This window comes from Mya arenaria, chromosome 11, assembly GCF_026914265.1.
Source record: "Mya arenaria isolate MELC-2E11 chromosome 11, ASM2691426v1".
NCBI classification, from domain to species: domain Eukaryota; kingdom Metazoa; phylum Mollusca; class Bivalvia; order Myida; family Myidae; genus Mya; species Mya arenaria.
In genome coordinates this window covers 29369526-29441614 of record NC_069132.1, presented here as the reverse complement: position 1 = coordinate 29441614, position 72089 = coordinate 29369526, and the positions used below count along the sequence as shown (strand labels likewise).

At 36.1% G+C, this 72089-nt stretch overlaps 1 protein-coding gene across 1 annotated transcript; it reads left to right on the top strand.

Annotated features, from left to right (window-relative positions):
• The first annotated feature begins 18311 nt into the window (after positions 1 to 18311).
• Positions 18312 to 45940, top strand: LOC128207550 (vam6/Vps39-like protein). The gene is made up of 26 exons (XM_052910530.1): positions 18312 to 18461; positions 20386 to 20457; positions 24046 to 24110; positions 24718 to 24760; positions 25388 to 25485; positions 26445 to 26522; positions 26738 to 26776; positions 27380 to 27472; positions 28402 to 28585; positions 29633 to 29753; positions 30159 to 30276; positions 32654 to 32783; positions 33628 to 33770; positions 34393 to 34530; positions 35607 to 35748; positions 36009 to 36095; positions 36934 to 37007; positions 37503 to 37607; positions 38107 to 38230; positions 38941 to 39066; positions 40937 to 41039; positions 41323 to 41356; positions 43095 to 43241; positions 43743 to 43877; positions 44174 to 44268; positions 44897 to 45940. Exons 1-26 carry the CDS (start codon positions 18386 to 18388, stop codon positions 44967 to 44969), a joined length of 2643 nt encoding a protein of 880 aa, XP_052766490.1. The 5' UTR covers positions 18312 to 18385; the 3' UTR covers positions 44970 to 45940.
• Positions 45941 to 72089: the final 26149 nt, after the last annotated feature.

The window sequence follows — 72089 nt, the reverse complement described above, 5'->3', positions numbered from 1 at the left end:
TTGGCAGATATATCATTGTACCTATAACACTAACTGGGCTAATAGGCTTACTGTAGTTAAGAAGGGAACATTTAACAATGATCTTACCATTCAAAGTGGGCAACTAGACAGGATTCTTATAATCTTATATTCAATACTGGTAAGCAAATTGCTTATATTAATTAATATAGCTGTTTGCAAAGACAATACTTGGGCACAATGCTAATCCACCTCATAATGGTCATTGTACAACTTATGCTCCAGAAATTCAAAAGCACTCATTGAGTGTTTTAACAATGTTCTTCACTATAGCTGTTAGATTGGCATTTCATTCATTTATAGACAATGATGTTGCCATTTACTTTTCAACTGTAGGTGACATTTGAACTAAAATTAACAACGTTAAGCCAGGAGCAAGCAATTGGTTATATAAGCAAAAATGAGCAAAACCCTAACACCGCAGACAAAAAAATGGCCAAATGAAATCAATTAAAGGGAAATAATAAAAAAACAAAGGGCAATACCTCTAATATGGAAGCAAGAGTTACATTTCTTGTGCACTGCACTTGCCCTCAATGAGATCTATTTATCTATTAAGTTTCAGGTTGATACCACTTATACGTTACGATATATGCCTACAAAATTTAAGCTTGAAAATTAACAAAGGGCAATTACTCTAAACATATAGATGCAAGAGTTACAGTTCTTGTGCACTGCACTTGCCCTCAATGAGATCTATTTGGCTATGAAGTTTCAAGTTGATAACTCTTATATTCTACAGGATATGCCCCGGGCAAAACGTTTAAGCATAAAAATTAACAAAGGGCAATTACTCTAAAACTATGAAAGCAAGAGTTATTGTTATTGTGCACTGCACTTGCCCCAGACAAAACTTTAAGCATGAAAATAAACAAAGTGCAATTATTTTGTAACTATGAAAGCAAGGGTAACAGTTCTTGTGCTTTGCACTTGACCTCAATGAGATTTATCTACATATGAAATTTCAATTGATACCACTTATAGTTCACAAGATATGCTCTGGACAAAAGAAAACAGGACACAGACGCCAACAAAGGGCAATTACTCTAAAAGTATGGAAGCAAGAGTTATGGTTCTTGTGCACTGCACTGTCAATGAGATCTATCTTGCTATGAAGTTTCAAGTTGATAACTCTTATTATCTACAAGATATGCTCCAGGCAAAACTTTAAACATGAAAATAACAAAGGGCAAGCAATTACTCTAATTAAACTTAGCTCTCAATGAGTGTTGGTTGTCTGTAGAGGTGGACAAGGAGACAATGATGACATCATACAGTTGTGTCTGCGACGATTTGTCAGGGGTAGCGCTGATGATGTAGGACATTATATTACGCGGCCATGTTGACGCAACAAACGTTCATCAGTTCAAACTTGCATAGCAGGCATAATCTGAAGACAACAATATAAGGTTACTGACATAGGCATTTAAACAATTAACCAAGCAACTTCATTGAATTGATATTCCTTACCAGACGGCAAAGTAGATGGCATAGATGCAAGACTTAGTGTTGGTGAAATACCAGACAGGAAAGTAGATGGCATAGATGCAAGACTTATTGTTGGTGAAATACCAGATGGCAAAGTAGATGGCATAGATGCAAGATTTAGTGTTGGTGAAATACCAGAAAGCAAAGTAGATGCCATAGATGCAAGACTTAGTGTTGGTGAAATACCAGACAGCAAAGTAGATGGCATAGATGCAAGATTTAGTGTTGGTGAAATACCAGACAGCAAAGTAGATGGCATAGATGCAAGACTTAGTGTTGGTGAAATACCAGACAGCAAAGTAGATGGCATAGATGCAAGACTTGGTGTTGGTGAAATACCAGACAGCAAAGTAGATGGCATAGATGCAAGACTTAGTGTTGGTGAAATATCCCAACCAAAACATGCAATGTGGTTGCAAAATGATGGACTCAAATGAACATGATGGGGGAAAAAGTAGGAAAAATAAGTAATGATTAACATCCTGAGTTAAACATTTGAAACAATCATAATGTCATACATACATGTCCTTTTAAAAATCATTAAGTGCAGGAGGCGAATCTTATTTTTGTACGATCAGGATAGGGTACAAATGTTAACATTGATTGCCCAGATGCACACATAAACATGCCTACCATTACTATATCCCCTTTGCCTTTTTGCAAGAGATATCAATAATACATGATTATATCAGTAATTAACAATGTATTCATAATTGTACAATAACAATGTATATGTATTAAGCAAAACATTTCATACAATAATTCATAAAAACAATTTATAACATAAGCAATTCATAATTCAAAAGTTATCATAGTAACATATTAATACAAGTGCATACCAGGAATATCCTTATCCAAGAATCACATTAACTTGATATGTAAAATTCTTCATAACTGTTTTTAAATTTTAAATAATGTGTATAATGTGTATTGAACTATATCAAGCTTTTGGAATTTAGCATAGGAATGAATAAGAAGGGGTAGTGCAAGAAATAAAATATGGCAAAGGATAAGAAAGTAATTGGTGTCAACCATTGTTAACTTATGGATTAAAATGTCACTCAAACTGACCATTTGTCACTCTTCCATAAATGATAATTTGTAATAGCCTGGTCACTGGCTTCATATAAAATTGACATGAAACCCATACAAAAGTCCTGAGTTATATATTTGAGTTACTTTTTATGGCAATAATTTATTAGTATCAATTTCAATCAGGAGAAAATTTGAATCACTGAAACACATCTCTATCACAGTTAGTTGATCAGAATGAATTCCTGCTTTGGTGTACAAGGTTTAGTGACATTTAACCTAAAACATTTCTTCTCTTCAAATTAATCGAAGGGGTCTCTCCTTTGAACAATCTAGCATGAAAAAACTGAATAACTGCAGTTAAACAATGTCTGAAAATCTCGAAATGCCCAAATATCTGAAATTAAAACAACTTAAATTTGATCGAATGTTTGGAGTAAGAATAACATGCCAAGAAAAGTATCCAAAGTCACATAAAAAAACATGCAGCCTACATGCACATTACCCTACAATCTTTCAACCAGAATTATCACCTGAACCTGTGTCTAGTTAAAGAAATTTGTTTCCAAATGTATCCAAAAACAAAGAGGCCCATGAGGGCCTAATATGCTCTACTGGCATTGCCCTTGTGGTCATTTTCAATCCAGAGCATGTATGTATGTATGGGAAATAGGCAAGAGAAGATTGTAGAAGTTTTTCTTATATAAGTTTCTAGGAAACATGCTTTTCAAACATTTCCAAATTGAAGTATACCAAACATGTGAGCCCACAGGCATGGCAAGTTAAATGACCCCAGGGGCATAATTTGAACGAACATTCACAAGCAGTTGTGTTTAGATGGATGCATGAATGACAGACACTTCTGGTCATTGGCCAATAGAGCTAAAAATGGCCATTGGATAATAGAGCTAAAAATCAACCAAACCCTTTAAATTGTAATTTTGATCTCTTTCAAAAAGGGCAAGGGAGAGTACAACATAAAATCAAATGCACAACCAAGAGACAAGTTGTCTCTCTTTAATCCTCGACTTGGCTATACATGATGACTTGGCTAAAAATAGCTTTTTTTAATACCTTCAAGGGCCATCATCCAGTCATGCATGAGAGATCTGGCTGGTTTTCGAAAGGAACCAAGTTCTGATGGATATCTATCTATTCTGTACAAGTTTCATGTTAACAGACACACTGATGCACGCATGGACACATATACAACTTAAACATTACCATCACATAAGCTTTTCTGGCCTTTAGTGATAATCGTATCTAGACACAGTCTGTATAATGATGACAAAGAAAAAAAAAGATAAAAAAAGATAAGTTTTTTTTTATGCGTGTTGATTTAAAATCGCTAATGGTGATGAACAATCAGTTCCCCAAAAGAAGCCAAAATGAAATCATCTGTCTGTTAAAACTGTTTCAAAGTGGAAGAGGGAGTTGAACATTAAATTGACCATCAACACAGATGACAAAAGGAACATTTTCAAAATATTTTGCACAGACCAATACTGGCCTGATCAGACTTCATCAGTACTGTCAGTGTTACATATACATGTGTATGATGATATTGTTTAAATGTACAATTACATGATAATTCATTAAAACAAACTATACCTTAAATCATTGTTTTCCAAGCAATATATATTTTTTCCTAGCAAACACAAAGATTTGCCTTAAAAAGTGCAAGTGAGTGTCTGGTTTTGCGAGTTGAAAATTTAAGCACTTGCAAAAATTTGCGAATATCAGACAACGCGAAAACTTTTTTTTCTTCACAGGACATTGCGACAGGTAAACACTGAAAGTTTACCTGTCACACCAAATGTTACAAACAGTATTCATGCAGTTACATCAGCCTAAACCTTGATTTTAATACTGCACTTTCACAGATATACCATCTTTACAACTTTTTAACACCGCCGCTCAAAAAAACTCATTTTTGAAATAAAAATAAAATTGTGATTTCGTTTTTTTTTTTTATTTCCACCGATGAAACTTTATCGTGGCAAATCATTAAAAGCAGAGGACATCGCAATAGTTGTAAAAACATTGGTGTAAACATTTCTGAAAAAGTTTAAGCCAATGAAAAACATTCATCGGATTTGCAGGCTGGTGCTAAAAACCTGGTATCCGGTACCTGGTATCCCCCGGTATCCAGTATCACTTTCTGATACCGAATTATGTTAATATCAGGGTTAATATCAGATGATAAATTCAAGTATCCACGGTCCGTTAATAATTGCTTTTTGACAACCAATGCATACTTTAAATAACACAGTATCAACATAATCCGGTATCATAAACTGTGACAACGGCTTTTCTCGATAATATCGATACCTGGTACCGGGTTTTAGCTCACCCGGATAATCCTTTGCGGCAGAGTGACTTCCGGGTTATAACAGCGATAAATATGGACTAAATATCGTTCCAGGTTTGTTATTATTTATTTATTTTTATTAGATTTGTCATTTAAATGAGTTTATATTACATTATTGTGATATAATTTGAATGTCATGAGCTATAAATCGCTTGACTGTTTACCTGGACAGTTTAGTTCTGGTGGGTGGGGTAGATAGTTCAGAAAAGACTGCGGTTACTATTCTTATTGGAGTATTATTAATAACAAAAAATATCTATTCTAAAACCTTTGTTCTGAAAATTAACACAAATAATACATTAAGCTGTTTTACTATCTGACATGTAATTATGATAATCTAATGAGGAATCTGTATGTATATTACCAGGAACAGTATAACTATTTAATAGTCTTATGAATGAACATATATAAATCATCATCAATATAAATTATGTTTTTATACTGCTCTGTGTGTTATAATACTATGTAATAACAATTTTAGATAAATAAGTCTGAAAGTAACTTATTTTTTTTATAAAAAATATACTTTTAATGTTCCATTCTTTTCTTTACAGATATGATTCAAATATGCTGATGTTATCTACTGAGACCATCACTTTCAATGTAGAACATCACTACAATCGGTTGGGCTGCTAGATTGGTAGCAACATGATGTAAGCTAGTGCCTGTTGAAACTCTATTGTTGGTTGGGCATCTATTGCTTACTAGACCGCTATATTGGATGGACCATACGTGTTGGTTGAACAACAGTTACTATAAATGGATGGACCACCAGTGTTGTTTGGACCACCAGTGTTATTTGGACTGCTTGTTGGACAGAATGTGTGATGGACAACTAGTATTATTTGAATCACTGTTGGATAGACAGCTTTTGTTTTATCAGACAGCTATAATCAGTTGATTTACAAGTTCCTGGATTGCTAGTTCCTGGCGGATAAATATTCCCTGTATAGAAGGAAACAAAAAAGCTCTTTTGCAAACTGTAACAATGACATGGTTGGTGAATTGGTATCAGACAATTTGCAGCCAAGACAACACAGTGAAGTGATAGCCGATTCCTTAAACTCAAAATGGCAAATAGATTTACCGAAAATAATTGATTATTATTATGTCACTTGTCTATTATAACCTGCATTTACAAAGTATAAAGAGTGATTAATGAAAATATGAAGTGAATATGAAGTGAACTTGTCAGATAGAGCAAAAACAAATGTGCACACTTACATATTGACTTGACATTAAAATAGAAAGTCGTAGAGAATACATCATAGCTTTTGCTTTTCTGTGTTTTTTTATTTTTATTTCCTCCTCCTCCGACACTTCACAACTCTGGCCGTTCGTAAAACATAATTAAAAAAAAAGAGGCCAAAACAGTGATATAAGATTGCTGACAAAAAATCAGATTGTAGATTTCCATATTTCCGTTCGAAAATTAATGTTTTATGGCTTAAACCGTTACTAACGGTTTAAGGAAAATATATTAAACATCAATTTTTGAACTTAAATATAAAAAACTGCGATCGAAGTATTTGTCAGCAGCCTTATTTAACTGGTTTTCATGGAGTTTCGCAAAAATTGGGTCATTCCAAGACAAAAAATAAAAAAAGTTGTCAAAACGTTCAATCTGTGAGAGTGCAGCTTTAAGCCTCTTATTTAAATAAGTTTTGTAATTCCCCATTTTAACAGGTCTAGATTTCCTTGGTTATATGTGTCCTACTATTATAAATTACAAAAAAGAAGCTAAACACCAGGTCAAAGAAGTCAATATTTCGGATCTTAAGTTCTATTTTTTTCTGTCTTGCCTCCCAAAAAAAATTATAGCTGGTTCGTCTGCCAATCGAGCAGCTAGACTTTACTATTTTAATTCATCTTTAAATTAAAGATACAGTACAGTTATACAATTTCAGTTCCTTGACCAAAAAATATTACTCGTTCATACTAATGTGACTGTATGGTCGAATGTTTAACAATAACGAGTTGTACTACATGTCAAACTCAAACACAACATTGATGCGAAAACGAAAGTAGAGTTCTTGTTATTGGCAATGTTAAACAGAGCGGAAAGAGTGTCAGCTCGGTATATTCATCATCATTTTTAAATCAACATGATTGCCGGGAACCACTTCGCCGAAAAAAATTACATAGGAAATTTTGTAATTTCCGAACATTTCCGCCTATTCAAAAGTATTAGAGTACGAGCTGAAATCGGAACCTTACGTGTTTTTTCGGCCTCTACGGAAACATGTGCAAAACTGGGTTTACAAATAGTGATACACGGATTAACATGCTGAATAATCATGATATAATAGTTAAAAATAACTCTGAACATTTATTTAGAAACTGAAAGTAAATTTTCCGAAAATTTAACGGTGCTGACTGTAATTTTTCACTGGACATTGTGACCGACCAAAACAAAAGTTTTGTCAGTCAAAATCGAAATATAATGGACATGTCCGGCTGTCTGACGGACATTCGCATTGTCTGGAGTATCAAAAAAAGTTAAATTCAAGCCCTGTTAATTATATGGTGTTATGTTACCTAATTGTGTGGTGGCCGTAAACAACTGTGTGAAGTATTAAGTCATTTGAATGAAGGGTATAGAAGTAATTAGTGAAAATCCTAACTTGCCATTAATCTTTACCCAGACAAAATGTGCCCAAAAACTGAAACCTAAGTTTCTAAGTCAATCAGGGGCCATAATTTGTATTTAGAATGAAATGGTGTTATGTAACCTAACTGTCAGGTGGTCGTCAATAATTGTGCGAAGTATTAAGTCATGGAATGAAGGGTATAGAAGTTATAAGTAAAAATCCCAACTGCCCTTAAACTTAAACCTGACACAATGTGCCCTTAAACTTTAACCGAAGTTCCTTTAAGTCAATCAGGGCCCAACACCAATGCTGGAGCGAGTAGTGAAGCCTCCTATTCTTCAACTAGTCGAGCTAGAAATAAACACTGTTTAGAGGCACATGTTAAGGGTCACAACAACAATGAACTAGAGACACAAAACCATAAACACCTGACTAACAGACCACACACTCAACAAAATACATTTACTGATAAATTATGGAATTATCACCTTGGAACTTTCAGTGAAACCCAAGTTCACTGGAACCCAAGTCTACTTAAGGCTTATAAGTATCTTTCCTTTTGTGAACCAATTATTAAATTGTAATTGAGAAGCATGGATTAAGATTATAAGTATCTATCATGTGTTTCCGTTCCGGATAGAAATATCTGACCCGAGGGCACGTGCTTAAGCCGGTAACGAGGCTTGCCAAGTTACCGGTCACGCAGCGTGCCCGAGGGTCGGATTTTTCGATCCGGACCGGAAAAACATGATTGATATTTTTTCTTGCATATCTGAAATTATCAATTTGTGGGAAAAAATGACGTAGAAAACGCACGTTTGTTCATGTCACCAAAAGGCATGTGTGACGTTGTTTATTGACATCACAAAGCATAGAAATTTTAAATAACTAAAAATCGCGTATATTACAATTATTTTATTTTCAATTTTTATTTAAAGTCTTGCATGTATACATATATTTGATTAGGCTTTATTGAAATGGCATAATATTTTTTTCATAAACCATGCAATAAAAGAAATAAGAAGTTGCGCGTTGTTGTGCATGACTCATCTCTCATGGTCACATGACCGGAAACACACGTCCGGTATGCAAGAACAAACTAGTTTGCATGGCACCATAACCTTAACCTTGTCTCAACATTTATCAATTATTACTAATTTAAAAAAATAAGCCTCATCAGAGCACGCATCAACTAGAAAACAATGAAGGATAAGGTCAAGTTTTACTTCAATCCATTAAGTACTTTCTAAGATATAAATTAGATATTGCCCGGACAATCACCTATTTTCAAAATAATTTCAGATAAGGGAAGTTCCAAGGGAGATAACAGAATCAGGGCAGGATTATGGCTCTTAGGTACAGCTTTTCCTCTTATTGACATCTGTATACATTTCAAGTTTCATTTCAATCCCTTTAGTATTTTTCCAAGATATGGCTAATAAAATGACCAATAAGAGTGTCACCCTCAGTGACAAATGCCCCCAAAGCAGTACTCAAGTGTGATTCAAAGGCCATTTAAAAAGGATATGTCAGTTTTATATGTCGAACACACGTAGCAAGTTATTTTGAAATCGGTCCATACTTGAGAAAGCTACAGCCCGGACACGACCATCTATTCTTTATGTCCTTATATGCAGCATTCCATAGTAAACAAACACTAAGTGTGACCTTGACCTTAGAGGTCAGGTCACGGGTCTTGCACATGACATGTCATCTTGGTATGTCCAACACATGTGGCAAGTTACTTGAGATATATGAATGGCAGGATTAGAGTTCTTGTACACTTCACCTCCTCTTTAATTGCCATCTATACATATTTAAAGTTTTATCCCTTTTTAATACCTTTTTCTAAGATATGACCCAGACAAGCACCGATTATCTTGTGCACTGCATTTTCTCTTATTGGCATCTATATATAGTATACACACAAAGTTTTATTTCAATCCAATCAGTAGTTTTGAAGTTATTCTCTGGTTAAGTGTGTTCTAAGCACAAATTGCGAAAAATGATTATAAGTGGAGATTACTGAATTACTATGCATGATAGGATTTTGTTTCGTGTGCACTGCACTTCCTCTCATTGCCATTGATCTGTAGACCTAATCACTTTAGAATTTAGAAGATATGGCCCACACTCTCTGTTGTTTTTGTTTTTATATTTATCAAACAAGAGCTGTCACAGAGACAGCTTGCACAACTATTCCGCTGCTTTCAGTCGAATAATAAAGGGCATTTATTTTGCATTAATGCAAACTAGAGTTATCTTACTTGGTTAATTAAGTAGGTTGGATGGTTGAGTACCATTGGGTACTCTCAACGCAATTCATCAAGTAGTTGCGGAGATATTAACCTATGTCACAATGTGTGCTCACATGCAAAACCTTACAAGAATTTCTAAGTCAAATAAAGCACCAGTCAATTGAAACCAAGCCCCCCCCCCCACCCCGGCCCCCCAGGTCCAGGGGTATACCAGAGATAGCCAGGGAAATGGGCCATGTTTTTACCTTTTAGGAGGTGCAGTGCCAGGTGAATGCGGTGGTTTTGTCTTTGCGGCAAAACTGGCCGGGCCTCTCTTAGAGTCCCTGGCAAGTAGGGGCATTTGGCGGGGATTTTACCAGCAGTTTGATGCCGCAGGACAGGGATTTTATCCAGTCTTTGCTGGACAGAAAGTCCCCGCTTTTCCTCGGACCTAAAGGGGCGTGATACAATTGACTGGTGCATAATGAAGGCCCATTATTTGCATTGTATTCAAATAAGTGTTATCTTACTTCATTAATTTAGGAGGTTAGAAAGTTGGGAATACATATCCAAAGTTTCAATGCAATACATGATGTATTTACTAATTCAGTAATGCCTTAAAGGTGCCTACATGCAACACATTTTACCAAGTTGTGGCGCTGACGCCAACACTGACGCTAGGGTGAGTAGTATAGCTCTCCTTATTCTTCGAATAGTCGAGCTAAAAATCGTCAAAATCTCTGAAGCCCCTGTTTGTATAGATAACATTCAAGTCAAAGCAATACACGTGTATTTCGCACGTATATCGCGAAAACATATTACATGAAACCAATTAACACGAATATTATATTTAGATTAAAAAGTATCTTAAACAATAATGTGGGGATTAAAGATAGTTATAAAGACTATTGAGATACACCAATAACTTTGCTTAAACTTACCAAGAAAAGATGAAACAACACTTCGGTATATTTGATGCGTTTAACCAGTAATTGGACAAATCGGCATAAAATAGACTGGTCAATTAGGCACACATATATTCGGCACTAAGTGGACTCGGCGCCATGTGCCAGGCATACTCTCCATATATTCCAAGAGTACTTCGATTGTGAAAAATGAACACTTTAAATGGCCTAAAAATTGTTAACACCTACGGGGGTACATGCCAAGTGTGAAAAATATCCAAATCTAAGATAGATAGATAGATTCTTTTATTCCTCCAATAAATTATCTGATCCACTGGTGAACGTCACATAAATTGTAGCTTGGACACTAAAGTATGGCCCTTCTGTCCTTTGATATTGTTTAAAAAGTATTAATATGACATGACAATAATATTCTAAGAGAAAAAGTATATTTACCGCAATAAAAAGCCTTCGGATCAGATTAATACGCGTCTGAAAAAAAGTGTAAAAAGTGTAAGATTTTGTCAATTATTTTAAGAACTATTTGATGTAATTATTATGGAAATGTGGTTTTGGTGATTTCTGGACATGTTTACCATATACTGTATAGTATAATATATATATATATATATATATATATATATATATATATATATATATATATATATATATATATATATATATATATATATATATATATATATATATATATATATGTGTGTGTGTTATTTTTTCAAGTAAAACTCTTAGAATTTTATTCAAATCATGGTGGGATTTCAAAATAATTCGAAGTAGTGACCACTCATGATATTATAATAATATATTAAAGTAAACTCACATGTGACTAACAAGAACTCTAATAAATAAGGAATAAGAAAAGTCTGGCAAACTTATGTTAACAATGAAGGTAAACATACCCGCTTGGCTCGTTTCTGAGTCTCGAGGTATTTTCTCCGGTCCCTTGAAGTTCGCGCAAACGGGGTTCGACTGTTGTTGATAATTATGAGGTATGCTGAAAAGTAAGGGGAATCACGACCTCAGCCCATTTAAACCGGACATGTCACTGCCAGAAACAATTTGCTGCCGCGATAAACTGAGAACTTTTCAAAATGACAACTTTATTTGTTTCATGGGTTAAGTGGTATTCGCCATATAGGAAGTTATTATGGGTCAGGGGGCATTGACGGTAATAAGATAAGACTTGCCGCAATTGCTCATATGTTCTACAGTACAATCTGGAACGGGCGACGGTTTCTGATTGGCCACACGAGCATAAGGGTCAGTCAATGAGAGCACGACGACAGGGGGTCCAACGTGATTTGTGTTTGCCGAATTTTAAGTGAGGGAAATTGTGTGAAGCCGAATGAAATGGCGGCGTTTGAAGGAATTTCGGTGTTTCAGGTAGGTATTTTCACCTTGTAAGTAAGTTACATCACCATTCTCGCAATATAAATACGCCTACCCGGAGACCACACGTGTAATCGTCTCTCGTTTTTTTTAAACTATTGTTTCTAGAGGCCTTAACAAAAAAGTTATTGAATGTACAAGCTGAGCGATTGATTGCTAACGAAGTGAAAATAGAAAATTGCATGACTTCAAACTGTGTTTCCAGTCAAAGTTTACCATTCTTGTGCCTATTTTAGCTATTTGTTATTGATTTTTTGCATTAATTATCTTTTCGACGGCTAATGCACTTACATGGGCACTATACGGCCGATTATTTTATGTTTAAACACCTACCCCTGGACGAGGAGGTCATGTTTTTAGTGAGCTACAAGAAAGACGAAGCTGGGCGTGAAGGTTTTGATAGCAGTTAGGGGCGGTTACGGTTGAAGGAAGGCGATTCCATTCTCGAATTGCAGAAGGAAGGAATGAAGTTTGATAGAGTTGAGATTTGCAAGCGATAGGTGTGGGTGTGATGAAGTTGTTGTTTCTGTGAGTGTATCTATGATTCGGCTGGTCAGGAAGCAATAGCAATAAATATGTTTGTGTCAGATTATGTTTCGTTTAATAAAAAAACCCAGCAAGTTCGCCTTCTGTTTTTCAAAGTTGACTTCTTTGAAGACTTCAGATATATTACGTTATTTTGTAGTGCTCAAAAGTTATGATTGTTGCAGCTTCAAGTTGTACCGCCTCAATGTCAGCTTTGAGCTGCTCTGACGCATTGTCCCAGATAACGTCGCCGTTTTCGAGCAAGGGGCGAACGTTTGTGAGGTTTTCGAAAGGAATTTAAGTTTTCGGAGACAAACTTTCCGTTGACAGCGTAAAATTGAAACCATTTAACACTGATAAATAAGAATAAATATGTCATTGATTTAAACAGATGGCCAGACGTCTTGAGATAAGCCATTATACTACAATTTTTTGTTTGAGCATTTGACGTTGAAATATCAGAATTTGACGCTAGTGGACGATTTTAAAATAAAGGGATTTGTTATTAAAATCGGTCAAAGTTTTCTTTCTTGACGACCAATATGGTTGTTATTATTGGAAATAAACAGCAATGACGTCCATTACAATCTTGGATTCTAAAATGTATTGTAAGTCAATGGCAACAACTCTTTTTATTTTAAAACTAGATATCATTTAAAGGTGTTTAAACCGAATAATGTCATTTGACTGTACTGAGTTGTTCCGCTTTGCTTTATGCGAGGTCACATAGTGCTCCTGTTTGAGATCAGACGCGTAAGTTACGGTCATGACGACACGAAAAGTGATAAAGTTAGATAACCAGCCACAAATAGACTTTTTTTTTAGACTTTTGACAAATCTTAATCGGTAATGGTCATTTCAAGGACGGCAGTATATAAATAGATGTGCCACTGTGACTGAGGCGTAAATTATGTTGGCGATCACACATTGTCGACCATGGCTCCCGTTTGTGATCATACAGCACTACGTCACGAAAAGTAAAAAAAAAATCGGATTACTATCCCCAATGATCTGGAATATCCTATCAGTGACTGGAGGCAGTCGTATGCGTTCGTTTCAGAATCCTGCTGATCGGGACTAGGCCGCCAGGATGGAGTTTTCAGCCATGGACCTCATGCGGAGTGATAGAGTGCTGAACCACTGAGCTAAATTAACATTTGGTATCAGTGTGTGTATACCACGTGATAAATTACGTCATGTATGCTACGTCGGAAGGCAATATTTAGCTTAAAATAAAGACTTAATCGAAGATAACTTTTCGCTCACTACACCATTTTAAATGAAACAAAGGCCAGTCTATACCGCTTAAAGAGACCACTCTTTGTTTTATAACCGGAGTTTGATAAGGTGATTAGTTTCGTCAAACACTTCGACAAACCTGTTCCCAAACATGTTTTGACAGTGCTCCGTCAGACGGCCGTATCGTGAAAAGGTTTATCGAAGTGTTATGAGAAACTGAACTCTCAATCAAGATTTGGTAAAGAGCGAAGGCGGGGCTCCGTCAGCGGCCTAGACTGCGCTATGTTTCATTTAAAATGGTAAATAAAATGAAAAGTTATCATCGTTTTAAGTCTTCAATCGAAGCAAAATATTGCCTTCCGACGTAGCATTTATGACGCAATTTATCACGTGGTATACACACACTGTATAATGTAAAAAAGGTACAGAAAATAAACGTCCTAAAACAGAGTTTATAGCCATTTACAAACTTAATTACCCAGACTGCAAACATCTTAGAACATCCAAACTGGTACCGAGTTTTAAGTACCAGGATGGTCACGGGCTACCAATTCACATGCAGACATGTTTGAAAAAGATGATTTGTAAATTTAAGTTTAAAATGAATAGTTGGACAGCTTTTTGCTTCGCAAACGTAAGTAAAACATTGGCAAATGGCGTCTTAAAGATTATCCCTGCAAAGTCTGCAATACAACATCGAATCAGAAGTTTTAGACTGTGTTGCTCCTTCCTTTGTCATCGAAATACAATCGAAACCTTTTGGCTTAATATCGTTCGATTTCCTCGTCGGTTCGAACTGGATGTCAAGGTCATATGTGTTTTCACTCTTTGTAGGCATTTCCGCTTGGCTCGATATTTGCAAGGCTCGAAGTATTTTGGTCTGTCCCTAGAATATCGAGCCAACAGGTTTAACTGTGTATGTAATCATTAAAATATTCCCCTAGCTTTCAAATAGTCCTACAATGAATACTGGTTTCCATCATAATCGAGAAATGATTCAATTTATTTACCATTATATTTACTTAGGGACGCATCCATAGTGGCAAGTGGTCAGGGGCGTAGCTAGGCCTAAAACAACTTGTAGGCCCGATGGTTCTATAGGAGTTTGGGGCATTACACACACTTAATTATATTTGCAATGATTACAATAAAATCAAGCAATACACCATGCACGTAGTTTAAACAAACACCAAACTTTGGTAAAATAAAACAAACTTTTGATTTGTTCAAAGTGTATGAGAATCTATTGGTTTTTATTGCATTTTTTTGGTTATTCAAATTTTGTCTTTTTTCAAAAAAAGTTGTAGGCCTACACGGCCTATACGTATGTACCTACGCCACTGGTGGTGATCATAATAAATTACTAATAAAGTTTATAGTTAACGATGGTAAATGCCTTTTTATCAACTTATGATAAGCACTATGTTGCGCGAGAGTGTAGTTTTGTGTTGTTAGGGTAACCGGAACAGCTGTAGAAAACCCACTTGTCCGGCTCGATTACCACTAACTTATCCCATATATAAACTTACAAATATATCACCTCCTACATAAATCACGACGCTGTCAGATTGGTCTAGAGTGAGGGGTTGAATACTCCATAAAACCCTTGTAATTTATACCCAACAAACAAGTTCGTCTTTTGAGTATTCGTTTGTATGAGTTCGTCTTTTGAGTATTTGTTTGTATGAGTTCGTCTTATGAGTATTTGTTTGTATGAGTTAGTCTTTTGAGTATTTGTTTGTATGAGTTCGTCTTTTGAGTATTCGTTTGTATGAGTTCGTCTTATGAGTATTTGTTTGTATAAGTTAGTCTTTTGAGCATTTGTTTGTATGAGTTCGTCTTATGAGTATTTGTTTGTATGAGTTCGTCTTATGAGTATTTGTTTGTATGAGTTCGTCTTATGAGTATTTGTTTGTATGAGTTAGTCTTTTGAGTATTTGTTTGTATGAGTTAGTCTTTTGAGTATTTGTTTGCATGAGTTAGTCTTTTGAGCATTTGTTTGTATGAGTTAGTCTTTTGAGCATTTGTTTGTATGAGTTAGTCTTTTGAGTATTCGTTTGTATGAGTTCGTCTTATGAGTATTTGTTTGTATGAGTTCGTCTTATGAGTATTTGTTTGTATGAGTTAGTCTTTTGAGCATTTGTTTGTATGAGTTCGTCTTTGAGTATTCGTTTGTATGAGTTCGTCTTTTGAGTATTTGTTTGTATGAGTTCGTCTTATGAGTATTTGTTTGTATGAGTTCGTCTTTTGAGTATTTGTTTGTATGAGTTAGTCTTTTGAGTATTTGTTTGTATGAGTTCGTCTTTTGAGTATTTGTTTGTATGAGTTAGTCTTTTGAGTATTCGTTTGTATGAGTTCGTCTTATGAGCATTCGTTTGTATGAGTTCGTCTTATGAGCATTTGTTTGTATGAGTTCGTCTTATGAGTATTTGTTTGCATGAGTTAGTCTTTTGAGCATTTGTTTGTATGAGTTCGTCTTTTGAGCATTTGTTTGTATGAGTTCGTCTTATGAGCATTTGTTTGTATGAGTTCGTCTTATGAGTATTTGTTTGTATGAGTTAGTCTTTTGAGTATTTGTTTGTATGAGTTAGTCTTTTGAGTATTCGTTTGTATGAGTTCGTCTTATGAGCATTCGTTTGTATGAGTTAGTCTTTTGAGTATTCGTTTGTATGAGTTCGTCTTATGAGCATTTGTTTGCATAGGTTAGTCTTTTGAGTATTTGTTTGCACGAGTTAGTCTGAGTAGTAGCATGTATGAGCTCGTATATGTGTAGTAGTTTGCTTAAGTAAGTCGTATGAGTAGGAGATTGTATGAGTTCTTTTTATGAGTAGTAGTTTATATGAGTTCGTCTTATGAGTAGGAGTTTGTATGAGTTCGTCTTATAGGTAGTCGTTTTCATGAGTTCGTCTTATGAGAAGTAGTTTTAATGAGATCGTCTTATGAGTAGTAGTTTTTATGAGTTCGTCTTATGAGAAGTAGTAGGTTTTTTAGATGTGGGTTGTGTATCCAAGTGTCCACTTTTGATTTTCCAATGCGGTTTAGGACAAATGGTCCCCAGGTACCATCAAACCCGGCTTCAAGTGTTATTTATTTTTGTTAAGCTCGTCTGTGTATTTTTTCTACAATAATAAACATAAGTTACATAAATCAGCTAAGTACCATGCACTTAAGACCAATAATTAAATAATTTTTATTTGGCCATATACATGGTGTCCAAGTTGAGTAAAGAGAACACAGATTCATGAGTTGCTCGGGGCCTGTTTGTTTAGGCGATAAGTAAATAAATGTACACGCTCATGGTCAATGACTTTTTTTCGTGGTTCCGTGGTCCAGTGGTCCCGTGGTCCTGCGGTCATGTGTTCCAGTGGTCCCGTGGTCCTGTGGTCATGTGTTCCAGTGTTCCAATGGTCCCGTGGCCATGTTGTCATGTGTTCCAGTGGTACCATGGTCCTGTGGTCATGTGTTCCGGTGGTACCATAGTCCCTTGTCCCCGTGGTCCTTTGGCCATGTGTTCCAGAGGTCCCGTGGTCCTGTGGTCATGTGTTCCAGTGGTACCATGGTCCCTTGTCCCCGTGGTCCTTTGGCCATGTTTTCCAGTGGTCCCGTGGTCCCCTGGTCATGTGTTCCAGTGGTCCCGTGGTCCTGTGGTCATGTGTTCCAGTGGTCCCGTGGTCCTGTGGTCATGTGTTCCAGTGGTCCCTTGTCCCCGTGGTCCTTTGGCCATGTGTTCCAGTGGTCCCGTGGTCCTGTGGTCATGTGTTCCAGTGGTGCCGTGGTCCTGTGGTCATGTGTTCCAGTGGTCCCTTGTTCCCGTGGTCCTTTGGCCATTATTTCCAGTGGTCCCGTGGCCCCGTGGTCCTGTGGTCATGTGTTCCTGTGGTCATGAGTTCCAGTGGTACCATGGCAGGTCCTGCAATCATGTGTTTAAGTTTCGCGCTATACATTTTTGTGTGGATTTTATTTCAGGATTCAGGCACATGTTGTAGAACACGATGCCACAAAAATCATTTCTCCCTGTATTTGTGCTATGGATACCATAATTAATATTGTGCTAAATTGATGTTTAACATTCATGATGAGTTTTATCCAAATCTGTATTGTTTAAAAATCAATTATCTTTCTTCTACGAAAAAGCGAGCTAAAGAAGCATAACACAGGAAGTAAGTGCATATATACCAATATAATACAAAATATACTGTATGAGAGGTGTTCCATTCAATAAGACATGGGTACAGTTTATCACATAAGGTTCTAGAACCACTATTAGGTAAAGTGTCGTTTGGTTACCGGTTACTTAAGAGTACAACCAAGAAATTTATCTTATGTCTTAATTTATCAACACGCAGATACAAGCCAAAACTGTGTTTCCTAGTACATTTAATCGATTGGGAGAAGTAATTAATTAAACACTCAAAAGTACTTCATAAAGATGCTACTTCTTACTATAATAATAACACTTGTACATATCATGATACATTTGTCAGGATATGGCCTCTTACATACACTGATCGCTTTCATCGATAATTATTGATATGTTCTTGTAACTAGAACGACTAGAAACTTCGGTTTAAAATGGATGCATATTACGTGGAAAAGATTATAAGTTTTAAAACTCTTGGAATTGCAGCGTCCTGTATAGCCGCGCATGGTAGGCTTTTCATACATCCACGTTCATGTTTTTTAAATTTGATATATTTGTTAAACAGAAGAAACTTAAGTGGATTACTTAAAGTATGCAAGGTAAATGGTACATTTGCCTTTAGGTAATCCACCCATCAATACCACAAAACGTTGTTACTGGTTAAGTTTTATTTTAAAGTTACAAAATGTTAAGTTTTGATATGCTTTAAAGTGTTCACTGAGAGCGTTTTTATATAAACATTATGCTATTGAAGAAACACAAAAATGAAAATGCTGTATAATCATAGTAACAATTAACATGACGCGGCCTGTCAGTGGAACTGGCCGGACGATACCCGACTAACCAATCAGCGTCCAGATTAGGCTGGGCTTACCAGTTGCCCGTTGCTATCCGCCATAGCCCATTCTTCAAATTAACCGATGATCTGCACTTATCAACATTAGTGTAATTGTTTTCTAAATATTTAATACAAAATATGTTTCTTATAACTGAGAGATGGTAAAAAACAAGAAAGGAAATCCATAATACTGGCATTTTCCCTTATTGCCGCTCAAATTATGCATTTTTATGGCATTTGTTTGATAACAACGTGACCTTTCAGTAGACTATTTCAACCATTCAAATTGTATCTTTTCCGTTAGTCTTAAAACAAGGAATATCATTATGAGTATTAATGCATAATATAAACGATATCTTGCGATTTATGTTGATTTTGATTATTTTCTCCTTCTTGTGCGTAAAGTTTTAAATCCGAAGCATATACATTTGCTTTTAACTTTGTTTGGACATACTATTAGTGAAAAAGACAATTCAGTTGATTTGAGTTGCCTTTTTTATGTAATGTAGATAAATGATCTTATATCATAAAGCTAAAGGTCACAAAAATTGAAGTGTATACGTACTGTATTTATAAAACAAAATCATCTTCGTAAATGACGCAAATTAATGTATAAACCTGTGTATTTATAATGACTATATGATCATTTTAACTCCTACATGTATGTTGCTTGTTAGAACAGTTTTGCATTTCATTCAACACGGATATTATTTCATTGAGAGAAACATTACGGTAGTTATATCAATAATGATAATTCACTAAACTTGTATCTATGTTGACTTAAATGGGGGAAGGAAGATCAACAGCAAAATACATTTGATCTAAACAAAAGTCGTTTATTGTTGAATTTCGTCAAGGAAATTAACACATGTTTTGTTTCTCTACATTTGAGTTTTACAATAGAGACTGCCTTTCTGTTGTAACAAAATTCAGATGCTATTTAGAAATTAATTATTGTAATTTATTTAAATTAAAGCCATTAAATTATATCTACCTGAATCAAACGTTAATTTAATTAGTAATAATAATTAACTAATTTAATGTTATACTTGCTTTCATTGCTATGTTTGACCATGTTCCATGCATTTTTTTATCTGAGTGTCAAGTATAACTTCTGTACAAATATCGTCTGCTTCTGTGTTCATGTCGGAAGGACTTACTAAGCGGTCACGTGACACTGTAGGCGTGGCCTTATCGTAATCGATGTGGTGTCAATTTGTTTTATGTCCTCTTTTTAATATATTTTATCATAATAGAAGCGTTATTATGGTGTTATTCAAAAATGTAATGCACCCTAGTGCAATAACCCAATAACTGCATTTAGAAACAGAAGCAATTATTGAGTTCTTGCATCAACGTGACGATTTATGGTAAATTAATATAAAAATAGAAATAAACTCGATTTTAATAGTTATATAACACATCTTTGAAGGCTTACGTTAATCTGTTCTAGTAGTCATAACTTCGTTATATTATGGTGTGGCGTTTTAAAAGTAATTTATAACTGAAAACTATACAAGAAAACACACAAATGTTTTATGTACAAGCGAACTTTGATTAAGTTGTTGTTAGATGAAAAGTTTTTAATTTCAGGCGACATTTTGTTGGCGGTTGTTGACACCGAACTTAGAGAGTATAAAGCTGAGACCAGTTTCGATGCCTCAAGTAAGCAAATATATATATTATGTCTTACTTTTACATGGTGAGACCAGTTTCGACCCCTCAAGTAAGCTAACTATACATTATGGCTTACTTTTACATGGTGAGACCAGTTTCGATCACTCAAGTAAGCTAGTCTATACATTATGGCTTACTTTTACATGGTGAGACCAGTTTCGATCCCTCAAGTAAGCTAATCTATACATTATGGCTTACTTTTACATGGTGAGACCAGTTTCGATTACTCAAGTAAGCTAATCTATACATTATGGCTTACTTTTACATGGTGATACCAGTTTCGATCACTCAAGTAAGCTAATCTATACATTATGGCTTACTTTTACATGGTGAGACCAGTTTCGATCACTCAAGTAAGCTAATCTATATATAATGTCTTACTTTTACATGGTGAGACCAGTTTCGACCCCTCAAGTAAGCTAACTATACATTATGGCTTACTTTTACATGGTGAGACCAGTTTCGATCACTCAAGTAAGCTAGTCTATACATTATGGCTTACTTTTACATGGTGAGACCAGTTTCGATCCCTCAAGTAAGCTAATCTATACATTATGGCTTACTTTTACATGGTGAGACCAGTTTCGATTACTCAAGTAAGCTAATCTATACATTATGGCTTACTTTTACATGGTGAGACCAGTTTCGATTACTCAAGTAAGCTAATCTATATATTATGGCTTACTTTTACATGGTGAGACCAGTTTCGATCACTCAAGTAAGCTAATCTATATATTATGGCTTACTTTTACATGGTGAGACCAGTTTCGATTACTCAAGTAAGCTAATCTATACATTATGGCTTACTTTTACATGGTGAGACCAGTTTCGATCACTCAAGTAAGCTAATCTATATATTATGGCTTACTTTTACATGGTGAGACCAGTTTCGATCACTCAAGTAAGCTAATCTATATATTATGGCTTACTTTTACATGGTGAGACCAGTTTCGATCACTCAAGTAAGCTAATCTATACATTATGGCTTACTTTTACATGGTGAGACCAGTTTCGATCACTCAAGTAAGCTAGTCTATACATTATGGCTTACTTTTACATGGTGAGACCAGTTTCGATCACTCAAGTAAGCTAGTCTATACATTATGGCTTACTTTTACATGGTGAGACCAGTTTCGATCACTCAAGTAAGCTAACTATACATTATGGCTTACTTTTACATGGTGCGACCAGTTTCGATCACTCAAGTAAGCTAATCTATACATTATGGCTTACTTTTACATGGTGCGACCAGTTTCGATCACTCAAGTAAGCTAATCTATACATTATGGCTTACTTTTACATGGTGAGACCAGTTTCGATCACTCAAGTAAGCTAGTCTATACATTATGGCTTACTTTTACATGGTGAGATCAGTTTCGATCCCACAAGTAAGCTGATCTATACATTGTGGCTTATTTTTACATGGTGAGATCAGTTTCGATCCCACAAGTAAGCTGATCTATACATTATGGCTTACTTTTACATGACGAGACTAGTTTCAACCCCTCAGGTAAAATAATCTCATCATTTTATGGCATACATTCACATGATGAGACCAGTTTCGATTGTCGATCGCAAGCGAATCTTGCATTATGGCATACCTTTACATGACGAGATTTTTTTCGACCCCTCAAGTCAGATAATCGCATCAAAATGACATATTTTTACAAGCTGTGACCTTTTTCGATCTCTCAGGTAAGCTGATCGCAACAACATGGCAACATCACTTCCATATATTGCTGTTGTTTAGATATGGAGCTTTATTCTGTCAAATAGCATGGCCCCTGGTTGACTTAGGACCCATTGGGCCGATTGTTCAGAACTTTGTTAAAGTTAACAACGTTATTAACATCATCGTTGTTAACTTTCAAATCAATATTGCTCTGTAAGTTTCACAGATACACTTATGATTTGCAGTATTCCTAACAAGAGGTGAGACAACTGTTTAAGTTGTACTTGTTTTATTTGAATATACGAGCATATCAGCAAATATTTCACCTTTAAAAGTTAACAACAATGTCGTTAATTCCGTTGTTAACTTAAACAAAGTTCTGAACAATCGTGCCATTGTGTCAGGTTCTAGTTTTAGGGCATAATGGGGTTTTCAGTAATTACTTCTATACCCTTAATTGAATTAAATTAATACGCCACACAGTTGTTTTCGGCTCTCACGTAATCATGTTACATAACTTCATATTATGCTTAATACAAATTATGGCCCTTGATCGACTTAAAACGTTTGGTTTCCAGTTTATGGGCGACTATCAACTCAGATCTCAAATACCGTTCTTCCAATGGCCTTCATTCGTTACACAGTGGCCATCACACAGTTTTGTAGCTCCATATTAATCCTCAATACAAATTATGGCCCTTGATTTTTTTCTTTTTTTACTTTTTCATTGCTTTGGACATGCTCATTTTTATATTTTTAAAAGGTCACTGTTACTAAAATCAAAGGCAGTTCAAACTGAATCTCACAACGAATGCTAAAGTTCTTCTGTCAATCATTGAAAACCTGGTTTCGTCGCATTGTGGCGTTTCTTGTTTACATTGTTATTTTACTATTTTGTATCGCTTTAGACAGGCACATATAGTGCAACATTATTGTATTCATTTCTAAGACAAAGCGGCTAATATTCGAGCGCGCTGTCTTGCGACAGCTCTAATGGTTTGTCATGGTATACATGTTTGAATAATTGTATAATTCGTCATCTGTATGCTGTCTAAATACTTGGGTCTGTGACTTTCTGGTAATAAATGTTTTGGGCCGGTGATTAAAATAACCCTCTTAAGTAATTTATTTAAGTCGATTTCATAAAAATGTTTATAGTCATATTTAAAGAAAAGTACAAGTGTTTTAACCCGAACGTAAGTGTTACATAAACATAAAAAAATAAAAATATTTTAGATGTCATGAAGTTAATACGAGTTACTTATAGAAGGAAAATGGCTCAAGTTAACACATAGCTTAAGATGTTTTATGAATACCAGTACTATTATGTTTTGTTCCGCTCTATCTACATGTATTCATTTATTCATCATGTATTATATTCATGTAATCTATGTCGATTGTCTTGTGACAGTGCGTGTTTCCCTTTTTGTTTATTTTAGGCGTTGTCCCTGTGCCTTTAAAGGGACTAGACACCAGATGGTCCAAATATCAGAAAATACAGTCCTTAAAACAAGCCTAGAATAGTCAATGCGAGCTAGAATGATGCCGATAATACACAATCATGTTGCTGTCTCATCTATGTTTCCCCCTTTAAAAATAGGGCATAATGGTGTCCCAGTTTAAATCATATCTGTTTATGAGTACAAATGAATATACAGACGCTATTTTTAAACTTTCGAATTTGAAAAATGCACAAAGACTGCGAAAGATGCATGTGTCGTAAGTGATGTGATACACCAGTTAGTAAGATTCAATGCATTGAACACAACCATCTCAATTTTATGTAAGTTTTTGACAATTTTCCTTTTTTTATTGCAATTGTATCATATGGTGTCTAGTCCCTTTAAACACGGTGTTTGACAATATTTCAAGTGTTTTAGCTTTACTTTTTATTTATTTTTCAGAAAACCGGGACAGAGTAGGTCACAAATGTGTCACTCACAATGTTTTCAACACTGTCGTGCGAGAGGTGAGGCTGGTCCCTTTATACATTTCCCTTTTTAAACAAATATGATATTGTAACATCGTAAATGTTTACATCGGGAAATATTTCGAGATACCGAACATACGATAACACCGAAATAAAAGAAGTGTTTAGCTTTTTTCAACACATTCGAAAAAAAAGTTCGTCATAACCAGAACATCGAGATAAAAGAGTTTTACATATCGAGTTTCGACTGTATTTGACAAATGAAATCATATATATATTGATGCTTGAAATGTTCACAATAAGCCATATTGGGTGAACAAAATTGCATTAATATCGAATATGTTCTCTCTTAATTTAGTGTTTACGCCCATGCCTCCGCAAATAGGATGACCGGTAGGATTCACCTTAAAGTTTAATAATTTAGAAAGGCTCTGTCGAAAATAAGCGCCAAATTTCCGCTAAGTCAATATTCGGGTTTAATAAGTTATTTAGACGTTCGCGCATGCGCGTGGCAGTCGCAGCCACTTTTAAGTAAGTATTTAGATTTACTTCGCGAATCAAATAAATCGCCGGTCTTAGATCGAATACGTGGTAAATACAATAACTAGTTCATATAATAGCTAACTGTATCATTGAATGTTTTCAGATGAAAATTGTCCCAGAAATCAACCAGGTTCTCATGGATTACGGTAAGATCGAAGCTCGGAATGATTCGCTTTATATCTGTATTTGGTACTGTTGATTTTGATGCTCGTTCTTAGAGGAAAGGATGACCGTGTCAAAACTATTCATGTAATGTATAAGGCTGCATCTCTCGTTTTGTGCCTGTTTAGTTAGCCTTTATCCTTTTGCCTTTAATTTTAAAAATGAGGCTACTAAGCTCAAGCGAATCTAATATATGTCACACGTGTAGAAGCAGAAAATAACATACATATTGTAGTCTTTTATAGGCTAAGAAATATTTCCAATTCTTTTCTCTCATTTTTTTTGCAATTAACGTCACTTTCGTGTTTGTTTACATCGGTTACGACCCGTGGTGACCCTTGTGAGAACCCCGTTGAAGTCACGTAATTCCTCACCTTGAATCTTGCAGAAATAATAACCATTGTTTGCACCATATGGGTTTACATGTAACCTGCATTAGTTTTAGAGTGAGGATGTTGCTTGGGATCTTCGTATATCGATTAAATTTTAATTGGTCTAAATTCTTTCTTGACGTATGAACGAAAAATGTATCGTATTGTGCAAACAAACTACTAGTATATGTTTTAGCAACTGAATATATTCATTAAGCCATTACTCCTTCATGTCTACAGGCGATGGCTTGCACGTGCACGACTTTGGCGACAACTACGAACATATACTGGACATACCAGATACAGAGGGACTTACATTCTTCGACGTTTTAGTCAAAGTAAGCGATTTGTTGGTAAATGCAATAAGATAAAATTCTTATAATTAATTTCTTAACAAATAAGTCGACAGGCTAGATGCCAAAATAATTTCTAACTTTCCCAGTGTTCAGAGCGATATGCCTATCGAATGCCTATATTCAAGCCAGAACGCATGCGCAAGCATTTTAAAGCTTTAAGTTTGAACTAACTTAATAAAACTGATTAATGACTAAATGGAACGTTGACGGCTGTAATCTGCTTAATGGATTGTTTGTTGTCAGAGCTGTTCTAAATGTGATTATGTCCGGCGATTTCATTGGCGTATGCGTGACCCTGGATACTGGATAATACAATGTAATAAGAAGTCGAGATAGGAAATACAGAACATTTTAAAACCTTTTTAATGACTTCCTAGTGTATTACTTCTGCAAATACAACATGTCCCTTTGGTTTCCATGGTGTTTTGATATATGTAAATGTACATTGTCTTAGTAAGTCTAATTAAAGGATGAATTCTACTGATATATTACATTTATAGTTGGTGTTAACTGACATTTTCAACAAAAAGACACGTTAATAAAAGAACTGTCAAAGAAACAAGCATTAACAGCTTAAGATGGAAACTACATGTTGCGTTCAGCCACTTTAAGAGAGGTTGAGAAACGCTGCTTGTACGATAACGTGTAGTTTCGCACTACGTTCTGTGTGCTACGTCACCAACATCTGTGTACACGCACGAGGATAGTAATCTACAACGTTTATTTCCGTACGGATAGCAACACATACAAGTACATGTATATTGTTTCACACCCTATCATTTTGGTGCTTTCTAACCTCAAGTTAATATTGAACATAACCGGACATGGGTATTTATTAATTGAATTATGTTTTTGTTGTTGTTGTTTTGTTAATTGTATGCCAAAGTTTTCATACTACAATTCCATTAATAATTAATTCCAAGTGACATAATTTCTTCCAGGAACAAGTAGATGTACTGAAAAAAATTCAGCTCGAAATTGAGGTTCAACTCTGTCTTGTCATTGGCAAAATCCTTAAGGTAGGTATTCCAAATACTGAATGTAGAAACGACAAATCTTCAGGACTTAAACAAAGAAGTAACTTTGCCCGTTTTTAAATGTTTCTTATAATTACGTGCACAACTTCTTTTAATGCTTTCTTTGTTGGTGATGTTCAGAACAACGTAAAGCAACGTCAAATGTGACGCCGACGTGAGTAGTTTTTGCTCTATAAAATGTTTATATATATTTCTAGGTTTTTGAATGGAATGGCAAGGAGTATGTTGAAAAACATGTAAGTACCCACTCGTATTGTAAATACGAGTAAAACTAGTTTTTTCACCATTTCAATTTTACACTATCCCAAGAAAGACAATGCTTTTGTTGTCTTATCAAAACAATGGAAGCCTTAAGTGTTTCTTATAGTTTCTGTATGTGTGCTCGGATAATGGGTTGACCCCGCCGTGACGACATCACGATGTTATTTTTTTGGCATCTGATGGAAGTGACTGCCGTTCCCTGTTATCTTGATAGAAACAAACGGAGAAAAAAATGAGATCCGGGTGCGATACCCTAGCCCTTTCGAAGATACCAATGGGTTCTATTACGTTTCAATTTTCAAGTTTTATTGTTCTCAAGGCACCAAATTGAGGATATGAGTTAACATAAAACAATACAAAGTAATAAAACAACACGCTGTTATGTATCTAATTTAAAAAGATGCATTATTATACTATTATTCAATCTAACAGTAAAGTAAATTATTATTACATTCTCTATAAGCACTTCGGACGGAAATTTGGTTGTGGTTCCAGAAACTAAACACACATGATTGGGTTTGGTAAATGATGTGTTTCGTGTCGTGAAGTTTTGATAGGATTGCCTATGTTCATTTCAGGTCGACTTGAAGCTTAGCAGGCCCGCCAAAGCTGCCATGTGGTGTGGAGACAATATTGTCATAGGGTTCAAGGACGAATACATCATTGTCAAGGTCAGTATTACTTCATCCCTGCTATTTTTTTCTTAATACAATCTTATTCTGTATTGTGCTCAGCTTATAACGTATATAGCACATTTTCAAATGGACCAAATATGCGCATCAAACAATATACAAGTATGTTGCTCATATGAATCCGCTGTTGGTTACAGGAATAAATACTCTGGCTTCATTTAAAATTTTGCTTCATATGTAAGTATAGTATTTATGATTCTAAAACCTGTGTTTGATGCCTCGTGAACTCTTGCCTCACTCGTTAAGTGTATGTGACGCTTTCATAAGTATCTTCCATGGCCGAGAGTGTAAGATAGGTTTATTCTCCCACCTCAGATAAATAGATCCATTAATTTAACCATGCTAGAAATTCTTATCTTGCCCACGGGCGAAGATAAAATGCCCGTATGGAACTTCTTTTAATGGTCACCACATTGTAATTACCTCCCTTGTTGAAGACTGTCGTCTGTAGCGTATGTATGAAGCGCATCATGGAAACCTTGTCTTGTGGCAATATTTAAAACGCTAATTACTTATTTCTCGCTTCAAATGTCACCAGAAAATAGGTTTCACGCTCCTTTCAAGAAATAATGCTTCACTCTTCTTAGAACTATTTAAAGACCAATCAGACAATTTACATACTCTGAATCACTGCGCGAATATCCATGACAACCACGAATTATCGCATATCCATACGCAATTATTTTCACTAAGCACAAAAGAGTTCCAGCAAAAACACATTTTAACTTAATTTTGTTTGGGTCGGAATGAACCTATCTTACACTCTCGGCCATGGAAGATACTTATATTCCGACCCGGAACTTGTCAGGCTATATGAAATTACAACACCTTGCTAGAATTGCCAGTATGGCATAAAATAAGTTGGGACATTAAGTAATGGTTTACTCATTTGATGTGCTGTTTTAAAGCCTGATAGCGGGAAAATGAAGGAGGTGTTCCAGTTCGGTAGTGGGCAGACAGAACCAGTTATGCTACGAATACCTGGGGACCTCATCCTTCTTGGCTATGACGTGAAGTCGCTCTTTGTAAACAGACGAGGAAAACCGGACAGGGATGCGTATATTCAGTGGACAACAAGGCCAAGATTGCTGTGTAAGTGGTTTGCTTATTCTTAGAGCCCTGTGTCCAGTGTTATTGTTCTAGATGGCGCAGTGATCGAATATAATCGAATAATCGGCGTCCATCGAATATATAGAGGATGTTTGTTTATTTCAGTGTAAGATCGTATTTTATTTCACGAGTGTCATAGAAAAACATATTTTCACGAGTGGCGAAGCAATTCGAATACAACCGAATAATCGGCGTCTATCGAATATAATCGAATACTCGGCGATAAACACCGTATATCGGTGATAATCGAGTAATCGGCGATAGACACCCAATATCGCTGATAATAGTTAAAATGATATAATTCAAAATGGTACGAACTACTTTTACTGATGTACCGGCACATATCCTAGTTTGTTTAAGATAAAAATGGTCGAGGAGATCCGAATGTCGAAGTGTCTTATCATCTTTCAAATGTCTTTGTTGTAAAAAGAACAATGTGTTTATTTAGGTGCGTGAATGTTGGTCACCCGTACCGTGCAGCTCTGATTTCATCCATAAGGACGATCAGTTGTTTGTGGAGACGTTTTAGTGTTCTCAGTAACATGTAGATTTCATTAAAACCAGGGGCGTAGCTAGCTCTCTATTCATGTGGATTCATAATTGTTTGGGGTCCGGGGGCATGCGCCCTAGGAAAATTTTGAAAACCATGGCGCAATCTGGTGCATTCTGGGCGTTCTGAGGTGCTTTATTTAGTACTTGAAAATGGACAGTTTTAGGATCATGTAGTCAAGTACGCAAACTGCAACTTTGTCTGATGTTTTTGTCAGAATCATGTGGTTTCATGTGGCCGCGTACTCGCGTACAGGCAGCAAGGCGCCTGAAAACCATTCGACTTCAACATGTTCTTCCGCATATATGTAATGGCATGTATCTAATCTTCTAGAGCTAATTATGTCAGCGGTAGGACACTGGAGGCTGTTAAACGTTAACCTATCAGTTGCGTTTGCTTTTAATCTACAGTAACATGATGCTGGTGTATGATGGTGATTGCATGTACATATTTTAATGTAGTGGTGTTTATTTTCGCAGTCTACGACTCCCCGTATGTGATTGCAGTTATGCCAAAGCATTTGGAGATAAAGTCAGCACAGCCAAGCATCTCTATACAACAGATATATATGAAACTCGCCAAAAATGTCTGCAAAGGAAGGTACAAACATACATTTTTTTCATATTATATAATTCACCATTGTATAGGTTTTGTTTAATGTTTGACCAGTTTAAAGTTCGACAGGTGGTCAACAGTTCCGAATTTCCGAAGTTTATTGAGTATTCTTTCGTTTTGTTTTAATCACAAAATTGAAAATTACCAAAGAAATACACATTTAATTTATTACTTATCGAATTAAACAAATTGTATGTACGGAAAAACATTTTTTACATACGGTACATGTACTAACTTCAATTGAAATTTTCAGTTTTAAATACATCTTATGTTATGTAATTTGTGTTACCGTTTTTCGTTTTTATTTTGTACCAATAACCAATAACACAGTGGCCAGAGTGGGAACATTTGCATTATCCGTTTGCGCTAGTCATTGCCTATCCATTTCAGGGAGGTGATATACGTTCAGACAGAGACAAGCGTTTACATGTTGACTCCTCGACCCGTGGAAGACCGCGTCAAATACCTTTCCCAGCATTACTGCTTCGACCTTGCCATTCAGATACAGGTCATATTAGATAAATACACTTCGATATTGTAGTTCAAATACAGGTCAACATTGTTACTTAGTTATATTTACTTCGACCTTACCATTCAGATACAGGCCCTCTAAGTTTCGTTGACGTACACATTGCCATTCATATAGAGGCCGTCTTAGTTCCGTTCACGTAGACGTCGCCATTCATATACAGGCCATCTCAGTTACATTCACGTAGACGTCGCCATTCATATACAGGCTTTCTCAGTTACATTCACGTAGACGTCGCCATTCAGATACAGGCCATCTCAGTTACGTTCACCTAGACATCGCCATTCAGATACAGGCCATCTCAGTTACGTTCACGTAGACATCGCCATTCATATACAGGCCATCTCAGTTACATTCACGTAGACATCGCCATTCATATACAGGTCATCTCAGTTACATTCACGTAGACATCGCCATTCATATACAGGCCATCTCAGTTACATCCACGTACACATCGCCATTCAGATACAGGCCATCTCAGTTACATTCACGTAGACATCGCCATTCATATACAGGTCATCTCAGTTACATTCACCTAGACATCGCCATTCATATACAGGCCATCTCAGTTACGTTCACGTAGACATCGCCATTCATATACAGGTCATCTCAGTTACATTCACCTAGACATCGCCATTCATATACAGGCCATCTCAGTTACGTTCACGTAGACATTGCCATTCATATACAGGCTATCTCAGTTACGTTCACCTAGACATCGCCATTCAGTTACAGGACATCTCAGTTACGTTCACGTAGACATCGCCATTCAGATACAGGCCATCTCATCGCCATTCAGATACAGGCCATCTCATCGCCATTCAGATACAGGCCATCTCATCGCCATTCAGATACAGGCCATCTCATCGCCATTCAGTTACAGGCCATCTCATCGCCATTCAGTTACAGGTCCTCTCATCGCCATTCAGTTACAGGTCATCTCATCGCCATTCAGTTACAGGTCATCTCATCGCCATTCAGATACAGGCCATCTCATTGCCATTCAGATACAGGCCATCTCATTGCCATTCAGATACAGGTCATCTCATTGCCATTCAGATACAGGTAATCTCATTGCCATTCAGATACAGGCCATCTCATCGCCATTCAGATACAGGCCATCTCATCGCCATTCAGATACAGGCTATCTCATCGCCATTCAGATACAGGCTATCTCATCGCCATTCAGATACAGGCCATCTCATCGCCATTCAGTTACAGGTCATCTCATCGCCATTCAGATACAGGCTATCTCAGTGCCATTCAGATACAGGCTATCTCATCGCCATTCAGATACAGGTCATATCAGTTACGTTCACGTAGACATCGCCATTCATATACAGGCCATCACAGTTACATTCACGTAGACGTCGCCATTCAGATACAGGCCATCTCAGTTACGTTCACGTAGACATCGCCATTCATATACAGGCCATCTCAGTTACATTCACGTAGACGTCGCCATTCAGATACAGGCCATCTCAGTTACATTCACGTAGACGTCGCCATTCAGATACAGGCCATCTCAGTTACATTCACGTAGACATCGCCATTCAGATACAGGCCATCTCAGTTACATTCACGTAGACGTCGCCATTCAGATACAGGCCATCTCAGTTACGTTCACGTCGACATCGCCATTCAGATACAGGCCATCTCAGTTACGTTCACGTAGACATTGCCATTCAGATACAGGCCATCTCAGTTACGTTCACGTAGACATTGCCATCAGATACAGGCCATATCAGTTACGGTCACGTCGACGTCGCCATTCAGATACAGGCCATCTCAGTTACATTCACGTAGACATTGCCATTCAGATACAGGCCATATCAGTTACGTTCACGTAGACATCGCCATCAGATACAGGCCATCTCATCGCCATTCAGATACAAGCCATCTCATCGCCATCAGATACAGGCCATCTCATCGCCATTCAAATACAGGCCATCTCAGTTACGTTCACGTCGACATCGCCATCAGATACAGGCCATCGTATCTACGTTCATGTAGACATTGCAATTCAAATATTGGTCATCTTTTGACGTTCTTTTCGACCTGGCCATGCAGCTTGAGGTCATTTTAGTTAAGGATTCAAGGTTACCATTTTATTACTTCAACTCAAAGGTGGGAGCATCAGTGTAGGATGGCGATACGATTTTTTAAAAATCATGATAAAACTGAATGTGTCAAACTTGGGATGAAACTCGTAGATAAAGGTTTGATTTGCAGTTCAAATTCATGATTCAACTTCTTCTTTCCGCTTCGATTAAGATATACTGAGTAAAAGTCAGGCTTACATTTGGTCGAGGTTAGTCACAAATCTGTGTTATAATTCATATATTCTATGTTTTAGATGCAAAGCAGCGAGGCTGCTGGTCACAATCAGTCTCTGATTAACTCCATTAGAGCTCACCAAGGGGTTTACTTTTTCTGCAAGAACAAGTTTGTTGAGTCCATGGAAATATTCAGCAGACTGGACACTGGTAGGAAGGTGTTGTTTTCTTTGACATATTTAAATTAGATGTCAAAGTATCCTCTCCAATAATAGTTGGACAACTTGTGACTTAAATACAGTACGACAGGAAGAGCAATCGGGATAGGAATTCACATGGTGAAGCTACCTTTTTTTAAAAAAAATCCAACTATTTCCAATGAATGATTTCAGATCTTAAAACAGGAACAAATTTTAGATGTGTTCTTGTATTGAGGAAAGGTTCACCTTTATACAGATTCTCCGTTGTTGTTTTTTGGCTACTGGTAATACAGTGGGATTGACCTTTATAAAAACATATGTTAAGCATGTCTCAGACTTAACACCCATCATATGAACACGGGCGGCGCTCACACACAGTTATGAATTCTACACCTCGTCACTATGGTTACGGGCAACATGTTTAGGACAAGTTAGATAACTAGCCGGAAATTATCCTTTCACCTCGGAGTTATTGCCATGAGCAAAAACGATTTGACAGTGAACTCCCTTTAACTTTAGCAAACATATACACACCGTTCAAAAACTTAAGTGGTCACATGTTAATGGTATAAATACCTTGAACATGTTAAATAACTAGCGTGGAAATCTCAGAATTCAGATTTATCGCCCTTCTGTTTGCACAAATACATGACTGAGGCCCGTTGTTGGCTCTCTTACTTTTGCAAACGCATACCAATCATTACTAAACTTGTTGGATAATGGTCGATCTGCACAAATTGCTCTACGCTTGTAAAATATCATCAATTTCCTAATGGAATTGAGTCGCATCCGTGATGGTATTAAGTAGAATATATAATTGTGATTTGAATGTTAGTATTCTCTCGTTGTTGCAGACATTCATCACGTGATTGGTATGGTCTCAAGCCTTCTTCCGTCGAGCTGGCGCAACCGGATACAGTACCCAGAAAAAATCCCAACGCTTCATGAATCTGACCTTCGACTTGCATTTGAGGCAATGGATGATTACCTTACTGAGGTATACCTTAAAGCCGCACTCTCACAGATTTACCGTTTTTACACCGTTTTTTTTTTGTCTTGGAAAGAGCAAATTTTTGCGTTAATATCTGCAAACCAATGATAAAAGACGGCTGACAAAAGATCAGATCGCAGATTTTCATATTTCCGTTTGAAAATTAATGTTTTATGGCTAACGGTTTAAGAAAAATGCATAAAACGTCAATTTTGGAACTTGAATAAAAAAATCTGCGATCTAATTTTTTGTCAGCAGTCTTATATAACTGGTTTCCATGTCTTTTTGCAAAAGATGGCTCGTTCCAAGACAAAAAATAAAAAAGGTCAATACGTTCAATCTGTGAGAGTGCAGCTTTAATGGTCAAGGCGGGTGGTAAATATGTCCATGATCTGTTCACCCAAAACGTACAGAGTGTCGAACCTTGCTCGGTATCTACAAGATTATTTGGATTTCTCGTATGTCGAATTTCAACCCAGCACGGTATTTTCAATCGTGATTCATTTTGTTCGTATAAAGCTGCAATAGTTGCACTGCATCGTTGTTTTTATTAATGTTAAGCTGATGCATTTATACTCTCCAAACATCATTATTGATGTGCACATAGAACCCTGCCTTTTATATTCAGAAGCGAGCGGCGATCGTGTCTGGAGGAGAGGACGTGTTTTTCACGCCAATATGGCCACACAAGGATAACGTGACTCTGAAGACGAAGGAAGAAGCGTTAATAGTTATTGACACGACATTGTTGAAAATATACATTCAGGTGACTCACTTTTTTAAACATTGTTGATCAAGACGATGAAATATGGTAATAAAAACATTGGAAACTACTGGGACAAATGGCAACAAAATCCATGATAAGCCCGTTTGAAGACACCATGTAAATACCATAGCATTTAGTCCGGAATCTGGTTCAATGCTTTTCGCCAGGGTTTGTCCGTGCAGTTCCCATTTGTTAGAAAAGACTTGCAATGCAATGCTGATGGTACGGGTTTCGAAGTGATAAGTTTGTGTTTTACTTAAAAATGGCACTTGTGTATATAAGGAATACACTGAGTATTAAATGTCCTCCCTGAAACTGCATATCGGATAGGAACAAGTGGCACCCCTGTTGAGGCAGCCGGACAACATGGCCCACGTGCAGGCGGCGGAGAGGGCTCTGGTCAGAAGCCACAAGTACAGTGAGTTCATTATACTGTATGATTACCGCCAATATAGTATCCCTCTATTCACAGATCCGAGAAGAACAAGTGGCACCCCTGTTGAGGCAGCCGGACAACAAGGTCCACGTGCAGGCGGCGGAGAGGGCTCTGGTCAGAAGCCACAAGTACAGCGAGTTCATCATACTGTACGATCACCGCCAATATAGTATCCCTCTATTCACAGATCCGAGAAGAACAAGTGGCACCCCTGTTGAGGCAGCCGGACAAAATGGTCCACGTGCAGGCGGCGGAGAGGGCTCTGGTCAGAAGCCACAAGTACAGTGAGATCATCATACTGTATGATTACCGCCAATATAATATCCCTCTATTCACAGATCCGAGAAGAACAAGTGGCACCCCTGTTGAGGCAGCCGGACAACAAGGTCCACGTGCAGGCGGCGGAGAGGGCTCTGGTCATAAGCGACAAGTACAGCGAGTTCATCATACTGTATGATTACCGCCAAAATAGTATCCCTCTATTCACAGATCCGAGAAGAACAAGTGGCACCCTTGTTGAGGCAGCCGGACAACATGGTCCACGTGCAGGCGGCGGAGAGGGCTCTGGTCAGAAGGCACAAGTACAGTGAGATCATCATACTGTATGATTACCGCCAATAAAGTATCCCTCTATTCACAGATCCGAGAAGAACGAGTGGCACCCCTGTTGAGGCAGCCGGACAACAAGGTCCACGTGCAGGCGGCGGAGAGGGCTCTGGCCAAGAGCCACAAATACACAGAGCTCATTATTCTGTATGAAGAACACGGACGACATGCTGATGGTAAGAATGAGAAGTATAAATAATCAGACTGAGTAGATACGGAGATCAATGTACTGACATTTTTATTATATATTATTATCTGTTTGTTCATTCTTTCGAATATGTCACTCTTTCTTCTTGACAGTCATGAATTATACTAGAAATGTATGTTATAATGTCAATTGGGACAAATAAAAACAAAAACTACAAGGATAACAATTGTTGCATTTTTAATTCATTTTCTTTCACTATTATGACAAAACACACCTCGGAATTTTCAGCCTTGCAAGTGATGAAAAACCAATCAAAGAACACCAAGTCATCACTCCAGGGCTTCGAGTCGACGATACACAAACTGCAACAGTTGGGTGAGCCTCATCAATGTGCAAAGACGAACACTGCATGTTAGGTCCTGTATTAGACAGTTTTGGTAGCGTGCTGTCTATTGTTTTGGCCCCAATTTCTCGAATTTTCTTAAGCTTAACAGGCTTAAGGCGCTTATTTCAATTAGCCAAAATACATACTGAAAATGGATTTTGATAAATGAAAAATGGTTTATTCTGATAATCATACAGATTATTCCTACATAATTTCTTATATTCTTGAAAAGGTAAATATAACACATTTTATAGAACAACAAAAATAGTGAGATTAGCATTAATCCTGTTATAAGGGACTAAAGAAGTTTCGAGAAATTGGGGCCTGGTGCTTATCTCAGTGAGAGAGCATTAAAGTAGTATTGGTAATAATCAGTTTTCAATACGTCTGCCAGAAACCGTGTTCATTTTTTAAAGTGAGCTTCCATACATGTACAACAACAATCCCCTAAAAGCAGAGAGGCCTTCTGCTACCAAGTATAAAATATAGCTGCATTTCAGATACCATATATTCACTTTTTAAGGATTTTTTTCTCATTGCGTTATTATCATTGTTTTGCTTTATATTAAATGTTTCATATTTAACTGTTAAATTATTTCAAAAACATTTTTTTTTCTATATTTGGAACGCGGTCACGTATGTGACGTGGGGATTGGTAGAGGTCATTTGTTGGCCAAAGAAGCACATGAAAATTTAAATTTGATCAGATTTACAAATTTATTTGAAACAGCTGCTTGTTTACTACTCTTATTACTACTATTATTATTACTATTATTATTATTATTATTATTATTATTATTATTATTATTATTATTATTATTATTATAGGCACTGCACATCTAAATCTGATATATGAGTGGTCAAAATGGGTGTTTGAAGTCAACCCATATGAGGCGCTTCAGGTACATTTACACGCATTGATAAACTCTACCTTTTAAATCAGACAAACTATATGAATTCATTTGGAAGATTTATTTGGTTTGACGAAAAACTTACCATTCAAAAAAATATAAAAAATGGTGAATTTTAAACACGGTAGCACTATCGGACCCAGGGGAGGGGCGCACCCAGCATCCCCCACCAAAAAAACGTTCAAGTTGTCTTTTTATTTCAATATTGGAGAAAAAAGTAATAAAATACGCTCAAATGCACCATTTCGGACTAGAAAATGTTAACATTTTCCTTGGGGGAGAAACAACCTCCTGCCAACACTTAAGACAAAATAAATTTCGGTTCTGAGGGAGGGGTATAAGTCAAAATGTTACGCCCCTTAGTTATGCCCCCTCTAACGCTGAATTCTGGGCCGCCCCTGGGTAGCATCGTTTATGTACAACTAGTGTTGAAAAGAACATCGTGTATGTGTTGTATTACACGTGTATATATTATATGTGTTGTAGATATTTACTGAGGATGTACAAACGGTCCGCGAGTTACCACGTGGCCATATTCTCAGCTTCCTGGAAACACTCGACACACTACCGATGATTGTCATCCAATACCTGGTGAGTAGAACTACAGAAAAACGTGTGTATTTTATCAGGGAAAAAAATGAAACGCACTTCTTATCTTATATATCCTTTGTGGAAATATGAATCTTAGTGTCAAAAATCACTGTTGAATAATTTAAACTTCATTTATTTTAAAACGATTGTGAAGAAAATCCTTTTAAAATGCTAAGTCAAACGCGTAACCACGATGTTGCACGAAATTGTGTGAGTTGTGTTGTGAGGAAAACCGGAGAACCCAGAGAAGGCATACGTGTCCGGTTTGGTTACCACCAAGCAAGCTCATAAATGCCCAGGCCGGGAATCGAACCTGACACGCCTTGGTAAGAAGCGAGTGCGCTAATCTCTGCGCTAAACGACTTCTCAGATGTTTCCTCTCTTTTATATAGACGCGGACATTTTAATAATAGTTTCGCTTAAATATGAACAATGAGTTCAATGCAAACTTCGAACGTTCATGTTCAAAACTATTATGTCATATGATGACGTCATTCAGGAGCACGTGATATACGAGTGGGGGGACCAGACTGAGGAGCTTCACCAGGCGCTTGCTTCTCACTTGAAGAATGCCGTGCTCAAGGAGTACCAGGACTCCCGAAGTTTTCACTACATGCCGCCATGTATGTAAACAATATGTAAAGTCGTGTCTTTGTCTTAAGATTTCTTTCATACGAGAAACGAAATTTGTCAAATATAAAAATAATTTTCGCAAAATGCTAAAAATAATCCTAACATCAAATCTATGATACGATTTACTAATACAATCGAAACTACATGAATGACTCCAGCAGTCAGGAAATTAATGAGCTCGTTTAAAGCTGCACTCTCACAGTTTTACCGTTTTGACAACTTTTTTATTTTTTGTCTTGTCTTGGAATGAGCCCATTTTTGCGAAGATATCTGCAAACCAGTGATAAAAGACTTTTGACAAAAGATCAGATCACAGAGTTTCATATTTCCGTTCGAAAATAAATGTTTTATGGCTAAAAGCGATACTTACGGTTAAAGAAAAATGCATAAAACATAATTTTTTGACTAAAATATAAAAATCTGCGATCTAATTTTTGTCAGCAGTCTTATATGACTAGTTAACATGCATTTTCGCATGAATTGGCTAGTTTCAAAAAAAAAAATATGTCAAAACGTTCAATCTGTGAGGGTGCAGCTTTAAATGTACAATAATAAGAGCTCAACGAAAAAAACACAACACTCACTAAATTACATATATATCGGACTGCCTATAGTGTCCGAGTTCATAAAATAGTTTATTTTGATAATCAGATTTGATGTTTATCCAACCATGCGAGAGTGGTTTTTTTGCAAACCATAGGTGATCGTGAAAGTGGCGGGAAAGAAACCGGAATGTTGACTCTGTACCGTGGGAAGTTCCTGCGCTTCCTAAACAAAACCAGCCTTTACCAACCTGACCACGTGCTCACCCATCTTCCTATGAATGGTATGTCCAGGGGCCAAGTCTAGACTCAGACTCAGATAAGCATTTTTATAAAGGAACAAAAAGTCATATTAATTCCATTTCTTTTACAAAATTTATATTAATAACAGTTAAACATCTAAAAAGTAATATATATGTCAGCAAAATTTACCATCAATGTGTGAGCTAGTCACTGGTCAATTTGTTGGTTACCATAGGTACAGCTAGACCCTTCTGAAAACTCTTTCTCGGCAAATGACAGTATAAAATGGCAGACCCGGCCCAATATCACAAAAGTACTTATGTCATATCTCGATCTCGGACTCAGCTAATTTGACTTCAATACACCAACAGATATTTAAACTCGTGTATGTTTTCAGTACCCCTTTTAAAGGCGCATTCATGCTTAGAGCATGTTGAATAAAAACTAATTAACGACCTAGTACTGCCTTTAAATGCCATACAATTGCGTTAGAAGGTTTTGCTCCAATCTCAATTGTGGTCGAATAGTTGAAGCAAATTAAGGGCTTAAAGCTGCACTCTCATAGATTGAACGTTTTGACAACTTTTTTGTCTTATTTTTTGTCTTGGAACGAGCCAGTTTTTGCGAACATGCATGGAAACCAGTTAAATAAAACTTCTGACAAAATCAGATCGCAGATTTTTATATTTAAGTTCAAAAACTGATGTTTTATGCATTTTTCTTAAACAATTTGTAACGCTTCAACCCGTAAAATATTAATTTTCGAACGGAAATATAAAAATCTGTGATCTGATCTTTTGTCAGCAATCTTGTATCATTGGTTTGCAGATATTTACAGCAAAATTTTGCTCTTTCCAAGACAAAACAATAAAAGAAAGTTGTATAAACGGTATATCTGTGAGAGTGCTTCTTTAAAGGCAGGATTACTCCTAAAATCAGGATTGAGAGGTTTCTACGTCAGACTATAGTGCAGAACTTTGTAAAGATTGTTTTTTGCTTGGACATTTGTATCAAATTTGATATGAATATAAATGACTTTGGAAACAGTTTCAAATGGGGCTTTATCCCCATTACCAGGGTTAAATCCCACATACTCATACAGACCCCCTGCTAGCTTTTAGGATCGACAAATGTGAGCTCTATGAGCCACTTTAGTATACTCCACGAGCCATTTTTTGCGAAAATGCATGCAAACCAGTCAAATAAGACTGCTGACAAAAACAGATTGCAGATATTTCTATTTAAGTTCAAAAATTGTTGTTTAATGCATTTTTGTTAAACCGTTATTAACGGTTAAAGAAATAAAAAATTAATTTTCGAACGGAAAATTGAAAATCTGCGCTCTGATCTTTTGTCAGCAATTTTTTATCGTTGGTTTGCAGATATTTACGCACATATTTGCTCTTTCCAAGACAAAAAAAATATGTGAAAACGGTATATCTGTGAGATAGCAGCTTTATAAGTGTAAGTTATTAGAATAACATACGTCGTTGTTTAGGCGGTTGGACTCACCTGTGACACTGAATAACTTTAGTTAGAAAAACGGTTGAAACTGAATATGTTTAGTTGGTGTTTACATATTGTGACCAAAATTGCTATGTAGAAATAATTTATGGAGACCTTTTATTGAATTTCGTTTGGGGCCCTTTGGGTCACCGTTACTAAAATTAGAAAAACGATAACTTTAGTTAGGGTTTACATATTTTGACCAAACTTGGTACAGGTATATAGTTAGAGTGTGTGGAAACCGTTCATGGGATCGTATTTGGGGCCCCAATCTGAAAACACCTTAGAAAAAAAACTTAGAATCTTTAGTTAAGGTTGACATATTGTGGCCAAACTTGTTTTGTATTGATTCATTTTGAATATATAGTTAATCTAGTTTTAATTTAAGACAGCTATTCTTCGCAGGCTTGTTTGAGGAGAGAGCTGTGTTACTAGGCCGCCTGAAGAAGCACGAGCAGGCCCTCGGTATCTATGTCTACGTGCTCTGTAAGATTGCAGACGCTGAAGAGTAGGTGCCTTTTTACATTTTCAAAATATTGATTATTTTTATATACATGTATTTGCAATCCCTTTTCAATGACTCAACATGCATAAAAAGTGTTTGAAGATTCGAACCGTGCCGTGCACGAAGTAATCGTTTTGATTTTGTTTTATTGATACAAATTTTAATGAATGGTTTACATTTCATTGTCAATGTAAAAGGGACAAAATAAAGTCCGGACAACCCATATGCGGTATACCCTCGTTTCTGTATTTGTGAAAATCTTATATTCTGTTTTGTTTCATTTCAGTTATTGCATCCAACACTATGAAGGCCATAAAGACGTAAGTCATTAAAGTCCCATTATATTTTAGTGATGTAAACGAACGAAATTTGCGTTTCACGTGACTTTCTGAATACGTTAAAATCTATGTTGAATAAGTGTTTTAAAACTCAAACAGTGCCGGTATCTTGTTATTATTATTTATCATATACATTGTATATATATTTGTTTCAAAATGCAACATTTGTGTCCATTTGTGTACATCTTTGAATATGTTTTGTTTAAGTACATATGTGTGAGTATGTATTTGGATATGTTATATTAAAGTGTGTACATCTTTACTTAACAGGTTAAAAGCTCGTGTTTTTTTTGTATACAAATGTACAAGGAAAAGTGCTGTCATTACGTCAAACATAAACGTAGCGAACTGAAACTTTCTTTGTTTACGACATGCACATCAGAATGAAGTGAAGATAGAACAAAACTATAAAAAAGTGTATTATGTGTATATATGTATACAAATGTATTTTACTTAATATATTGTCCTGTCCGATAACTCATTTATCTGCTCCTGAATTTTGCTTCAAAAGGGAAATTTGTCCCCGGAAGCAGAAAAATTATTACAAATGCCATGCTTAAATTTCGCCTTGTTTGGGTGAAGTCAATGATTCTTGCATACTTTTTTTTATAGAAATCCAAAAGTATACACGAAACATTGACTTGACCTAAACAAGCCAAAATTGAATCATAACATTTAAAATATAACTGTTCTGCTAAATCTCCCGGCTGAAGTGTATTCAGGGGCAGATGCATGTCTGTCTAATCGGTCAAGTCACTTTGATTGCACGATGTTGCGCAAGATTGTTGTATTCAGTTATGTGTGGAAAACGGAAGGCCCTGTCCTGCATGGTAACGACTAACGCCTAGGCCGAGATCCGAACCCGTCCGGACGCCTTGGTTAGAAACGAATGCTAACTACTGCGCTAGCTGGACAATCACTGCGCTAGCCGGACAATCACTGCGCTAGCTGGACAATCACTGCGCTAGCCGGACAATAACTGCGCTAGCTGGACAACCACTGTGCTAGCCGGACAACCGGACAATCACTGCGCTAGCTGGACAATCACTGCGCTAGCTGGACAATCACTGCGCTTGCCGGACAACCACTGCGCTTGCCGGACAATCACTGCACTAGCCGGACAACCACTGCGCTAGCCGGACAACCACTGCGCTAGCCGGACAATCACTGCGCTAGCCGGACAATCACTGGGCTAGCCGGACAACCGGTCAATCACTGCGCTAGCCGGACAACCGGACAATCACTGCGCTAGCCGGACAATCACTGCGATAGCCGGACAGCCACTGCGCTAGCCGGACAACCACTGCACTAGCCGAACAACCACTGCGCTTACCGGACAAACTCTTGTATTTTAAAATGTTAGAAGTTGCATTGTTTATATAAGGATCTATTTGGATATATTAAAAAGTGTATTTTTATACAGATGTATTTGGATGTGTTGGGAGAATATTGTTTGTTGAAGATCTCTATGTATATGTTAAAAGTGAAATGTTTGTCCACAGATGTACATGTATTTGGAAACGTTAAATGCGTACGGTTTAAAAATCTTATTTTATTGTATTGTATTGTACAGGTGTTCAAGTGTACTAATGTACTAGTACATGTATTTGGAATAAACCCTGTCAATGGGAAACGGACATAGTTTCTATTATCTTCAGACGTCTTTTATACACTCTACAGGATAACAAGAACTCATTTATAGTTTACATTTTATATACAGGTGTACCTTGACTTGTTAAAAGTGTACCTGTATCCTCCAAAGCCGCTCAGCCTGGGAATACAAGAATTCCGTAGGGAACCAAAACAGAAGTTGGCCGACGCCCTCGCGATGCTGGAGACCCATGCTGCTGAAATCAATCTTTATAAGGTGAAACTTAGTTTATATGTTACGTTTCGACGATTCTCAGTCGTCGATTTTCTGTCCAACGGTAAAAAACCTTGTTACTTTTACTTCGGTCGATATATATGGTTCACTTAACTGAGAAATTGATGTCTGGGTTTGTAGTCTACATTCAACTTAAGTCAATGCTATACTCATTCATCATTGACTTAATTCACTGTATAGATCTTGTTTTTTTTAAGCAATCCGATTAGCTATATCGATGTTAAATGGAATTTAGACCACTAATAAATACCACACCTGAGCTGATATACAAGCTGCTTTTAAATTTAACATTGTTAATAGGTAAACTGCGCTTATGTTAGAATTATGAGTATGTTAGTACTGCAAGACTGTCCGTTTCGCTTTTGGTCCGTAAACTATGAGATCGGGAAGGGTTTGTCTGTTGGCTGTGCCCGTGTAATTAATATCGTTTTTAATGAAAACTTGTGAATTTGAACGTCATTCTATGTCAGGTATGATTTTCAGGCCGTTTCCATCCTACCCGAAGACCTTACCATAAAGAAACTTCGCTCCTTCCTCGAGGTGGCACTAGAAGCGGTCATTTCTCAGAACTATATGTGTCAAGTTCAGAAAAAAATAGAACGCCAACATAACATACAGGTAAAAAATCAGTTGAAGTAGTTCGTATTTTTTTAATCATATCATAAATTAAATGTAGTGTTTTAGAGTTGTATATATGTATCACGTTTAAATTGATTGCCAGTGAAGTGTATTATTGCAAACATAATTAATATTCCCAAGAGTTAAGTTTAACTGCTAAATAAAATTACTACGCGATCTACTTGCACCGGACTTAAACGTCCAAATACATCCGAGGTTGTTTTCGAAAAATGGCCAAGGAGCTGCGAATGTTAAAAGCCAAATAGTTTATACCACTTGTTTGGCAATGATTTCAGATAAATATTTTGCGGAGAGAACTTTGTTGCAAAACACCAATCAAAATTGCCGATGAGACAGATTGTCCAATTTGTAAATTCAAGATTGGCAAGACGTAAGTATTTGTGAAATATTAATTAAGTTTTCGCAAATCCTAATCAGTTCATAATTATTAAAGCTGCACTCTCACAGATTTACCGTTTTTTACAACTATTTCATATTTTGTCTTGGAATGAACATTTTTTTCCGTAAATATCTGCAAACCAGTGATAAAAGATTGCTGACAAAAGATCAGATGGCAGCTTCCGTTCGAAAATAATTGTTTAATGGCTAAAAGCGTTACTAACGGTTTAAGAAAAATGCATAAAACATCAATTTTTGAACTTAGATATAAAATCTGCGATCTAATTTTTTGTCAGCAGTCTTATATGACTGGTTAACATGCATTTTCGCATAAATTGGCTCGTTCTAAGACACACAATAAAAAAGTTGGAAAAACGTTTAATCTGTGAGAGTGCAGCTTTAAGAATTTTAAAAAAAATATGAAAAAATCGGGATAACATTTTAATGTAATTTTTTTTAATATTATACAAAAAATTCGTTTACTTGACGATCTTCTTAAGCAAATTGAGACGGAAACAGAAATATTTTGTATTATAAAATAATTATAGATATCCTTTGTCTAATATTGTACAACTGGTTTCCCATTTATTGTTTAAAATAACTTGTTGATACATTTCCAGAGTGTTTGTCCACAGTCCAGATAAAACGATAATTCACCTAGGATGCAATATTCAGAAAAACACTTCTACTTAACGGTATATCGCCCAATGGTTCATCAGTGAATGCCATAAAGGATACGTAGCGGCTGCCAACGAAGCGGCTGCCAACAAAACGGCTGCAATGCTCTATATTTCTAAACCCATTATTCAAAGAATATCTTGATTTGCTACCAAAAAAATAGTAAAAACGGTGTGTATGTAGAACTTCGGACCATTCCCTGTTTATTGAGAAAGGTCGTCTGTTTATTGTAGTATCACTCCATTTAAAGTATATCTTGACTATGCCCCTTGATTGATGAGTTCTAATTACACGCTTATATTTGGTGCACGATTTTCCTCTTCTTTTTCATCTTTTTTTGCTATTAATTTGTTGTATATACAGTGAAAAAATTATCAAATTGATTTCTTGTACCATGTTGGAGAGAGTTACTTTGTTTTCGTATGTACATTTACTCCCATATCTGAACGGTATCCAGTAGGCGGAGCTTAACCGTTCAATAAGTACCGTGCGTATAAATTACAATGCTATAATACACACGCTAGTTATTGAATGTTGTCCTTGACAACATGGTACAAAACAAGTAGTTTATTGAAATAATTGAAATAATACCTTTTGAGCTAATTTCAATAAGTCGGATAGCGGGTGCAGTTATTTTGGCATATTGTCTTGTATTTTTTTCAATTACTTTTTGCATACATAATTATATACTTTTATATTTGTGTACTTAAGTCGTGTTTTAAGTCCATATAAATCAATCATAATGAATAGTGTATGTGGATCGTCCAAAGCCGGGTACCATGTTTAAAGACAACATAATTTTATAAATGCATGTACGTCTTCTAAGGTTTGGAAACTATCAAGTATGATGAATTATCCACGTGAGTCGACGAAGGTCCGAAACCATACACAATGAGTTTTAGAGCGACCGGGATGTTTCAAACACATGGCATTTTACATAACTTCATGTTATTTGATAATTAAAGATCACCAAAATAAACGAATTCACAGAGAACGTCGTCACATCTTTATTGTTTCCTTAAGTTAAGGCTCATGAAAGCCCCGTTGCATATAGAGGCAATCTGTCTCAAGGGTAGATTGAAAGAGATTTGGCATTGTCGTTTTTTGCCAATGAACTTCTAAGCAAGCTAGTAGCAGCCAAACTTCATCTTATGCTTACTCACGGTGCATATCCATATCGGTACCCTCTTTGTGAAATCTACTGAAACGGTACCCTCTTTGCACTTGCATCGGTTTTTCTCTGCTGAAAACAAATCGGCGATGGACAACAAGCCAGTAAATGTTTATTTAACTTCTGAAAGGAGGTATGTCATGTGTAAAAGAAGTATACCACGGAACACTAGAATGTTATAGCTATGTATTTTTTAGTCAGTCGCCCATTTTTCAATTACTGCAACTCCACAATAAGCTACACAATATCGATATGTATTGCTTAGTTTTCTGTTAACTGAAGTTTATTTTACCAGAAACTGTTGTGTTTATTTCATAATCTTTGATAATGCGAAAAAAAATCAAACATTGACAAAATATTTACTTGTCGCTCTTTGTAGCCCTTGGAGTTTGGTGGTGGGTGTAATGAAACATAAATAACTTTTTTAATTCACGGTAAAAAATCTTCAAAATTTGGATAAAAGTCCCATAGTGTACCGTGATTATAACTATGTTGTCGGTTAAAGCTTTTAAAAAAGTGTGTATTAAGCGGCTAATACCTTAAATGAACCACTGGTTTGATTATGTACACCCCATACATATTACATGTATTCAGTTATATATCATATTCATACAAATGGCAATTAATAGTCTAAAATATGTGGTAAATTCATAAAAACACCCTACTTTCGGTTTTGCAGCGTCAGGGGTTACCCCTTTGCTATTGATTTTTTATAGCACAGGTACCCTCTCTCTCTTTTTAAAGCACGGGTACCCTCGTAGCACTGTTATCGAGTTAAGTAATTTGTTTTTACTTTATAATTGTATTTTTGTGTTTTCGCAAAGAGGGTACCGATATGCACCGTGTTACTACCCAAACCGCAATCATATCTGTCCTGTATATGTACAGCACTGTGTTACTACCCAAACCGCAATCATATCTGTCCTGTATATGTACAGCACTTTGTTACTACCCAAACCGCAATCATATCTGTCCTGTATATGTACAGCACTTTGTTACTACCCAAACCGCAATCATATCTGTCCTGTATATGTACAGCACTTTGTTACTACCCAAACCGCAATCATATCTGTCCTGTATATGTATAGCACTGTGATACGCTGATGCTTTACGGACAAAGTTGCACTTACGAGTGAAAGTCAGGTAACATTTATCGCTCCTCGCCACAACAAGTGAACCGCGCGCGAGAACTGACAAAAGCTCCACGCATGCTCCATTTATGCTGTTTGAAGATTATGGCCGCAAACACAGTTCAAATGTTCAGACATCTTCCTGATCTGCTAGATGGATTCGGAATAACATGTTAATTAAGGATTCAATGTCTGAAACCTCGACACATGTGTATTGGTTCGAGGTCAAGATCACACGTTTAAAAAGTGATCAAATGTCAAATGTTCACTATAAACCCCTAACCATTCGATCGGTTTCAGAATAATTTGGCACATACATTCACCAATTTTCAAACTCGCAGCGCGCATGTTCCAGATAGGTTTGTTTTCTTCTGAGATGTTACTCCTCCGCCGCAGGAACAAATACAGAACAACTTGGCATAAGTGTTCACGACATCGAAGCTTGCAGAGCTGATGTTTCAGCCGTGTCAGTTTAAGGTCCAGGTCACTGGTATCAAGATACATGTATGAATAACTTTTAAACCGCTGGTTTATTTCAAAAGTACTTGGCACAAGTATTCAGTACATCTACAAAATGTGGAGTGCACATGTTCAAGCCTGGTCTGTTCAGGTCAACTGGCATTAAAACGTATTCCATGCCTTGTAAACCCAAAGTATCAGTGAAGAAAGCAGCAGCAAGAGCAGCGGAAGCCGAAGTAGCAGCAGAAGCAGCAACAGTAGCAACCGTAGTAGCAGTAGCAGGAGAAGCAGCTGAAATGGCAGCAATACTAGCAAAATCATCAGCAGTAGCAGAAACAGCGACAGTTGAATCAGTAAAAGCAGAAACAGCAACAGTAGCAGCAGTAGTAGCATTAATAGCAGTAGCAGGAGAAGAAGAACCATCTCCAATAGCAGCAGTAGTAGAAGTGGTAGCAGCAGTACAAGTAGAAGCATCAGCAGAAGCAGCAGCGGTAGAATTAGTCGCAGCAAAAGCAGCAACAGTAGTAGCAAAAGGAGCAGTTGCAGGAGAAGCAGTAGCAACTATAATAGTAGCAGAAGTTTAAGTAGTAGTTGTAGTAGTATAAGTAGTAGTAGTAGTAGTAGTAGTAGTAGTAGTAGTAGTAGTAGTAGTAGTAGTAGTAGTAGTAGTAGTAGTAGTAGTAGTAGTAGTAGTAGTAGTAGTAGTAGTAGCAGCAGCAGCAGCAGCAGCAGCAGCAGTAGCAGTAGCAGTAGTAGTGGTAGGGTCCGGTAGTAGAACACCTGACTATCAACCAAGGAGTTGCATGTCCGATCCCCAGTCTCAACACCAAACCACTCAACACTAACCGTTTAGGGTAGGAACGTTAAACGGAGGTCTCGTGTCAGTGTTTTACAGGAATCCACGTTACAGACCCAATGTAGCTCTAACCAGGGTTATATTCTGTTTGAGTACTAAGCTCTGTGGTTGACAATCATGTCGATTAGCAAATGGCGTCGTAAAATAAATGAACCCCCTCCCACCTGCAAAATAATAATAATAATAATAATAATAATAATAATAATAATAATAATAATAATAATAATAATAATGATGATGATGATGATGATGATGATGATGATGATGATGATGATGATGATGATGATAATAATAATAATAATAATAATAATGATAATAATAACAGCTCCTTTTCAGCTGGTTTAAAATTTTGTTTATAGACATTTGCGATTAAAATTAGGTGTTGGACTATATCTTTAGTTGTTTGGGCCTCCAACACCGACGAAGCTTTTGTTGAATAAGAGATGTGGGTCTTCCGCTGATGGTGATGGGCGTTCACATTATGGACAACATTGAAGATAGGTAATCATTTTGCTTATGTTGAACAACGCATCTATTTACATATCAGTGACAAAGGACCCATAATTGGAATCAATACAAGAATCACTAACATGTACTTAATAAGTCTGTTCCGCCTATCGAAGCAGCGTATATGACATTAATACACGAATTGACGATAATAAGAGCTATGGCGAGATTTACAAATTGTATGAGCATCTATGTACAGTTAACAGAGCGCTACTGACTGTACACAATAAATGGATTAGCTTCATCTTCATTACACCAATGTAAACGTCTGGATATATAGCTGCCTCGTGTAAAGAGCTCCGAGAACCGACAAATAATTCGTATATCTACGACGTTGCCCCTAGAAACGTAGCCGAGGAAGAGAGAGCACCTGCCTTATATACCCTTTGGACCAACCAGAGAGTACCTACCCGCTATATACTTTTGACCAACCAGAGAGTACCTACCCTTCATACTCTTGACAAACCAGAGAGTACCTACCCTACATACTCTTGACAAACCAGAGAGTACCTACCCCACATACTCTTGACAAACCAGAGAGTACCTACCCTACATACTCTTGACAAACCAGAGAGTACCTACCCCACATATTCTTTTGACAAACCGGAGAGTACTTACCCTACATACCATTTTGACAAACCAGAGAGTACCTACCCTACATACTCATGAAAAACCAGAGAGTACCTACCCTATATATTATTTTGACAAACCAGAGAGTACCCCTATCTCACATATTATTTTGATAAACCAGAGAGTACCTACCCTATACATTATTTTGACAAACCGGAGAGTACCTACCCTATACATTCTTTTGAAAAACTAGAGAGTACCTACCCTATTCATTCTTTTGACAAACCAGAGAGTACCTACCCTATACATTCTTTTGACAAACCAGAGAGTACCTACCCTATACATTCTGTTGACAAACCAGAATGAACCTAACCTATATACCATTTTGACAAACCAGAGAATACCTACCCTATACATTCTTTTGACAAACCATAGAGTACCTACCCTACATACCATTTTGACAAACCAGAGAGTAACTACCCTTCATACTCTTGACAAACCAGAGAGTACCTATCCTACATACCATTTTGACAAACCAGAGAGTACCTATCCTTCATACTCTTGACAAACCAGAGAGTACCTACCCTACATACCATTTTGACAAACCAGAGAGTACCTACCCTACATACCATTTTGACAAACCAGAGAGTACCTACCCTACATACCATTTTGACAAACCAGAGAGTAACTACCCTTCATACTTTTGACAAACCAGAGAGTACCTACCCTACATACCATTTTGACAAACCAGAGAGTACCTACCCTACATACCATTTTGACAAACCAGAGAGTAACTACCCTTCATACTTTTGACAAACCAGAGAGTACCAACCCTACATACCATTTTGACAAACCAGAGAGTACCTATCCTACATACTCTTGACAAACCAGAGAGTACCTATCCTACATACTCTTGAAAAACAGAGAGTACCTACCCTACATTCTTTTGACAAACCAGAGTGTACCTACCCCACATACCATTTTGACAAACCAGAGTGTACCTACCCCACATACCCGTTTGACAAACCAGAGAGTAACTACCTCAAATATTAATTTGACAAACCAGAGATTACCAACCCTACATACCATTTTGACAAACCAGAGAGTACCTTCCCTACAATCTCTTGAAAAACCAGAGAGTACCTACCCTATATATTATTTTGACAAACAGAGTACCTACCCCACATACTTGTTTGACAAACCAGAGAGTACCTACCCTACATTCTTTTGACAAATTAGAGAGTACCTACCCTACAAACTATTTTGACAAACCAGAGAGTACCTACCCTACATACTCATCTGACAAATCAGAGAGTACCTACCCTACATACTCATCTGACAAACCAGATAATACCTACCGTACATACTCATCCGACAAACAGAAAGTACCTACCCTACAAACTCCCAACGGTATCCAATCGGCATTCATAATGGTTCCCGGTACATCGGCAAAAACGTGACTGAAGTTGGTACTATCTATAAAGAAACACGTGCTGAAATTGCCAATAAAGAAAAACGTGTGTATTCTAACATGAAATATTATTAACCCCCGAAAGTCCGGTGCCAGTGAACATATATACCGATTAAATCACCAGACGGCAGCGATATTGTTATACAATCGAACCCCCGTTAGCTCGAACTACACGGGACCGGCGAAAATACCGCGAGCCTCGTAAAATTTAAGCCAAGCTTGAATCCTTACCTTCAGTACAAAGAAATCGATCCTTTACATGCAGTTAAAGCCAACAAAGAATCCGAGCAAAGCGAGTTCGAGCCAACTGGGTTCGACTGTACTAGAAAAGGACATTTATCTGTACACAAATTATATGAATGGCAATGCCCAAATCTGACAACAACTACATGTACCTTTCGCTGTGTTAATATGACCGCCCCGACACTATCAACGGTGGTTAGCGCTGCTGGTGGTTAAGGTCCATAGTCTGATGGCGAAGAGGAAGAAAGAGAGGCGGTACGTGTCGGTTCTACAAAAGGGACAAGGTATCTGTCGGAGTGGCCTCTTGTACTGAAGGAGGATGGGTGTAGGAGCCGGAGAGCCGGGATGGTTACATGACCGTAGACGATGCGAAAAGCTTGACCAGTTTTGCGTTAGTGCGGCGTTCTACAAGTTGATTCCAGCCCAGGTAGCTGATCATCTGGCTAGTTGTGGATGTTGTCCTGTAGTCGCCCTTCCCAAATCTTGCGGGACGACACTGAAGCGCTTCAAGCTGGTCCATATTAGAGGGGCAGTTTCAGCATTTGATGTTACAGGGGGCGTTACTTAGGGGGGCGTAGCCGTTTGACTTGTGCCCCTCCCTCAGAACCAAAATTAATTTGGTTTAATGTGTTGATATGGGGATTTGGGGGTACTCTTTAACGATTTCTAGTCCGAAATGGTGCATGTTGGGCGTATATCTTTACTCTTTTTTTCATATATATTATATATGTTGAAATAAAAAGTAAACTTGCACAATTTTAGGGGGAGGGGAGTGCGAATCATACACTAGACAAAAAATAACGTCACAGTTCTTACGTTCGGAATCACCATCATATTTAATAGTTTCAGATACAGACGACTTAGAAAAACATAATTTCTTGTATAATTTATGATATAAAAAATGGATGCGTATGATTATGCGCTACGTTTTTCACTTTTACTTAAAATGATAAGCTCACTAACAAACCCTGTCGACGTCAACAGCTTTTCATGACAGTGCCGATTGTTCAGAACTCGGTTTAAGTTAACAACGTTGTTAACGTCATCGTTGTTGGCTTAATTTTAAATCATTACTGCTGTGCAAGTTTGGCTTTGTCTATTTTTTTTCGTGTAGATTTAAGACAAACCTTTCAGTTGTACTCGTTTTATTTAATGATATGAGAAAATCATTAACTATTTCGCGTTTAAAAGAGAACGCCCATTGATATCGTTAATTACACGTACGTTGTTAACTTTTAAGTCGGCCAAGTGTACATGTACATGTATGCAAGACACAGTTCAACCAAACCATAACTTATTTTTTTTAAATAATTTAACAATGTTTTGACCTTATGCACTGATGAGAATTTAAAGTAAAGATACTTTCAAAACAGCGTCATTTAATGGTTTTCAACTGTATCATGTATCTGTTAAACAAAACTAAAATATAAAACCTTATGTATAAATATAAAGCAGTTTTAAGAAAAAGGTTAAAAGTTATTATTAATATTATATAAATCCTACAGATCTAAGAGTAGAACATATTAGAATTATGTAAGACTTTAATTGAAATTGGAATGTGAACGCGCGAAATGCAATCGTGTTACAAACGTCATCAAGTATCAAGTGACGTCATAAATGTGTCTTCGCAGACGCAGATGGCGACGATGTCATAAATGTTTTAAATAAATTTTGAAATGAGACATGCGAAACGGCTATATATTTACAATTTTGCTGTTAGGTAAGATATATTTAAGCATTCATTCCTATATGTATTTTTGGAAATTGTCCTTCTTTTAAACATAGCCTGGTTCTGGTAGAGGAAGACGGATTGGATTTAGAATGCAGCGAATTCGGTCGAAAATAGTTACAATAGTCTGAATAGATTATTACATACTATCCATGGATCTCCTGGTTTTGAATTCAACACATCGAACCGTGGTGTGTAATGCCCATGAATGCCGAGTATTCAACTGTAAAGTGGGTGGGGCACTACAGACGTGGCGACCAAAACGTGACTACACTGTATGTGTAATCACAGTGGCTTGATCAAGTTGATGACAAAGGCTCATCAAACTGTATGAAACGTATTACAGTATAGGGTACTTTTGAATTTTGTCAAATCTCATTTTATGTTTAAGGCAATGTATTATATTTATGATATACAAGTTCAAGATTGATGATATACAAGTTCAAATGTGTGTAAAATATAATTTTGGCTAGTTTAACTGATTTATTATGACTTTAATGGGCCTTTGTCATCAAGCCACTGTGATGTGTATCACTGATGTTGTGATGATGTGCAATGCTGTAGAAGCTTTTTGGTAAATAGTTTGTGGAAAAAAAGATGATGAATAGTTCAACGGCAGAATAAAAGCATGAATTTGCCAATATAAAAACTTTGAGTAGAGTATACAAATATACTGTACACATGTTATCACACATATGATTTGCCTTGTTTGATAAGTATAAGTAAGTACATGTAGTAGAAATAAAGGTTGTCTGGTCAGCGCCCTCGCTTCTTACCTACATGTAGGCAACCCCTTTGATTGCGAGTCTGGGCACGTCATGCGAGGCTGGTTTGTGGTCACCAAGCCGGACAAGTGGGTTTCTTCAGGGTAATGACTGGTTTCCCCCATGACACCAGACCTGACTGGTTTCCCCCCATGACACCAGACCTGACTGGTTTCCCCCATGACACCAGACCTGACTGGTTTCCCCCATGACACCAGACCTGACTGGTTTCCCCCCATGACAACAGACCTGACTGGTTTCCCCCATGACAACAGACCTGACTGGTTTCCCCCATGACACCAGACCTGACTGGTTTCCCCCCATGACACCAGACCTAACTGGTTTCCCCCATGACACCAGACCAAACACACACATCACATCATGATGATGTGCCAATGAGAGTGATAATATAATGTTGTAAAAACATGTTTTACAAACTTTGTAATAATAAATAAGCTTTGACTTACTAGCAGAAATAACATTCACATACATGTATGTGTACTGTAATTTTCTCTTTCCTTTAAGTTAAAAGTTAATCTGCATTTTATTATACTTTTAAGTGCATGTGTACTACCCTTCAAATTCCCAGGGAAAGTAAAATGTGATTCTGTACACTTAAATTTTTTAATTGAAATAATCTTTATCTAGTATTGAAGAGTCAGTACTTAAAGAAATGTTTCAAGCACCTGATTGATTACCATCATATTTTGGTTTGATACTTTGTGGGGTTGATGTAAGATGGTACAAAGCAAATTCAAATAATTTATACGGTACCTACAATTATTATTACTATGATGCTTTCAAAACAAAGGGCAAGAGGCTTTCCACAAACTACATGTTCATTGTCAACAGTTACCTCTCTACACCGCCAGAGACAATATTTAATGTACAAACATAAATAAGTTATGTCCAATACAGCAAAACAGGTCACTTGAATTCAAACAGCTTTACAATATATTTTCCTTAGTGCTGTCTTATTCACTCTTAAGGCCTAAAAAAAAAATACATTTGGTTTGGGTTACCCGACCCTACCTACGGAATAGGCGCCGACCCTACCGTTTTTATAGTCAGTTTGAAAAAAAAATGAAAAACTAAAAAAAAAATTCATTTTTTTTTAAATTGCTTTTCATTTTTTTTTAAATTGCTTTTTAATATTAAGTTTAAACCTTAAATGCTTGTACAGAAGATAGCTTTAACACCATTCTTCAATGATGAAAATTATATTCTTATATAAAACCTAATAAAAAAAAAAAATAAAAAGCCTACCTACCCTACCTATTTTTTTTAAGGATGTAACCCTAACCAAACATTTTTTTTTTTAGGCCTAATCATTAAACTGACATGACTTAGTTGTAATGTAATCAGTTAGATGACATGAGCTAAAATCTTAATGATTAAGAATGGGCAGAGTGAGCGTAGCATAAAAATTCTTAAACTGTGAAAGTTTCATCATAATACTCTAGTTTCTGCCACAATATATTATAAGACCATACTCTTATGTGCCAACATTGAGCAAGAATGATTAATATGATGTTGTACAGTAAAACTGCAATAACTTAATGATGTTAGGGCTGACCTTAAGCCTCGATGTTAGGGCTGACCTTAAGCCTCGAGTTTTCTGGTGTTTTTTAGTTATCCCATTCCTCTATGAAATGCCTTATTTCCAAAGTTTGAAGTCAAAACATGTCTAGTAGTATTATACCATATGTACATGTATTTTTGTTTTCAAATTCTTAGCTTTTATTTCATTGTTAAAAAGCAAAGTTACAATTGCTTAAAAAATTACACAATTTATCTTATCATGTCACTTGCATTAAAAAAGATCCAAATACAAGGTGCCGTGTAAATTTTGCTTAATTAGAATAGTTGACCATGTGATATTTATCTACAGTCTGTAGGTCATATCACTGCGAAAACAAACTTCTTTTCTATTCTGAAATGTCAGAGGAAAAGCACAAATAATGCTTCAGAATCTTATCAATAGTCCGCACAAAACTGACCTCAACAACCACTCATCCAGAAACATCCATCACTCTGCATGATAATGACACTGGCAGAAAAAAACGGCCAAAAAATCTACATGTGCACTTGTGGAATAACTGTTACATGATTAGATAATAATAAGTGACTGATCAACGTGTATGCACTTTTAAAAGCGTTTATGTTTTGAATTGACATATTGAAATGCGATTAATACTTTTGACTATAAATGTATTGAATAAAATTGAACAGTTTTGAGAACAATTTTTTTTGGCACATTTAAACATGGGTACCTAGTGTGCCGATGTCAACAGGGAAAAAGAAGTTGTCCCCCTTTTTTTGTTTTAAAGGTACTTCATAATTTTAAGGTTATTTATCGTGTTTTAATAAATAAAGTAACAGGATAAATAGAACACAAGGTTAGTGCCGTCAATTGAGAAAGTTTATCTGACCTTGTGTCCTGTAACAATTTTTTTTCTGTCACATTATGACTCAGAACAAACCGATTTTGTGAAAAAATAAGATGACGATGTATGATTATTTTATTTTCAGCTGCAGTTACAGCTATAACAGCAAGTCAATCTGCCAATGTGTTAAAACGGCGCCATGATACCCTGGACAAGTGCGCCAAGGCATGTTTACAGGAAAAAAAAATAACATGCCGCTATTTCAAGTTTGTCAATGCGACGGGGACATGCTACTTGTCATCAAAGGATCATTCCAACTTTAAAACCACTGCTACTGGTTCTAATAAAGGTAGTTTATCTACATCAGTAGTGACCCAAAATGTAAAATTATTATCAAATTTAATCGGAAGGTAAACCACCAAGTATTTCAATTTACTACAGTAGGAAGTTACAGTACAGTTTATTTCATTATGTATTACAGTAGTATTAAATAAAGTAGAAGTGTAATCAGGAAACAACATACATGAACGTAAATGATAGCATTTGAAAATTACCCTAACCACCTTTGATTGTAATTACTGTTTCATGATTGTATGAATCCTTCCGTTGCTTTTGACTTGCTTTTGACATTAGAACAGAAACTAAGGCAAATTTGTTTGGCATCTGAATGCCTTAGAATATGTAATTATTTTAGAAAAATCTTAAATGTTTAATAACTACAAGATACTAAACAGAATGAATCCTTAAAGCCTGGAGGAAATATCAACAACATTTTGCCACCACTCTTCGTGGCTGTGTATTAAGCAACTGAGTTAAAGGTGAAAAAAATCACTGATACTTCAGACAGAACTACATGTAGAAATATTAAGTGCAAAACACATTTGGAAAAAACCTATGTCAAATCCTGTTAATTTCAATAATTAGTATCAATTATCCTGGTATACCATTTTTGTTTCTTGCTATATCACCAGGAAATGCCAGCGCGGACTGGCAAGGACTACTTAAGAATCTCCTTGGCAAATATCAGCAAGTCCACACGCAGCTAGGAGACTTAAAGGTTTGTTTTATAGCATAACATCACCTAATATATAATAACTGGTATATCAACTGGTCTTATCAGCTGCATATAGGTACTTAGGCCAAAAAAAAAATGTTTGTTTAGAGTAACCTTCCCAAAATTTCTAGGTAGGGTAGGTAGGGATTTTTTTTTTTTTTTTTCAAAATCTGTCATAAGTTCAGAGCGTTTTCTTGAACATGGCAGTTTTTCCTACATATTTATCATATTAACAATAATTCTGATTAAAATCTGCATTTATCCGCCCTTCATAACTCTCTATTCGCTAACGAATTTTTTTTTGCTCAGAAACGGAAAAAAATAGTTAGGGTTGGCGCATTTTTATAGGTAGGTCGGGTTACCCAAAACGAACATATTTTTTTTTTGGCCTTCTCAAGTAATGGCAATCTAATGACTTTATTTAAATATTTCTCTGTTCTAATATTTTACATTCTGCCTTCTCAGAAGCTTCTTTGAGTTTATAAAGCCAATATGATTATTCCCTGCCTATGAATATGTTGAATACAATTTCATTGGAAATTAAGATTGCTATGTGGGTACAAGGGTTTTGAAGGACAAGTTATTCCATTTTGGCATGTGGAATTTCCAGGCCCTCAAGCGTTCCTTGAATCTCTTTCCTACTCTTGGCTTTTTTTTAAAAGGCCTTCTATTGTAAACTTCTTGTTGTTAAAACCTCACATTATTCCTACATTTTGCTTTTAATTCTCATATATATTAGAATAGATTTTATCATTATTCATTAATTTTGTTCACAGATAACCTTGTGAGTCTGAAGTAGCACATATTAGTCGACATTGTGGACATTTTATTCCTTCTTTTTTATGGGTTACTGCTGGAGAACCTAAATTTCAAATTCAATGGCTGAAAGAAAACTGAATGCCAAAGTAATCATGTTGGGTATCGCATAATAGTGCCAATGAAGTATGAGCCCAGACCTTTAGAAATAAAACAACTTTACTTTTCGAGGGCTCAACGCAATAGTGTCTCGTAACTCCATTTTTTTCACAAAATGATGTTTTTGCATTTTTCACATGCTTTCACAGTTTTCCATCTGTCATAAAAATATTTTTGAAAAATATTGATTTTTAAGTACTTTAAATGAAAAGTTGTCCAAAAGTCGTATCTTAATTTGACTAATTTCATTTATGCAACACTGTCTTAACTTGAGTTACATAGTGTTGCTATGAAAACTATGCCAAGTTCGATTTTAAAAAATATGCAACACTAGTAACTCGATGAATTTCAGCAAAATGATGTCATAATAATGATGCCAAAGTCATACATGCCATATTTTCTGGAGACCATTCAGGGGGATTTGTTCAAAAGTCTGAAAATTCAGGGGGATTTTGGTAGTATTCAGGGGGATTTTTTAGCAGATCTAATTTGGCAAAATTATGAAGTATTTTAAGACGCAAGTACGAAAAAACAACAAATTGCCATAATTTTGAAAGGCTCCCGAGGGGATTATGTCCACAATTTAAGGGGATTTTGGTCACATACCAGGGGATTTTCATCATCGCCATGTAGCATTACGGGCATGACACACATGCCAATTCACCTTGTTTAATTACCCCTTTTTCCAGCACTTCATCTATATTTTTATAAGACACAACCATATTGCATAATAAAATCACTCACTTGCAAAATAGAATACTTCACAGAAAAATATGTTTCAGAGACAATTTAATGTGCTTACCTTCCTCTAAAATTGGATACAAAATCTGCAGCCTATGATCTTAATGATGACTTTCAGACTAATAGAGAGAATGGAATGAATTATCAATATTTTCCATTTCAATTCCCAAATAGTCAGAATTGTTTGCTTCTGATAAAAAGCAAATGCATAATTTATTAAGTTCATAAACATATCTTCTTTTGGCATTCATAAAAAAAATTAAAAAATATCACCATAATAAATAAATAAAAGTCATTTCATCCGAATTGTCTACTTTCAGTTTCTCTTCTGGAAGTTCTGTTATTTTCCGATATTTGCGATGAAGGTCAATGTCATGTATGTAAACATATTAGTGAGGCATAACAAAGAACAGCATTGTCTATTAGTTATTTTAATCCTTTTCTTTACTGAATAAATTACAGTCACCTTTAAATTAATTCTTTTGATGACAATGACACATGTTATGAAGAACGCTTTAATTTGTTACATCCTCTCTGATTGGATAAAAATTATAGTTTTAACCAATGAAAATCGACCTTTTATCTGACCAGTCTAATTGACATTTCTTACGCAAATTCTGTCAGTTTCAATCAAAACAATGCATGAAATGTGCCCTGCTGATTTATTAAGTGTCACCCAATAGGTGTTGTTAAAACACACCATCAGTTGATAATCCAATTAAGCTTCAGGACAGGAAGGGCATTATAACTGTAAACAGGCATATATAATTAAACCCTGTGATAAATTTGCGTAATTTTAAACACTTTTTAATTCCGGGGGATTTTCATCCCCCTCCGGGAGACCGGGGGATGGGTCGATATTCCGGGGGATTTTATCCCCCTCCGGGGGATATGGCATGTATGCAAAGTGCTGTGATTTCACATTTCTCAGAAAAGAAAACAACAACAGTAAACATATGCATGTACATGTTTAAAATTATGAAATCCAAAGAATTTTGAAGATTTATTTACGTCACATCTGAAGATAACAGTTTTTAAGTGTTTATATTTGTTTTTTAAATACTAATGAACTATTCCTTATCCTAGTTATGTATACTGTAAGTGCTTAAAGAAGTTAAATGATTACCTTAATATTTGATATAATAAGTTATTGCAGTAGCATCTTAAGTGAATGAAGTGGTAGCATTTTGATAAATAAATAAGTCCTACTAATACTTCTATACCATAGAAGATAAAATGGCTTGAATTTTTTAATGTGGTATTGAAAATCTAATATTTGTAGAAAAAAAAGACTTTTTAAAGGCAAAATATTGTGATTTGGATAGAATTTTTGCTCCCTGAAGTTGATAAGTCAAAATGGTTGGGAATTAAATAATGCTGATTCAAATACAGTTCTTGTTCTTTTTTGTAATCAATCTTTAGATTTCACATCATGCTCAGGGGAGGTGTTAATGGTTATGATGCTGATGTGGTTGGTGGCAATGATGTTAACAGGGGAGGTGTTAATGGTTATGATGCTGATGTGGTTGATGGCAATGATGTTGATGGGGGAGGTGTTAATGGTTATGATGCTGATGTGGTTGATGGCAATGATGTTGATGGGGGAGATGTTAATGGTTATGATGCTGATGTGGTTGATGGCAATGCTGTTGATGGGGGAGGTGTTAATGGTTATGATGCTGATGTGGTTGATGGCAATGCTGTTGATGGGGGAGGTGTTAATAGTTATGATGCTGATGTGGTTGGTTGGAATGCTGTTGATGGGGGAGATGTTAATAGTTATGATGCTGATGTGGTTGATGGCAATGCTGTTGATGGGGGAGATGTTAATAGTTATGATGCTGATGTGGTTGGTGGGAATGCTGTTGATGGGGTTGATGGCAATGATGATGATGGGGAAGGTGTAAATGGTTATTATACTGATGTGGTTGGTGGCAATGCTGTTGATGTGAGTCATGTTAATGATTATGATGTTGATTGGGGTGATGGCAATGATGCTGATGTTGATGATGGTGGTCTTTTTGAGGAAGATGATGATATACCGTTGATTTATCTTATTGACAAAGGGGAAATTTCATTAGCTAATGTAAGTCGAAGCCCAATTTAAAAGCCAACAAATGTACAGTGATTTTTTTTCATGAAATTTACCGCCGAATAACGGCTGTTTCCCCTCGCCGAAAATCGTCCAATTTTCCAAAAAAATAGTCATATTTTCCCAAAAAAAGGTAATCAATTCCCCCCAGAATTGAATAAAAAATACAAATATGAATTGCGCTTTTTGTTTTTATTTCGTAAAACAATGCATTTTAAACACAATGCGAACGCGCAACAATAGCAGGAACCGGTTTGATCCGGGATAAGGCCCGTGAAATACACCGTTTCTGATCATCATCACCGAGACCCAAGTAATTCATCTAATGACACTGATCAATTTGTTTACAATTTACGACGTTTTGACTTCAACTTTCCGGCAAATAATAACATATAATAAGTGATAGCATTACCTTATAGCAAAATGTAACATTCAACTTAAAAGTTTAATCATAAATATGTCACATAATAGCAAATACTACGTTAAAAGACTCAACAAAAGTGTTTTTTGTTACTTATGTATGATTTCAGTGTAACTTTGTTTATTGTGTTTTTTTAAGATCTTGCATTTAATTAACATATCACAAGACCAGAAAGCTGAAATTGCAATTTGTTTGGTGAGAAAGTGATAATGCTTAATAAGGATCATTTGGCACAAAAATAATGTTTTACATGTTTTGATGATAGTAACTGTCATTAAAGAGAGTTGAAACAGTTTTAATAGGTGTCTTTGTTACTGCATGGTTATTTTAAATGACCATTTTAATGTTCATTGTATTTTGTAAAGTCACAGTTGGTTTTGAAAATTTAAATAAAAATCACTGATGTAATAAACAGATTTATAAAGCTTGTGCATAAAGCAGATCATTCCAGATGTCCACCACCTCTTTTTCCTCTTACTCCTACATGACATTGCAGTGTCAAACATTCAGGATAGCCATAGCAAATAAGAAAACTTGATTGTTTTGTATTGATGCTTGAAACAGATGCATTCCACACATTGTAGTCTGAAAATAGTTTTTAAAAGTCATCCGAAAAAATTAGTTAATTTGTTTTTCTAGTTTTACTTGGTGTTATGCTGCTTTGGCTAAAACATATTTTCTGGCAATGACCTTCAGTGTTTTTGTATCAGTTGAGTGGAGTTCATAGGACAAGTGAACTTGTGTATATTAATAAGAATTTTCCCCTATGGAAACAAACCAAATATTTGAAAACAATGGTCAATATTGTCATTATTAGATTCCGTTGAAGGTCATTTTTTTCTGATATTTTCAAAAACATTTTTGCTGTTTTTTTAAATGAACTTTTATTGGACAGTCAGATAGAATTATCAAGAAATTTGCCAATTTGTGTCAGTTATATGAGAATGATTGTTATAAAGTAAAGCATATAAAATGAAAGTGTTTCAAAATTGAATGACAGTATTGAAAGCTTTGCAAAAATGATGTTAATTAGAGCTGTTTTTTTAATTTATGTTTAAATCAAGTACTGTATCTATTCTTTGTTAAAGCTTAAATATTGTTAAACAAAATCTTGTTGTGAAAATGAAATACTTGAGTGATTAGATGTACAAAAGTAATACAGTCATGATGTGTTATGTTCTGATTTATGCTTCATTGTTTTAAGGCTCATAGAGCCTGCCCTTTTCCCATTATTTAAGTGTAAAGTTAGACCTCTGTTCAACTCAAATAACGAGCATTTTCAAACATGATGCATTACGGGGTTGTAATAATTATAATATATATAAAAGTTGTCCATTAGCATTCAGTTATTAACCATATTTCTCATTGATAATGACAAAAATAAAAAGTGCTACAGTGTTGCATAAATGTATTTTCTCAAATTGAAATATTATCAGGTGGAAAACTGTTGTAAGTCAATTTACAACAGTGTTGCATAAATATATTCTTTGATGAAATCTATCTGTCTTTTGAGGTGGAAAACTGTAGTAAGTCAAATTTTCATCAAATTCATCTTTTGTGTTCAATGTTTGAATTTTTTGGTTTAAAACTAGCATACAGTACAGTATTGTTATGTTCAAATACTTCAAATATATCAAACACAAATAAATTAAGAAAGTTTTTTCCTTCTCCTAAACAATTTTGAAAAATGGAGTTACGACAGTATTGCGTTGAGCCCTCGTTTTGGTCTGTGGCATCTCGTGCACCTGGTTCTACCCTTATTTGCAACATTGTCGACTTGCCATCAAATCTGACTTTTTTAATTTAACTCCGTCATGCAGACATTTGTTCCTGTACTCTTTCAATGTTTGCTGGTCTTGTTCTGTGACAGTCTGAATTTTACATAGCACTGTGCTTGTTGCAATTTTTATCTACTACTGTTTTCAAATGAAGTTTGCATTTCAAGTTTTTGGAGCATTGAATGATTGTGGCTTTAAACAACTACCTAATCCATCAAGTGAATTTCAATCAAGTGCAACTTCTATAGGATTAGCATTCAAGAAATTGACTGCTGGCATACACGTTGACGTAATACCTGAAACTTAGTACTGAAAAGGCCTCCATACATTTATAGTTTGCGTGTGTTTCACATTAACAGATCAATTCAATTGTAGCTTTTACACTAGCTGGAAGTGACCCATACTTTGATGCAAAATAGTATTGGGATAGTGCTTTGTTTTCAGGCATTGTTGTTGTGTTGTTATGTTCTCTGTTGCTGTTTTTTCTAATGTTCAACTGTCAATTTTCCAGGGTGTCAAGCATGGATTGATGGCGTTGCAGAAAAGCATGGACAGGAAGATAGCCAGGACAAACAAAATGGACAAAGGTTCATTTAATTTTCAAACCCAACATTTTTTAAAAGTGGTTTCCCTGATGCTTCTGTTATATATCAGGAAAAGTTTCAAATTTCCCCAAAAGGCAAAATACTCAATTTAGACCAGGTTCATTTCATAATACATGAAATCCTTGGATAACTTTCAACAATTTCAATGAGAATACTGTAAATATCTCTGTATAGGACGCACCTTTTCCACCTTGAATTCATAAGAAAAAAAAACCTGCTTCTTATCTATGGTTATAACAGTGGTCGAAATTAACACAAGCCCGCAAGCCCTGCACTGGTAAAATGTCTTCCAGGCTTGCTCAAATTCTGAATTTTATATACCAGGGCTTGTTAACAAATTTGGTGCCAATCAATAGTATAAGAATTCGGGCTTGTTCATACAAAAGTCTTATTTCGATGACTGGGTTTTAGGCTTCTGAATTTTTTTTCAAAGTCAATTTCAGACGTGAAATGGATTGATGGGAAAAAAAGTAAAGTTATTATAAATATTTTTTCTGATAATTTATGATAAAAATATCTATAAAATCATTCTGTATTAGAATAATAAATAAACATGCATACTGTGAAGTAGCATTAAAGTTTTACTGTTATGGGGTTTACGCACTTAGCCATGTTTTTTAATACTTTGCTGACGGTGTCAACATGTTGATAAATAAAGAAACAATTACTTAACTTCATATTTAATATGGCATGGCTTACCATTACCATTTGCCATTTTTATACCCCCGACAAATGAAGTTTGAAGCGGGTATATTGGAGTCACCCTGTGGTCGGTTTGTCGGTCGGTCTGTTGCAATTTACCTTGTCCGGAGCATAACTTAAAAACTACTGGATGGAATTGGAACTTCATACAATGGTAGAGCATAATGAGAGGAAGTGCAGTGTACAATAACCATAACTCTATTCTTGCTTATTTCTGAGTTATTGCCCTTTGTTACTTTTTTTTGTCTGGTATATAACTTGAAAAGTACTGGATGGAATTCATTGAAACTTCATACATTGGTAAAGTACAATGAGAGAAAGTGCAATGTTCAAGAACCATAACTCTATTTTAGCTAATTACTGAGTTATTGCCCTTTATTTGTTTTTATTGCTGTCATTTTTTTTCCAGACATTAACTTGCAAACTACTAGATGGAATTTATTGAAACTTCATACAATGGTAAAGCACAATGAGAGGAAGTGTAGTGCACAAGAACCATAACTCTATTTTAGCTAATTACAGAGTTATGACCTTAATACTTATTTCTTGTCCCGAGCATAACTTGAAAATTATTGGATGGAATTTAATAAAGCTTTATACAGTGATAGATCATCATGAGAGGAAGTGCAGTGTACAGGAACCGCAATTCTATTTCAGCTAATTACAGAGTTACTGCCCTTTGTTACTTTTTCTTGTCCGGAGCATAACTTGAAAACTATTGGATGGAATTTAATAAAACTTCATACAGTGATAGATTATAATGAGAGGAAGTGCAGTGTACAGGAACTGCAATTCTATTTCAGCCAATTACAGAGTTATTGCCCTTTGTTACTTTTTCTTGTCCGGAGCATAACTTGAAAACTACAGGATGGTATGTAATAAAAGTTTATACAATGGTACAGCACAATGAGAAGGAGTTCAGTGAACATGAATCATTAAACTATTTTAGCAAATTACAGAGTTATTACCTTTTTCTGTATGTTTTTTGTCAAACTTTTGTCCGGACAATATCTTGAAAACTACTAAATGGAATTTCATAAAACTTCATACAATGATAAATCATAATGAGAGGAAGTGCAGTGTTCAGGAACCACAACTACATTTAAGCTAATCACAGAGTTATTGCCCTTTGTTACTTTTTCTTTTCCGGTGCAACACTTGAAAACCTCCGGAGGGAATGTAATAAAACTTCAAGAGCACCGATCAAATTTTCAATTAGATGACATGAAAAAGGTTAAGAAGGACTGGGAATGCCACAATGATTACTTAACTCATTTATATATGGTCAAAGGCAATCGTATATTCTGTGCTTTAGATCATCAAATATTTCAGTATTAACATCTCAGTATAAGCATCACTGATATTGTTTAAAGCCTTTTTTCTAACTTTTAAAAACATAATCAAAAAATGAAAAACTGACGATAGTCCATAAAATTAAGTTGTCATTTATAGGTTGGCTTTCCAAATAGTTGGCTGCAATTTCATATCAGGGCGGCGTTCGGGGGTATTAATCACCTTCAGTGATAGCTCTAGTTATGAATCATAATAAATTGGCACTGTAAACAAACATCGTGGCTTTCTGATTTGATAATTTTCACCTGGTTCGTCTATGGTTTTCGAGATTTAATTGTTATTTTTCTCAATTTTTTCCTATTTTTTGGCATGCGTCCTTTCTATGGGTTCGACCTATACATGGACATTTATGTTCGATGGAAATGTCTAGATTCAAATAATCATGTTGCTCTGCCCAAATATGTTATGATTGAACTTTATATTTCTAGCTCTTGTTGGATCACATATAAAGCAATCCAAGGTTTTGGCAGTTCATCAAAGAGGCATCCTGACATTGGCAAGAAATGTTATTCGGATTAAAAACACGATGACTTGGCTACATAACTTGCAGAAGAAATTACGAGGAGAACTGGATAAAGCTTTGGCAGGAGGAAACTTCAGAAAGGGTCAATTGAAAAATTTTGTTGCATCGAACATGAAGATATTGAATCAACAGAAGGCATACAGGCAGGTTTTCAAGGAAATACAAAACAGGCATCAACGAATACAGAATAGAATTAGGCAGCTGACTAACGAAGTCAGGCAGAATGTAAGTTGAGTAAACTAGGTTACTATAAGGAACATTATGACTTGCAAATCAGGTACTTTTTGGTAGGTGATTATTTTTCACTAAAACATTGCATGCATTTTTAGTTTTTGAAAAAAAATCATACCAGGGTTCGACACTAACGGTAGTCCGGTAGTCCGAGACTAGCAGTTAGAGGTTTATACGAGTAAATTAAAAAAATGGAGGAACTACGTTCTCCATTTTTATTAACTTACTCGTATAAACCTCTACAAATGAAAAATAAGAAACCATACTCACTGTTTACATCCATATTCCACTCATAGGCACTATAACAGAAGACGCGTTGGAGCATTTTCAACACATAACAAAATGTTATGGCCCCAGTGATTGCCCGCCGTGCTATAAATTAATATATAAATAGGTGAATTTTAAATGCCCCCATGTAATAGTAAATGTTTATTTTTTGTCTTCTGAACTATTAGAAAAGTCATCAGACCTGACTTACTAATTGTTTAGCCCTTTAGCCCATGTATACAAGTTTGGCCGACATGGTAGACCAAAATCAATGGTTTCTTTCTTAGTGTTCAGCATGAAATGTTGCACAAATGCCTTTTTATATGCCAGTGTGCATGCTTCAGCTTCTAAATAACTCATTAATAAACCAATTAATATATTTTTCAATTTTTAATCTGCTCCATAGATTTTGGGTTTTGTCAGATTAAATGTGAATCTGTCTGATGGCTGTATCTGTCATTGGTTGTATCTTGACCATGCATTATAGGATTTCAAAAAACTTGCAACGACGGTTCACCATGATAAAGCGGCATATTTCGCACAAGACCCAGGTTTTTACCTCAATGGTCAAGGTAAGCGGTCAAAGGTTGAAATGGTCCTTGTCTGGACTGTATCTTGACCATGTATTATAGGATTTTCAAAAAAAGCCATGAAGGTTCACCATGATGAGGTGGCGCTTCGTGCACAAGACCTAGTTCTGTACCTGAAAGGTCAAGGTTAGAGGTCAAAGGTTGAAATGATCCCTGTCAAGACTGTATCTTGACCTCATATAGGATTTAAAAAAAAAAAATTGCCATGAAGGTTGAACTTGATTATGAGGTGATGTACCCCACACAAGACCCATGTCTATACCTTAAAGATTTTAGGGTCGCCCTTAGAGTTTAAATGTCAAAATGAGTACTGTTGATAGGTCTAGTCTGGACTGAACCTCATCAAGGCGGTTTCCTTACTATGTATCATAGGATTTTAAGAAAACCTTCCATAGAGGTTCACCATGTTGATGCGTAGCTTTGCAGGTCCATGTATTGTTTAACACCATGTTATTCTGTGTTGCGATTACATGGAACAGCATAATGTCTGTCAAAGGCTCTTTCAATGGGTTGGACATGTCCCCATATGGAGTCTTAAGTTTTGTATTAAAGATGAAGGATTACCGTTGGCTTAGTTTGTGTCTTTTAATCTAAGTATTAATTAAAAAATAAAATTGTTTTCATTTATATAAAACACTTTTGCAGGTATAATGTAAGAACAAAAAGGTTTTATTAAAGGTGAAATAAAAGCATTGATTTTTGTTTCATATTTTTCATAAAATCTAGAAAACCTTGTATTTATGCATTTGTCATCTGGAATAATATCATAACATTTGTTAATATGTTGTTGTTTTTCTGAAAAGGGTGGAGTAAGAGCCGCTCAGCGGGTAAAGAGACTCATTCATGGCATGGTCAAGTTGACTCAGAAGGGGAACAACATGAATTACCGTATACACAATGCGTGGAAACACCTCCATTGGGTGCGGAACAAAGGCAGGGTCAATTATAGATTAATAATAAGGCTGAGGAGGAGGCTGAATGCTCAAAGGGTGAAATTGAGACAGCTGGCTGCACTTCGAGAGGTAATCAAAGAGTTTATTTCAGAATAATCTTCACTGTATGTTCGAGCTATTCCATTTAAACATATAACCCCCGCGGGGAAGGCACTTTTGAATTATGCCACCCCCCTACAGAAGCAAATTTAACCATGTTGGGTTCAAATTAGTGAAAAAAGACACCCACCTTTATACTATTTCAATAATTGCCTTCCCCGGGGCGCGTGGGGGGGGGGGGTATAATTTTATGAAACTTAGTAATTGGTTGGAAGACAATCAAGAGATGGTTGTGGTTGCTTATTGGCAACCAATAATGTGTAAATGTCTTTCTGTTTCAAGGGTAATTCTATGTCAGATTTTTAATGAGAGAATTGCTCCCATTTGTCTAAAATTTGTGAGAGAATTTTTATTTCAGTGAGATTTTTATAACACATGGATAACGCAGTGATAAAACAATGCATAGCAGTAACTTGTTTCATGAATATCAATATATTAACAAATTTACAATATATAGGTATATACCATATCATATCATGTATAGGACGCTAGCATATATAGGACGCAGGCAAAAAATAGTTGAAAAAAAACGGGTAAAAACCCTTAATATATAAGATAGGACGCAGCGGAAAAATGTCAAAATCGGAGCCGAAAAATCAAGGTTGGTAAAGTATAACATATATTGAAGTAAAAAAAGAAAAAAATGTATATAAGGCATATTTTGATAACTGTCTTGTGTATTTCGATAATTATCGTCGTATTTCGGTAATTTAGCATTTCGGTAATTTAGTGTACACAACAATGATATAAGTCTTGACATTTTGAGAACATTATAAGACTTATACAGATGCTGTAATAGTCCCGACACGCCTTCTGACTGACAGTCAACCGTTGCAATAGTTCCGACATGCGTTCTGAATGACAGTCAACCGTTGCAACCCTTGCAAAACTGTGTATTGTCAAAACTGATGATTGTTTTGATAAGGCTCGTCGCTGCGCGGAATAAAGCATGTCAGGCATAATTAATGCGTGTCGGTAATTAGCCTTGCCAGCTGAAGGCACGACGGGTAAAGTGCGAACAAACAACCATACAGTATTACCATCGCAATAGTTCGTTCTATTGATGTTTTTTAATGACAGACAGCGGGTGTTTTTCACACCTTTGCACATTTGAAAAGATTTAATAGTGACAATAATGCTACTTTTCGTTATGCACATTCCTTTATTATTTTTTTTAAAACAGTAACATACAACAAAATGTTTTGTAAAATATCGAAACATTAAAATCATGAACAACGATTATTTGATATTTACCTCCTTTCCTGATTTTCCGTTGCCGTTATAACTCAATCCAGTTAAATGCTGACTCACATCGAGTTTTTGCGAGTAGCGTCCCTTTTGTAAAAAAGTAAACACTCATATTTGTTTTCAATTTATTTCTCAATAAATCATTTTAAAGTAAACATTCAATATATTTCTGCGTGTGTTAACTTGCGTGATTTTACCTTTGTCAGTTGTTCTCTTCGGTGACGCAGTACAGATACTTACTATTACTGCGTTCTTCCCCGGTCCGATATTTTCGACCTGAAATGGACTTGGAAAAAAACAGATGAAATTCTAATAGCATAGAAAGGACGCAGGCACTTTTTAAGACGAGAATTGGTAGTAAAAAAAGTGCGTCCTATGCATGATATAATACGGTAGATGTAATATATACACTTGTTTGACTAGAAGGAAACACTTGTTAACAGTTCAGATAGCATGAACATTCATACTCATTATACTTGAGTTGAGCAAAAAATAGGGTTTAGCCATTTTTGCTGAAAGGTGCATTGACTTTTTTCGGGAGATGAAGGCTTTCCATTGTTGTTTTCCATCTGAACCTGGTATTTTATTTTGGTCCAGAGGCTTTTTTCAAGAAATGCAACAACGTTTTCTGATTAGACATTTTGACGCTTTCGATATTGTAGACGCATTTAAAATGCAGTGGTAACCCGCGTAAACAAAATTATTCAAGGGCCCCAAAAACGCTTGAAAACAAGACTTAGTGCGTGGACGATATCGATTAAAACATTCGATAAGACAAATGAATTCAATGTATGGGGAGGCAATTTGTGAGTAATTCAATAAATATAAACAAGAAGCTATCTGTGACTACGATGCTTTATTATGTAAAACAACAGTAACGCGCGGTTATCCACATGATTTAATTATAATTTCCAGAAAGAAAAAGCAAATAGTTGCTCCTTTGTCCGTCAGTTTGGACTCAGTGGTTGAAATTAACACAAGCCCGCAAGCCCTGCACTGGTAAAAAGTTTTTAGGGCTTGCTCAAATTCTAAATATTATACAGCCCTCCTAGGCTTGTTAAAAAATTTGATGCCAAGCAATAGTATAAAAAATTGAGCTTGTTCATCCAAAAGTCTTACTCAATGACTGCAGACTTACTAACATCAATGATTTATTTCCTTTTTATGCCCCAACAAAAATGGAGGGGGGAGGGGCCTTGTCTGTCCGTGACACCTTTTGCCTGTAAGTGTTATGCTAACTTGTGTTGCTCTAAACTCTTAAACTATTTCACCTAAAGTCATGAAACCATGGTGGAATGTTAGTTAGGTGATGAAGTTTTGCACCTCGGGTTTCGTTTCCCCCTGCAATTAATAAAACCAGAGTTATGGCCGTTGCATAAGCAAAAATTGGCATTTTTGGATTTGTTGAACTTGTGTTGCTCAACCTCGATCCGTAGAATAACTAAAACAAATCTTAAATATTTAAAGTTTCTCCTAACAGCTTATGATAAATTTCATGTTTCCTGAAAAAAAATGGCCCCACTCAAATATTTTTATTAATCATTTTCATATGAAAAAAAAAATACACAAGAAAAAAAGAGTAAATGCTAAAAATCATAAGAGAGGATAGGAAAGGTACAATAACACAAGTTTTTCATCATTCATGCATGATTTTCAGGCCCTCAGAAGAGCATCCCCTCAACGCCTTACGGGGATAATGACGCATCTTGGCAGAATCGATGGTTTTAACAAGCAAATTGGCAGCCAGATGTCATCGACCCAGAAACAACTGTCGGGACTGGTGCGGCAACTGACTCATGTGAAGTCATTCATGAATGTTCTGAACAATAAACTGACCAATGGCAAGATGACGACAGACTCCATCATAAAAGATATGACCATTCTGATTAAATCTAGGGTATGGACATTTTAAAAATCTATACAAGCGTATTATTAAAATCATCTAACACCTGGTAGTTTAGATAGAAAATAACTAGAAAAAAAACTGAATAAAATGTTTTTAACTCAGGAATTTTCGTTTAGAAAACCTCATTTCAAGCTTGCTATTCTTAAAGATTGGGAACCTTTAAAATAACTTGGGACTCCCCTGGCAATTGTCAACCATGAAATTCCATTTAGGACATCTAGTTCAGGGATATAACTTAGCACTCGCCCACTCGCCAATGGTGACCTATTTCCAACCTGGGCGACTGAAATTCAATAGAAGTTCGCCCGAGTGGCGAGTCTTATTTTTTCATAGGGGTCCGAATAATATGCTCCCGGTGGGCGAGAAATAC

Bases quoted from the DNA above. Each gene is read 5' to 3' on its own strand.
- LOC128207550 (XM_052910530.1), top strand. From the start codon at position 18,386: ATGGATGCATATTACGTGGAAAAGATTATAAGTTTTAAAACTCTTGGA. The intron at 20,458-24,045 runs GTAAGCAAATAT...TTTATTTTTCAG, and splicing joins GACCAGTTTCGATGCCTCAA to AAAACCGGGACAGAGTAGGT. The intron at 44,269-44,896 runs GTAAGTATTTGT...ATACATTTCCAG, and splicing joins AAATTCAAGATTGGCAAGAC to AGTGTTTGTCCACAGTCCAG.